Source organism: Chelmon rostratus, chromosome 4, assembly GCF_017976325.1.
Source record: "Chelmon rostratus isolate fCheRos1 chromosome 4, fCheRos1.pri, whole genome shotgun sequence".
Classification (NCBI taxonomy): domain Eukaryota; kingdom Metazoa; phylum Chordata; class Actinopteri; order Chaetodontiformes; family Chaetodontidae; genus Chelmon; species Chelmon rostratus.
This window is the reverse complement of record NC_055661.1, coordinates 29233185-29296026: the sequence shown is the minus strand read 5'-3', so window position 1 is coordinate 29296026 and position 62842 is coordinate 29233185. Positions and strand designations below refer to the sequence as shown.

Genomic DNA, 62842 nt, shown 5'->3' with positions numbered 1-62842 from the left:
GCTGGAAACGTTGAGGCCAAATGGGATGTGAGGATATCTGCAAGAAATTAAGACAATTTGGAAAGTGAGGGGATTTATAAAAAAAAGGACAAAAGCATTACAAAATGCTGTGACTGTGAGGACAAAATGAGAAACGGAGGACACTTTGTGAAGAGGGGACATTTAGGAAAGTGAAGGCACTTCTGGAATGTGGATATTTTTTGAAAGTGGGGACATTTTGTCCGGCCCTGACGTCAGCGGGCTCGGGGATGATTGACGTGTGGTTGTGGTTTTGGTCACGGTGGTGCGAGGGGTCGAGAGTTCATCGCCATCACAACTTTCATTCTTTGGATTCGGTTCGTGATGTTCCTGATCATTTTTCCACCAAACCAAAACAAGCTGAATCACTTTCAAATCACAACAGATGTTTCAAAGACAAAACAGCATCAGAGACCTTTTAGCAACTGGCTGCTACTTTTAGTAAAAGCCTGTTTACAGGAATGCCTTCTCCCCATCTGAAATGTATGACCTCTTGTTTCAACCCACATTTGTATTGTTTCAGATCTCCAACCCAGTGATCCTAATAAAATTTGATTTTGAAAATAATCAAATCAGTTTTATGTAATTGTTTATGAAGAACATAAAAACAAGGGAAGGTCATAAATTAGCGTGATTATCACAGCTTTTTTGTTTGGAACAATGAGTCATTATTGCTTTGCATATCCACAAACACGACACATACTTGGACTTAATGTGATTAACTCGGCCGAGGCTCGGCTTGTCCGTGCCATAAATCTCTTTGCTCTGCTCTCGGCGGGGGCTCCTTACCTCCGGCGCTGCCAGAAAAAAGCCCGCATCCACGACTCCTGTTCATTTCGTTGCCCTCGTAATGAAATCAGGTAATGAGGGCGTGGCGAACGAGCTGAGCGAGAGCCTGTACACAACACAAGACTACCAGAAACTCCAGGGGAGATGGGGCACCGCTGTTCACGGTGTACCGATGCCAGAGACTGCTAATAGGCATTCTCTCCCTCTCCCTTCGCCTGATTGGGACCAGATGTGTGTGCGTTACACTCTGGGAAACGGCTGAGATGAGAGACGGCGAAGCCGCCAGAGCCACAGTAAATTCGTGGAACGGCTAATGAATAAAACAACAGCGGATTAAATGTGCCATAGCTAAAAATAATTTGATTAAGAATCTGATTCAGCAGCCAAATTATTCGAGGCCATGCTGGAGACAGCTGTATCTTTATTTGAGCTCTGGTGTACGAGACCACATTTTCCCTCCTAATGAGCTTCTACGAGACTTCGATCGAGGTCTTTTTATGGGGATTTCTGGGCAAAGCTCGAGGCCTAATGAATCAGTTGTCATCACGTGTGATTGCCTGTTTAAAAAGTCCCAAACTTTCTGACTCTGTTCTGCAGGTTCAGCCAGGGTCAGTCCATGCAAAAACATGCTCCTCTTCAGCCAATAACCTGTCTGAATCGAGCGTCTGCAGTGATCTTCATCGCATGTCTCCCTCAAGACTCAAGCCTTTCTGAGACTTGAGTAACTGCTGACCGCACCCCCACATGTGTAAATGTGTGCCACGACAACTGAATGTAGTTCATGAAATTTACAGGAATATTTCATTTTGGCTTTTCCTTCTGACAGTCGGATAAGAACATCAAACGCACGGCTGGAGTCGGGACGCTGTTAGCCTAGCTTAGCATAAAACTGAAACTGACTTATTCACATGTTTCACCCCGTGCTTGAACTTGTGCTTTTTATGGCTCACGTGTTGAACTATTTCTGTGCAGCATGTCTGGCTGCACTGTCGAGCACAGGTTTCAATTTGATCTCTTTACAGATATGATGGCACCAAACTGGCAACCCCACTGTGAAGACAGACCTTCAGGCAGCTGCTCGCTGTCACTGCACTGACTGCGGTTCAACAAGGAACAGTGGTCCAAGATGTGTTTAGTCTAGCTTAGCACAAACACTGGAAGCAGGAGGAGGCTGCTAACCTCTGGCAAACCAGGACAAATACTCTGACCACCAAATCCAAAACCACCTGAACGTTAGTTTGTCGTATCTCGTCTGCTAAGACACGAGTCACAATCCAGCCGAGAGTCTGCTGGTTTTGGTTGCAGGTATGCAAGTGGACAAAATTGTACAGAGTGGTCAGGACTCCAGCCATCCTGCATGCACTCGCTGTGCTTGTTAATTAGAGAACTGCTCCAAAAATCACAGTTTTGCATCGCCTCTTCTTACACGTGACATCAACAAGTCCCCCAAACTAAACCAGGTGTCCAGTAGCTGGAGGACGGATGTGAACAGTGACCTCTGACGCTCTGTTGACCCAGCATTCATCTCAACCTCCATCTTTTTGCAGCGCTACAACAAAGTCATGCTAGCTGCTTTGGCGCTGCTTGACGTGGAAAACGTAAACATAGTTTGTTTTGGATCGAACAAACGACTACTTTAGCCATTTTCTACTGAGAACAGGCAGCAGTCAGCTGAGCCACATAGATACGGTCCAACTGGAAGACACTCTTGATCATGTTAAGTCAGCTGTTTCTTTTGTTTGTCCCAGGCTATGCTACGCTACGCTGGATCACTGTCTCTACTGGACCCACAGTAAATAAATGTTCGTCTTCTCATCTGACTCTCAGTCACAAACTTAATTCCCAAAATGAAAACAAAAGAACAGACGAGTCCAAAGTTGACATTTGCAGTTTGATGGATGAGGGGTTTGTTGGCCTCGGGCCAGTCCTGATGTACATCCTATTCCTTCCTTTGTGTCCTTTTGTCCTTGTGTCTGTCTTATCTAGCTGCTTTTATTTAATGTCAACACAAACTGACAGTCTGACTCCACTCCTGACTTTCACCCATCCGTCCTGCTCGCTGCTGCAGCTGGGGCTCGGCTCCCGGGTCCAGCCCAAATGTCTGGACGTCAGACTGTTGAAGGGCCTGTTGAAGCTCGCTGAAATCCTGAATGGAGTCCAAAGAGCTCACCGGTGCATAGAAAAGTGCCTGCACGCCGCACGGACTGCCAGGGGAAATAGAGCTGGGAGGCAGGTGAGACAGGGAGGCATTGTTTGGTCCTGTTTCTCCTCCTTACAGGTGGGACTCCTCAGAGTCTGCAGCACAGACCTCTGTTCAGATGGATCAGGGACACTCTCCAAGAACATTAAGAGGGCCTGGTGTGAGGTTAGCACAGCGTGAGCTGAAAACCAAGTCTGGAGGGAACGGTAATGATGGTGGTGCGGCCTTTATTCTGAGCTTTGATAGCCTGATAGCTGTGTGGACTGTGAGTTTTCCTCTGAATTGAAAAGCATTACTGGACAGGAACATATCACTCTTGTCCTGGGATTCACAAAATTTCTTGCTAAAAATCAAGTTTGATTTTAAAAATAGAAAAACGTGTTATCTTAAAATGCTGTTTATTTTAATATTCTTATGCTCCTCTATCTTCTTCATCATGAGAAATGTGGAAATATTAGTTACTTGGTAGCACAATGAATCCTCTCCATCTGTGAGGTGTCTGTTCATCAGTCTAGCCTCCTGTCAGTTTTACATCTGAGTGGTTATAAGCAAGCATCTGATTGGCTGAAAAGCTGAGCTGAGGTAATTACAGCTGCTGTGGAAGGGAAGGAAAATCTGTCACATGCAGCCATTTTTAGCAGCAATCACTTGTGTTAAAGTGACACGTCCACCCCGGCCCCCTCCTACGCAGACTTTGTGTCACCTGACTTCCGGCTGCTGGAGGTTTTTGTCACCTGAACGTCAGCAGGTGCTGATGCAGCCTCCTCTTCAAGCATTGAAAGTAGCAGGACTGAACCGCTGCAGGTGAAAGGAGTATCCAGCTGTATTACTGTAGTAGTACTTTAAGGTTGGGTTATATCTACGACAGTTAAAGCACACATGCTGAAAGTCCCAGAATGCCGCAGGAATGTTTCTGGAGGGAAATAGAAGCAGATTTTGGTGACAATTCGTGCCAAACCTTAGTCCAAACCCACAGAAATCTATTTCAAAATGAATTCAAGATCCCCAAGTCTTCAAAGATACCAACGTGTTAGCTACAATTTGGACAGATGTCTATAAAATGATACACCAGACATCGATCTATTCAGCAATATTTCCATCTGATGGATGTAGTGCTGTCTTTAAAAAACCTGGCCTCTTGTGTTTAAGGATTTTAAGTGTTAAAGTTGTTGAATTTAGAGCAGATTATAAAACACTTTATGGAATTAAGGAAGTAGAATTGACTTGATTGTGTGTGATAATTCTTATTTTTAGTTTTCTTAGTTTTAAGCAACTTAGGAACAGTTCAACATGTTGGACTATTAAAAAAATGGTAAAATCAAGCTTAAAAACATCAAAACAAATCCCGAGCAAAGGCTACACGGAGAAAACTGAACTGCTGAGACACAGAAGGTGAAACAGATGACTGAATCAAAGACGTACCTTCTTTTCTAGAGAAAACAGGTGGAGAAAAACAGGAAAACTGAGAGACAGACGCTGAGGGTGAAGAGAATGAGAGATAAAGGCGAACAGCGGGCGATGTCAGGCCGCTGGTTAGTGCTGCAAACTGGCTGCAGATGGCGGGATGAGAGGTCAGGGATGGAAATTAAAGGACAAATTCAGAACAGCAGCAGAGGGAGGGGGGGGTGCTCTGACCGGGACGAGGGCTGAGGGGTCAGCATGGACCTGGCGTACAGAATTTTTAAACAGCAATTAGACGTTCCTCCAGCTTCCAGCTCAGAGCGCCGGCTTGACCCCCAATCATCCTCAATTTCGTCCAGCCTCCGACTCTCTGATGATTGGCTGTTTATTTTTCATAGCATTTCCTGTTTGATTGAGCACCGTGGGCTGTGTGTCTGTGTGGATAGCAGGGAGGGCGAAGGTGATGTGCACACTTACCATGTGAGCTAAATGATTTACCTCCACAAACAATCAATCTTCTCTTAGAAAAATCTCCTAAACTCCCATTACTGTATACAGAGTGGGGCCAAATGTATGTGGACGGTGGTTGTCAACATTGGTGCTCATTGGTTTATTTCATTAAATCAGATCAGATCATCATTTTAACTTTGTTTTTGAGTAATTAAGTATTTAGCAGTAGTTGGATATTGTACATGGCTACAAATACTACGATACCCATGAGCCTCAGCCGCTGTTGCTATGGAGAAGAAGTCAAAAAAAGGGACTTTATAAAAACTTTGCTCAGATCGGGGGACCGATCCCTGAGTGTTCTGTTATTGGGGACATGTCTCTATCTTTGGGTCCTAACATTGTCTTGTGTGTGTTGTGTTTCCTTCAGTCCCGTCAGAGTCAGCGAGCAGTTTATGGACTGACAGTGATGGACATGAGGACATTTGTCGTGAGGAGTCAACCTCAGCCTCCAGCCACAGGAAGTGGTTCAGTGTATGATGATAACGATAACGATGAGCACCAGCAGACAAACGCTGAAATAACAGCTTGCACTGGCAAATTTATCCGTCGTAGCTTGAAGCTAATTAGCTTTAACTGGTTGGCTGACTTACTTTAACCATTACGTTAAAAAATTGATGCTAAAGTCAAAAGCAAAATTATTTTTTGCCTTTTTTCCTTCACACAAATGTGACCATTGAACCTTTTGTATCTTTTGTGTTGATTCACCAAACGCAGCTTAGCTGTAAGCTCTGAACAGACACGTGGTCACGTGATGGCGTGTGCCTGTCAGCGTGATCCTGTTCAGCTCTGACTGAACTCAGAACTCGACAGAAACGGTCCCTCCGGTCTCTGTCCGGTCACAACGTCAGATCGACGTCCACTCGCTGCGTGAGAGCGGAAAGACTTTCTCCGGTTTTTAGGAGACGCGTCTCGACACACGTGGACGACAGATCTGACATGTTGAACTTCTGAACTGAGTGCAGTCGTCACGGTAACCTCCTTCTCTCATACCGGTACCACCCATTCCTACGGGGGATTTATGCACTTCCCCCACCTCTAACCCTGATGTACCTCTGCAGGTCATCTCAGTAATGAGCCATGTGGTCCCCTCTGGAGCTCGCTAATCAAGGATCCAAGGCCGTCCCATCCTCGGCCCGACGCCGTGGCAGCCAAACACACTCTGAACCGTAAGTGGTTGTCTCTCTGCCATCTGGCCTCCATGCCTGGCCCTGTCTCCACTCTGCCGGCGATTTATGCCCTCCTGAGGTGTTTCGCCTTTTAACTCGCACATAATTGGCCCCCAGATGCAAAAAAGATGTGGAGGCCAGTTTTTATTAGTTGCCAAGCAGAGGTCATTGTTTTTGCATCGCTCCGACTCCTCACCACTGCCAAGGTTAAAAAGACACGCTTTATGTCTGTAACTTGACCAATTACTGAAGGAAATAAGAAGTCCATACATAAATAGTAATGATGGAATATAGAGAAGAATGAAGGCAGTATGTGACGGTGTGTGCTAACTGGCAGTGGTAGAGAAAGCAATAAAAAACAAATCACATGGACTCAGTTCTTCCCACAACGTCCTGAAATACCTTCTGTCCTGTTTCCTGTCCAGAGACCACCTCTACCTGCACCACTCACTCACCAGACATGCTACACCTGCTGTCAGTTTGTAGGAGTTACTACGAGGTATTCTAAAGAAAGTCACATGACATGACAGAAATAAGAAAATCTACTGTCAGGAAAGTCTGATTAAACGTCAGACGTCATTTTAAAGTGTGACCCCACCGAGTGATAAGAGGTGGAAGCTGTAAGGCCATGTTAAAAAACACAGCCACCTAATTCAGTTCAATGAGACCATGCAGCCAATCAAATACATGCAATCACACATATCTGATAAATTAGTTTATAATGTGAACGTTATAATTCTGCCATTAAAAGCATTTCACTGGTGAAGCTCAGGTTGACTATTATTATGAAGTACACACAGGAAATGCAGTGTGTTTGTCAGTTACAGCGGGTCTGTGTGAAATATTGCAGGGAGTACAGGAACAAGAGGAAGCAGCTACAGTGAGCTGATAGTTGAAGAGCTGCAGGCTGGACTTGTTAAAATGACAACAGTTTGTTTTGGGAGCTGTAGGATTAAACTGCATTTGCTGCTGCTGTAACCACAGGTGCTGCTACATCAACCAGTTGGTCAAAGCTAAAGTGTGTGTTGAAAGGTGCACAGATACTGTTAAATGTAAAGTAAAAATCTTTATGATCAGGAACCAAAAATTATGAAGTTCAACTTGTCTGCTGAACTTATTTTCTAGTTATTTCAAGTGTAATTTAATATCTGTATCCTGATAATCAGCATGTTATTAGGGAGCCACTTAAATTTCATGCTGCTTTGACATGAAACAGTTCTTCATTAACCTCTGACCTCTCTGACACACAGGCAGCCCCTCTGTAAGAGGAAGTGAAGGAGATATTTTCTTTCAGCAGCAACCAATGGAAATTATTGAGATATAATAATAATAATCACGCAGTGTGGGGCTGTGAACTTTTTTTTCTTATTCTATCAATAAAATATTTTTTATTTGATCAAATACCATGTAACCATACCATAAAATATATCTAAACCAGCCAACCACAACTGGCGCTGAAGTAACCACGTTCATGAAAGACGTGGCAAACCTTAAATATGCCTTCTGTTTTATTACATACAAAGTCAGATTTATTGGCAAAGATGCTTTAAAAAGTCAAAGTTTTGCTCTAATTTCTGGAAAGAAAACATATTCATGATGATGAGAGGCTAAAAAATTTGCATTCACTCTATTCTCTTGTTTTGTTTTCATGGTTTAGTTTAGTTTTTTATTCAGGCGATCTGCCACTTCAACGTCACCGGTCCTTTTGGGGTCCTTGACGTGGCAGTAATAAACAAAGATGGCGGTGGCGTATAAGGCTGTGAGACTTAGAATGGTTATTTTAAGTCAGTAATCAGAACACTGCCTGTATGCATCGTTTTGCCGTCTTTGTTTGTGTTACTCTAGGAGTGAAGTTATAAAATGAGCGCCTGGGCTGGTTTTTCCGATGAGGAGCTACGGAAGATGCAACAGAAAGGTAACATTTTCTTCCTGCTAATGTTAGCCGGGCAAGTTAGCATTTGACTCTGCTTCGTCTTCCTGGCTGTTGACATCTTTTTGTATCAAGCTTAACATTTAGGCTGAATCATTTTTTGTAAAGACCTTTGGCGCTAATCAAGACTGCATATATTTTCAGACTCAGCGATGCCTGCAGCTGCAGCCCGCGGTCGGAAACCGGCTCCGGCCAACCGGAATCGGCAACAGTTACAGCGGGAGAGGGCTCTTCAGCTAGCTGCTCAGAAGATCACAGGAGGCGCGGCTCCTGGCCTTCCACCGGAGCAACAACTCGTCAGACAGCCGCCGAAGGTAGAGCCTGGGCCTCAGCCCACAGCCCCACCAGGAGCTCCGGCTGTCAAACAGGAGGTGCAGCAGAAACCCATCGAGGTGAAGCCGACTGAAAACCATCAGTCGGCTCCAGAACAGGAGACCCCGGCCATCAAAGAGCTTGAGAAACAAGAGGTGGAACTGTCAGTATAATTTTAATATCGTACTCTCCATTGAGTTTTCATGGGTTGTAAAAAGAGTGTGATGACTTCTTTGAACAATGCAACAACAACAATGTTGTTGCATACTATTAAGGCTCATGTTATTCCATGATTTGGGTCATATTGTTACCTGTGCTGACAATAGGAGAGAAAAGATTTAATGTTATCATTGCACATGTTATCCAGCTGGGGGTTGCATCATCCAATATATTTTTGTCTACATTCTAAATCTAATATAATTTTAGGTGATTGAGTCCAGTTTTGTGATATTATTGGCATTGATGCTTGAACCCTGTAGGTACAGTGTATGTTGAGATAAGCATGTGTTGCAGCACAGACCCAATGTTTCCACACATCTCAAGGCACATGTAACAGTTCACCTTTATAAAGTTATTATATAACATCATGAGCTTTTGATTAAACTACCTCTAGAGTAGATGTTTGTTTTGACGTCTGTTTTGGAGTAAATTTGAAGGATGGGGTCAGACCTATAACACCTTCATGTTGTGGATTTAGCTTTTTGAATTTAAAAAAAACATTTTTGTGTGTAAAATTCTCTGTGTGTCTGATCGCAGGCGGGAAAAGACGCGCCTGGAGCAACTGCAGCAAGAGCAAAGGATAATCGAAGAGAGGAATAAACGCAAAAAAGCTCTGCTGGCAAAAACTATTGCTGAGAAGTAAGTATAGCTGCCGTGGTACTTGCTGACCAACATGTTGTCATGACAGATGGGAAAAATGGCCAAAACTAATAAAGGATGACTGAAATTTTGGCCACAAGATGAAATTTACCTTTAAAAGTTTGTAATTGTCCGCAGGTCCAAACAGACTCAGGCGGAGGCCGTGAAGCTGAAGAGAATCCAGAAGGAGCTTCAGGCCCTCGATGACATGGTGTCCAATGATATCAGCATCCTGAGAGGGAAGATCGAACAAGCCAGCTGGGAATACTCTGCTGCCAGGTAGAGACGACATGAGAAAATACAAATTACAAAAAGTGCTCAGAACAGCAGCTCTGTAGTCATCAGTGAGGGACTCGATCAGACGAATCCCAGACACCTGTGTCCTCTGGCCGGGAGCTCCTGTACACACACACGCTGCTTACATAGTTAGAAAGTCCTCATTTCAGCGAGTGTCAGTGTGACAAACAGGCTTTTACTGCACTTCTGTAGTGTTACAGTTCTGTATGAAGTAAAGTTTGCTCAAAGGCCACACACACTATGATAATGTGGATGTTACAGGTCCATCACATGTCACACAGATGGTTCTAATTAAATCTTTTTGGTAAATGTCGTTTAGCAGCAGGTCAGATTATGGGGCAGATGCCTGCTGAAGCGTAGACCCACACAGAAACACTTCATCCTCTCCCATCGCTCATCTGCTCTGCTCTCATGTTTGAAAATGCAGCTGTGGTGCTGCCACTGGCCCTGAACGTAGCGTCGGTCAGCGTGTTCTGTGTCGTTCATGCTGTGTTCTGATTGGTTGGCTTGTAGCTGTTGGTCATAGCAGCAGACACATAGTGAGAATTTGTCAGGTTTCTGGTTCTGAGATGGGAAATGGACTCTGTTAGAGGGTTTGATGCCACAGAAGGCAGAACAGTAATCTGGACTGCACTTGTACAGCGTTTTTCTGCCTACTCAGACTTCACAGTGCTGCTCATCTGAAAGGCTGGTTGGCCTTTGGGAGTAATTAATGGCAGAGGATGTGTGTAGACAGATGAGTTGTGTATGTGTGTAAATCAGGGATTTTATAAAGTCATTTTAGTATTTGACAAAGAAGATCCAATCAGTCTGATTAAAATTAGAAAAACTGTACATTTAGTCACAGTCTCTCAGGAAACTGCACTGTGAGCACTGACAACCGAACCCGAAGTGAAAGGTAATGAACTGTACGTCCGCTGTAAGTGCTCTCACTGCCCCCTGCAGCTGGTTTCCAGTATTCATGTTTCAGCACACAGTCCTGCTCACATATTTCACAGACACTCATGAAGCATGATTTTGACTAAAACCCTAAAAAACTTTTCGAGCTATAACATGGAACAAAAAAAAAAACTAGATGAGTCATGATACACGTTTTTCTTTTTCTGCACTTCTGACTCATTGCAGCATTAAACTTTCACAACAGCCACAGGCGGCACAAACACTGTAAGCTGTTCAATAATGTGCTGTTCTTTTTACTAACTTTGACTCCGTGAAGCTGTGTTTGACCTTGTGCTTGCAGCGGTGATTTCTCTGAGCAGCCTCTTGTGCAGTGAGAGTAGCTCCGTGCCATGAAGACTCTTCATTACACATGTTTGTGTAACGGGAAGAGGACCCGACCTTCACACACTCTCTGCTCTGCATTCTGTTATGATTATGTTGATTTAATCAATTGTTGCGTTTTCTCTGAGGTACAACATAAAACCCTGAGGTGAAGTGTTTGACATCATCTGTTTGGTTCCCACAGAGTTTCCAAACAGCATGTGATGTTCTGTTTTCCACAGTTAAAACAACGTTTCTGCGTTCAGACATTGTGGCAGGACTTGTGTCTTCCCTCTCAGTATTCAGCGCCAGTGCGAATCGGAAACATTACTTTAACACAGATATCAAAACTAAACCTTATTTTTGACAAAAAAAATAAGATTTTTTGCTACAAAAAAAATGTTCTCATGTTTTGCATTTAACAAAATAAGCCAGAGTTGTCACGTATTATTCAATCACACACTCACCTCCAGCCTGTTTGATTCTCAGTGCTACAGACAGTCAGGACCAAACATGGACCGACGTTCAAAAGACTAAAGCTGCAACTAATGATTCCCACATCAATTCATCTGACTTTTTTTTTTTTTAATTGTTCAGAAAATATTCCCCTCGCTTCATATTGACTGTTTGTGTGACCAAATGTCCAAAACTCAAAGATTTCCAATTAAAAAGGACATAAGGTAAAAAAAATCCTAAGATTTTAAAAGCTGTTTGGCATTTTTGCTCAATGAATGATTTAAATGATTATTAAAATTGTTAATAATTAATTTTCTGTTGATAGACTATCAGTTAATTCTCTAATAATTTCCAGCACGGCTCTGAGTGGAATCATTTTTCAGTCCAGTTTTCTCTTGTTCGGGTCTTGATACCAGTGAGACGTGTGGTCTTAAAGCTCATATAAATTTGCTGGATTATTTCCGTATCGAGGAAACATTTCTGTCTTCAGTTATACTTTGACAGAATGTTTTGACTAGAAGCAGGTGTTAAAAGAGGAATATGTTGCATGATGGAGCGCTCAGCATATCTGGTCGTAGAGGATGCAGATGTGAGTACTTTATTCTAAACGAAATGAAAAACTCCTGTCAGAGAATTCAAGTTATTCTTCGTGTCTGGAAGTGAGATGTTCTGTACGACGCAGAGTAGAAACGAGAAGCCGCGCGGGCCTGTTATTAACTTTCTGTTTACATTTCTCTCAATTATTCCTCGTATGTTTTCTCAGGAAGCGTTACGAGAAGGCGGAGGCAGAGTATGTGACGGCCAAACTGGACCTGCACAAGAAGACGGAGGTGAAGGAGCAGCTGACGGAGCACCTCTGCGCCATCATCCAGCAGAACGAGCTGCGTAAAGCCCACAAGCTGGAGGAGCTGATGCAGCAGCTGCAGCTTCAGGCCACTGAGGAAGAGCTGGAGAGGCAGAAGGGGGAGGAGGAGGAGGAGGAGAAGAAGAGAAGCTGTGTGGAGACGCAGAGAGACGGGAAACAGGGAAACGGTTCAGTGGAGAATCAGGAGGGAACAGTGCAATCAGCCAAAGACTGTGGACCCACAGAGGAAGAGACTGTGAGGGAGGAGAGCGGAGGTGACGTCCAGCAAGAGCACCACCTGATGACCGCACCAGCAAAGACTGAGCAAGACTGTAAAACACTAGAAAACTGCATCCACAGTGAAATTGTGGCCTCTTGACGATCAGAAAAAAAGTGTTCTGCAAAATCTGTGGACATCATCAAACATTAACATCAACACTAACGTGTTCCACTGATGCTGGCGAGATGAAATGTCTCTGCAGTGATGCTGTAACGTCCAGAGCTGCGTGTCCAACATCAGTACAGAGCGAGTCTGTACAACTTTCTGATATCTGTAAATGTTTTAGAGGAAACAGAATGGCTGCCTGGATTATGATCTTCCAGTAGTTTTTCCAGTGGCGCTCGGGGTGAAAGCTGGACGTACAAAGAGGGACGAGTTTAAGCTACAGAAGCAAAGATGGTGGTTTTACTTATTAAATATTGAAAAAGGAAGGACGTCCTGTTTTGTGTCACCTCTTCTCCTTTTCAATATTTAATCAAGATGACAATCTGAACCGTAATCACTGCTTTGAGTGTGCTTAAAAAGAACGGTATTAAAGAGTAACAGGTATCGGGGGAAGGGGGTGTTAGCTGCAGATTCGTTCATTAAAAACATTTTCTCATTGTGCTGATAAAAGATGTAATCTGGGAGTTGCTGCACGGCCTTCAAAAGCTATTTCCTGTTGCAGGTTAGTAGTAGATAAATGTCGTTTTTAAGCACTGACTATCAAAAACTCAAGTATCAGAAGTGGCATTGAATATTATTCTATATTTTACTTATTTAGGTCCAGATTTTGGTCACTTTAGGTTGTGCAAAGTTCTTGTGCAGCTGCATGTACTTAGATGTTTAACATTCGAGAGCTTTGGCTTCTTTTGTGAAATTACTTGCAGAGCAGTGAGGCATCTAAAAAAAGTCTTTCTGGTCGTATTGAAACTTGAGTATTGTATCAGCTCTAGTTTCTAGTATTGAAACATGTAAAACGGCACTGAGCCCTCAGGACACGTGTACCTGCAGGATCAGACCGAATCATATTCAGCTGCAGAGTAAATCAGAGGAGCATCCTGCAGCCATTATCCTCAATCTGTGACTTTTCTGTGTGCGCTTCCAAAAAAAAAAAAAAAAAAAAAAAACTCTTCTTCCAAACATAGTTTTACATCATATATGAATTGTGTCTCTGAGCAAAGGTTGAAGTCAAAAGTCGACTGTTTTTGATTGTTTCTTTGTGGCGGCGGCGAAAGATGGGTCCTGTTTACTTCCTGGAAAGTCTCTGTGGCATGCAGACAGAACGAAGCATTAATCCAGGCCTGATCCAAACACAAACCCTCCTGTCTGATGTGTTGTACATGAACACGTTCGCTGGGCCGGGCTCGGGTTTCACAAAGCTAATTCTGGTGTTGTCGGTGCAGCTGAGGAGCGGCGGGCCTCCTGAATGGTAAGATGATATCTGTTAATGTGTGCGCGGATGCTTTCGGCTGCATGTGTTTCTGCAGACGGAGAGTTTACTGTCTGTCGCTGCTCGTGTGTCCAGAATACAACATGACAAAAAATCTAATGTTAAACTTTATGCATTATATATGTGTGTCTGAAGTCTGTAGACTCTGTAGTTTGTATGTTAAATGATGGTGAAGCAAATGACTGACGCACATGAGAAGTTATTTAAACGGGGTAAATATTTAAAAAGGTGATATTTAGATATATGCTACAGTATGATATTTTACTAAATAAACTTGAAACGGGACATTTTCCTCTTGTGTCTTTTGTCCTCGTGTTTATCGTAACATTTAGATAACGACTTATCTGCAGGACTGAAGCTCGTGGTCCTGGAAGGAATTTACACGGGGGAGCACTCTGGGACTCTCAGCGCTTTTGCAAGCCGTTTTTAAAGTGCAGTAAGTGTTTCTGTAAACCGCTTTGAGATTTTACAGCGCTCCGGTCACATCTGGCCGTCTGAAGCAGAGGCCATAAAAGCAGCTTTTTTAATTAGTTGGGAGGTGGAAGCTCAGAGAGGGAGAGTGACCACCGAACTGTCTGTCCCTGCTCAACCAGCAAGGTCAACGTTTGAAGTCCGGAGGAACAAATTCAGCTAAATTTCATCAAATTATGAAGACTTTCACATAAAAAGGACTGAATTATGTCATTTCCATTCAGTTCTCACCATCACTATAAAAACAAAACCTGCCAGTGGAATGTAACTAAGTATATTTACTCAAGTACATTAATTATTCTGCTGTTTTATTCTTTTTATCCTTTTCAGAGGGAAATATTGCACCTTTACTCCACTGCATTTATTTGGCCACTGAAGTTACTTCACAGGTTCAGCTTCTTCTAAAATATGATGCATTTCTGCATAAATGCTGTAATAAATTATAATAAGTCATTTTAGTCTGAGTCCTAAAAGTATTTGTTTCTGTGAAAAGTGAGAAAATCTGCGGCCACTGTGGTGAAAACATTCCAGCTGGTTTTCACTGCAGATCAGATTGTTTCAGGAGTTTTTATAAAAGGTTATTTTTTTCATAATTATTGAGCATCAGCCTGAATTTGTCTGCTTTATTTCATGCAACAGAATCTTGTCTGAAACATTTTGAAATGAGTTGATTTTGATTTAAAACAAGAAATAAAATTCTGCAGAAACACAATTTAGTTTATTTTTACAAAATAAGATTTTTTAGGATTCAGTTACAGAAGCTACAATATTAAAATATAATATAAATATATCAATATATATATAAATTAATCTGAAAGAGGACATTTAGCACAATGACTACTTTTGATGCTTTTGGTGCTTTTCTGTTCTTGTACTCATGGAGCATTTTAAATACAGATGTTTTGCTAATAGGTATAATTTCATCTTTTCCTTAAATAAAGGATCTGAGTTCTTCCTCCACCACTGAGACAATCCTTTTTTTCTCGACACAGTGATGGCCTGCAGCTAATCTGTGAAATGAAACATTATGTAGAAAAACTCAACAAAGTGAACTTGAAGGCTTTTATCCTCGACTGCATGTTCACATGATCCACCTCACTGCTTCATCTCGAAATGGGAATAATCAGAAGTGTATCGAGGACTCCTCGGGGGGCTTCATGTGAACAGAAATGTGACAGAGAAAAATGAGAAGATGCAGGGTGGAGGCATCCAACCGGCTTCAAGCTCCAGAACCCGCTCCTGCATTAGAAATACATTTCCATTAGAGTGTGTGCGTGCGTGTGTGTGTGTGCGCGCGTGTGTGTGTGCGCGCTCGCGCTGGGCCGGACTTCAGAGAGCGGAGGGTTTATAAAGTAAAGTGTGATTTATGTGGCGCTGGCGTCCCTCGACAGGTCGAGAACGACCCTGAAACCCGAGAAGTCCGAGAGCCGAGAGAAAAAAACAAAAAGCGCAAATGAAGTTTTCCTGAAAGTCTGCGCCATCTGGACCTCACCTCCATATCAACTGAACTTTGATCTCTGCTGCTTCAAATGGACGGAATCAGTCTCATGTGACCCGTTTTAAATGATTTCGCAGTCGAGGGTTAATATTGGAGCTCAGCCTCTTTTATTTGGGCCTAATTTGCTTTGGCAATTAACAAAATCCTGTCCAGATTAATTTATCTGATGGATAATTTAGATAATCTCAGATTCAAAGCTTCAGCGTTGCAGCCGGATGGATGTTAGCTTCCTCATGAACTCGCTGGTTGACTCAGACAGATACATCTGGACCACAAACAGAAAACTACACTCTCAACGAAAATGTAAAGAAACTTTAGTGGACTTTGGCTTGATGACACGGCTGGTTAAACAAATGATGCATCGAGCAGAGCTGAGTGTGGATGTTGTTCTGGAACAAATAAAAAATATATAAAAGAGTTTTCAAAATGCTTCAGAGAAATGATTTACTTTAACTGTAAATATAAAATCAACCAAACCTCACTTTGACAAATAACCGAACCAAGACCCAAAGAAGTAAAAGCGCTAATTGATTGATTGATTGATTGATGATCAGTGAGAGACGCGCTGTTTTCCTGCTGTGTTTCTGGGCGGTTTTTTGGGGGTTTGTAATAATGAGAATCAGTGTGGTGAATTAATTTCACACGGCCACTTGCTCTGTAAACTCTCCGTGTTGTTTTAATCAGGAGCAGATTTGCTGTTTTATGTCAGAACACCACAGACCGTTTACAGTTACAGCAGTGCAGCATGTGAGCAGCAGCAGAACCAGAACAGACCGGCTCGTAAAACACAGCACAGATACTCCATGCAGTACAATTACACACAATTACTGCGGCGCGCTCACGTGACAGCTGCAGTCACCTCATCACTGGACACGGCTGTTTCACTGTGAAAAGCTCGTATCTTCAATCAGTCGCATTCACGGGTCGATGGCCCTGACGTCATCTTTCAACCCTCAGCAACACGTGATTTGTTAATTAAGAGGAAGATCATCTATGTAATTTATCGAAGCGCGAGGAAGAATTTCATTATTTCGTTATTTTACTTGCAATGACTCAATAATTCAACGCGTCACTGAGCTCGAGTCCGTGTTTTGGCCTCCAGGCCTTCACTTTCTGCTGAAGTGGTTTGTTTGATGAGGAACTTTTACCTTTAAGCGACTCTTAGTTGGCTGTAAGAAGTCTGTCAGAAGCTTCATCAGCAGTGTGCTTAGACTCTGCTCTCTGAGATGAATTTAAAATAAGACAAAGTGCAGAATGAGAAAATAATTTCCTGATCCAAAGGAGGGAATTTAGCATCACAGCAGCACAACAAAGCAGCAGAAAGTCCTGTTAAAAGTTCTATTTAAAGTAAAAACAGCTCCTCGTTGTGCAGAATGGACCCTGTCAGAGTTATAATATTATATTACTGGATTGTTGCTACATGCTTTGAACTACTTTATATGCTGCTGAAGTTTAATCTACAATTCATCATATTTTATTAACTGCTCACATGTTTTCTGTGTAAAATCTGCAAAGCAACAACAGCTGTGATGTAGTGGGATAAAGTACAATATTCCCTCTGAAATGTTGGCCCGTCAGTGAGTTCTACTGAAACCGTGTATATGAAACGTTTTTCTCCGCGTGTTTATCACACCTCAGCCGCACGGGCCAGATGTTTTCTGCAGGTCTGACAGTCCTGAACCGGCACCAGTCGTGGCTCCTCGGCCTCTGACGGCCTCCTCTTCGCAGCTCAGCAGCAGCCTCGGCGAGGAGAAATCCCGCTGCAGCCGCTGCAATCAGGCGGAGCGCGGGGGGAGCGTGTCCGCAACATGTGGTTCCTGCACAGGATGTGGAGAGTCAACAAGGAGGCCATTCACTCCCAATTAGGGAAATGAGACAGGACAGGGGCCAAAGCGCTACTCCAATCAGCACCAGGGGTCACTGGACAGCGGCGGCGGCGGCGGCAGGGCGGCGGCCCGGGACCGCCATCTTCATCACCATCATCATCACCATCCTCAGCCCGAGGCCTGGACTGCACAGAGGCAGAGCTAATACAGAACCAGAACCACGTTAAGACCAGGAGCCGGCCTTTCTTTAAATGCATCCAGCTTGACTGACAGGTCTGAAAGAAGTTTTTTTTTAATACACCACAGTGTACAAATACTACGTTACGAGTAAAAGTCCTGCATTTAAAACTTAATTAGACGAATTATCAGAATGTATTACAGGCCTGTCAATAAAGCAGCATTTTAATATTCACAGTGAGGTCCAGCTCTTCCAGTGCTGAGCAGAAATCATAATCATACAGTGGAGTAAAAAGTACAACCTGCTCCTGAGATGCTGAGCGCCACAGAAAACAGAAATAAAATCTCCTCCACTGCACGTTTAAAAATCTCTTCAGTCCATCAGCTGCTGAAAAGCTTTTACATAAACAGATCTGCACATGAAAACTCATATTTCATGATTTAATCTCATGTTAAATGTAAAGTGTGGATCTGAAAAGTACCTCAATCTGTCAGACAAAGGAGTGAAAGTACATCACATGTTTCTGAGCTGTAGGAACATTACTAATAGCTGCTTCCTGAGGGGCTGCAGTCATTGGCTGCTGCTTCAGTCCCTGTGAAGCTGTGGTCATCAGGGTGTCACCTACTTTCTATAAAAGCTATTCCAACATGCTGTATGAAGACGGAAACATCACACGCTCTCACCTCTCTGAAGGCTGTCATTAAGATTTACACCGGTCTCAGAGGGTCAGCAGGTTTTTGTGGGTTCACCGTTCAGTTACCACCCACAGTCTCCCAGAGCTGGACCAGACTAGAAACCAGTGCAGAGCCTAATTATCCCTGTTCAGACTTCTGCTCCTGACATGAGTTAAAGTGTGGAGTTTCATGACTCTGTGATTAAGTTCCATCTCAAACCAATTTACTGAAGCTTGCTATTAATTTATGATCATTCCTGTTTTTGGTTTGTGCAGTTTAATACAGTACCAGAGTGAAAAAGATCAGTCTTTCAGATTTATGTGTTGTACTTTATCGAAGTTAAATCTGAGCCCAGAACCTGCCTGTCAGGCTCAGACTGGAACACGGATGAAACACTGGGACTGAGCATGAACTGTTGCTTTTAAGGATTAAATATGTTAAATAAGACTTTGTGTGGTAGGTCAAAAGTAACAGTGAAATGGTTAAATGTAGTTCTTTTCCATATAAACACACAGTGCTAATACGCTGCTAATATGCGCTAGCATGGGCTCATATAGTTTAATCCAAACATTATTCTTATTATTGGAGCAAACAGTAAGAATTTAAATTAATTTTCACGTATTAATTGAGATATTTTACTCAGGTGAAAGTGGAAAAAACAGAAATTCGTATGTAATTTGTGTATTTGTGAATATTCAGTTCAGTGGACAGAAGTGTCCCTCAGGACTGAAGATGTGGACGATGTGATTGAATATTAAATCTTTTTTGTGTCCTGGAGGGATTCCAGTTGAATTTTTTCTGAAACGATTATTTTTTGGCCACAGTTCAGCGCGATGAAGAGGCCTCAGGAGCTGCAGCGAGGGAGAGGGTGAAATGTAACTCGGGTCCCCGGCCAGATTCGAACCTCTGGTCCACCAGGACGCCCCCACCGAGCGTTTCCTGGTCCGCGTTCAGGGTCGCTCGGCCCCTCTGTGTAAACTAAATGTTCTTGATGTGAATTGATTTGACAAGTGAGTTCAAGGCTTCAGTTCAGTTCTTGTCTGTGACTGAAATGATGCTGAAATCATCTCAGCTCAGTCCTGCATGGCTTCACTTCACTGTGAACTCTTTGACGTGAGTTTGATGTCCTCTGCTCTCGTTTTCGGGCCGTCATTGATTCTTGAGATATTTCTGATTTTTAGTTTTATTTATTGATCTTCCTGTTTGTGTTTTTATCTGCTCGTCATGTCTGTACATCACTTTGGTCTACATTTGTTCTTTTTAAATGTGTGTTTTAAATAAACTGACTTGACTTGAGTGGTTACTATAATAATTCTTTAAACTCTGAGTTTGTGTTTAATTAATTAAATGAAGCTCAAATAATTTGATGACTGTTTATATCAGGTCTCAGATATAAAATCTACTAAGCTGTTAATTATTCCTCCTGCTTTTATTTAACCAAATAAAACCAACAGAGAAGAACTTCCTGTTAAAAATGCATTTATTTTTTTTTTTAAATGAAAAAACAAATTTAAATGAATTTGAACATAAATTTTGATCCTGGTGCAGATTTTTAGCCCCAAAGCTCATTTTCGGCCTCGTCCGCAGACTCTTCCTGCTAACGTCGGCTCTGCAGGATGCTTTTTCCTTTCAGAGATGTTTGGACGTTTCCATTCGCCACAGTCAAACTGTAGCAGCTAACAGGCCACTTTCACATCGAGCTCTGAACAAAGAATGGGGGCCCTGGAGGAGAAGACTGCGAGTCTGAGACACGGGGAGGCCTTTTTTTCCTTTTTCTTTTTTTGCCCTAGCTGGCACCGGAATGGACTTGTAGGCAGGAAAAGAGAATCTGGAGGGAAAACTAATGATGAAAAAGTCTACTCTATCCCTGTGCCTTCATTAAATACATGGAAAGAACGAGAGAGCCACATCTGGATTCAATCCGCGTCCCTTTGATGGCATCAAGTGTTCTTTTCCCAGATCAGGGGGCTGGAAGCTACGGGATGTCTATGGCAGCTTGGAGCCCAGAGTCGACTCCTGCCATCTGAACACATGACCCCCCCCCCCCCCCCCCGCCCCCCCCCCCAACACACACCACCACCACCGCCTCCTCCACCATCAGCCTTCCACCACCTCTCCAGCCCAGATAACCTACAGTTCAGGAAGCACTGAGGTGTGAGAGAACTCAGCATCAGTTTCGTTTACTTCTGTCTTTGGAGACACGTCGAGCTCAGAGTGATGCTCTGCCCCCTTTCACTGCACATTAACCTGACGCTGACAGCTGCTGCTCGCTCTGCAGAGCCAGAGGAAAGTTGATGACTACTCAAGTTTGTTTGGGACTCCTTGAGGGGCCTCGACCCCCAGGTTGGGAAGCATTTTTCTTTCTTTTGTCTTTGACTGATTTCAAAGCATGAAAATTCCTCAAAGTCTTCGATTTCTGAGATTTTACTTTTACAGCACAGTGACAGACCAAGACTGCCAAATTCTCCCCTGTGCAGATTAAACTGGACGAGATTGACTGAGAAATGAAACGACAGGGTGGACTCTGATTGGCTGAACTTCTGTGAAATACCTGAGAATCACACACCTGTGAGCTGTAAAGCTGATTAAACTGCAGCTAATAAGAGCTGTGTGGGTCTGTTTTAATGAAGTGCACAGATGAAACAACTGTCGTATCAAAAATCAGGACTGCAGGATGTGATGAAGACAAGAATCCCTCCAGACCAGCCAAAACAATCCTCAGTCCTCTGAGGCCTATTAAACCCACCTGTTTCAGGTACATATTTACACATTAGGAGCATTAGCTCAATGCTAATGCTCCTAATGTGTACATATGTACCTTTTAGGCATTTTTAGGTATGCTTTGTACAAGAATTCGCTCTCTTTTAGCTCTGCTTTGGTCTCCACAAACTCCTGAGAAGAGCATCTGTCTCTTTGGCTGCTAAATTCAACTTTCTTCACCAGCTAGTGTCAAACTGTGTCTGTCTGCTGTGGAAGAAGTATTCTGATTTTTACTTAAGTAAGGAAAAACTCTTTAAAGTAAATGTTCCCATATTTTTTTTTTACTTAAGTAAAAATACAAAAGTATTAGTATCAAACGAAACTTAATTTAATGAAACTGCACAACGATCATTTCAGAATAATGTAGTGAAGGTAATGACTTTATTCACTGCGGAGCAGCTCCTGAAGTGATCAGCACACTTTTATCTTTGTTGATTATGTTTTGTATTCTTAATCTGAATCTGCACAGTGAATAAATAATCAATCAAAAAAAGATTTAATTGATAATAAAACAATTAAAAAGTAAATTAAAGTCTGTGAACTGTCGTGGAGTCGAAGTGTAAACTAGCAGAAAATGAAACAGTCATGTAAAATCCTCCATTTATGACCACACCTTCCTCTGTGGCCCCCCGACTTTAAACTCATTAAACTCTTTTTAAGAATTTGCACGATAATAACAAAAAATGCAACTGAACCAAAAATATTTCCACGAGAAACTGACATTTTGCAGATTCTGTGACTTGCTAAGTAAGTTGCATGTTTGGGGGCCCTGGGGGCCCTGGGGGCCCTAGCGGCAGCTTAGTTTGTTTTAAGTTATTCATTCCAGCCTCATTTAGCTACACTTTTTGAATAATGGATTCATTCGGATCCAGAAGTTCTTCATGTGTTCGGTCTCTGCCACCCTGACAGCCCGGCCTGTGCTCCTGCGGGCAGATCTGGGGACGCACTGACTGGCTCGGCTTATGGTTGGTTTAATTGGCGGCTGACCGCAGGACGGTCAGAGTGGGTCTATCAGCACACGAGCAGTGATAACAGCAGCGTGTCTGCTGACTGCTGCACACTCATTAGGCTGTGAGGGCAACAAAAACCAAACCGGGGCGTTCATGGTGCTGATGGTGATGTTTCTGCTGAAGGGCCCCCCTTCAGCAGGGGGTGAGTGGGGGAGGGAGGAGGGACAGCTCGTGGTGGGGGCCTGTGAAACGTCAGACACAACATAAAGGCATTGCCACGTAATTACGGGGCTCTCTTTCATTTAGGAGAGAGAGAGAGAGAGAGAGAGAGAGAGAGAGAGAGAGAGAGAGAGAGAGCAGGGTCTTTGGCCTGGAGGTGCGGCGGTAACGTCCTGCCTCCCCGCGCCTAGCTGCCGCTGAGCAAGCTTTGCGCACACACGGAGCTTTGCGCATCTGGTCGTCATCAGCAGCAGCAGCTCTTCCTGCTCAGATGTGACTCAACCAGAGAGGGAAGAGAGCTTCTCCTCAGAGGACTTCTCGAAAAGCCACCTCGCTCTCAGGCAGCAGGACAAACTGGTGTTTTTCTTCTTCGCCGCTGACGCGCGCCGCTGGATGGATTGGCTGTAGGAGTTTGATCGGGAAAAGCAGGCGAGGAGAAAAGTGTGCTGAAGTTTTTCGAGCCCTCCGCGGCTGATCTGGATCTGCTCGGAAGAACCGAGTCTCTCTCTGTGGCTGGTTTCTGGAGGCGCTGCTTGTGCGTTCTGCATGCAAGGATCTTCTCGGCTCGCTTGTAGTTTTTCTCTTTCTTCTTACTGCCGCTCCGCTTTTTCCGCTGTTCCCCACTTGCGTCATGACTTCTAGCTATGCACATGTAATGGACAGGCAAGCCACGATATCAAACCGCCTGGAGAGCCCGATCACGTCGAACCTGGACAACCTGCAAGCCAAAAAGAACTTCTCGGTCAGCCACCTGTTGGATCTGGAAGAGGCCGGGGAAATGGTCGGCACCCAAGCGGACGAGAGCGTCGGGGAGGCGGGGAGGAGTATGCTGGAGTCCCCGGGGCTGACCAGCGGGAGCGACACGACCCAGCAGGAGAGTAAGTGAAAAGCTGGGAGTGAGCGGAAGAGATCAAAACCAACTTTTAAATCTTTAAACTTCCTCCCTGGTGCGCTTTAGAGGCGAAAACAACACGTTTATCAGGTTTGATCTCAGGAAAATGCTGCAAATTTCACTCAAATGTAGCTCTAATGACACGCTGGAAAGTCAAGTCATTTGTTTTCATTATGCTGTGGCGCGTGTCCGCGTGCAGAGCGCATGAATGGAGCTCTGCAGAACGCAGCGCGCATGGAAGGAATCCTTTAGTGAGTTTTGGCAATGCATCATCCCTGACGGCCTCCCCCTCAAAACGGCCATTAATTTACCATTAACACTTTGATGTCAGTGAGCTATGGTGATGTTGGTGGACATGGTCAGTGAAGTAACCTTGCGAGTCGAACTCGGGGGTAATAAATCTCTCCCTCATGAGTGTTGACCTGAATGAGGCCACTTTTTTTTTTTTTTTTTTTTTTTTGTTGGCGCAGATTTTGATCTTTTTATTTAAGTAAAGAAAAAATCGAGTAAAAACTGAAACGTGTTTATTTTGAAAAAAGACAAAAAAAAAACTTGAGTGAGTCACATGATGTCCTGACACTTGTGTGATAGTTTGATGAGCAACATCTGTAATAATTTATCACCAAATAATGATGAAGGCCAGTTTTTAAACCGTCACTCATTCCTCCGCGTGCGCGCAAAAATAAGCCGATCCAAGCGGAGTTTGGTGATGAAGAAGCGGCCACTGCTCGGCGAGCTGCCCGACATGAAAACCAGCCTTATTATTTTCAACTTTCGCGTGAGAAAAGGTGCCGTTGCGCGCGTGGACGCTGGTGAACGTCGGCGAAGGCGCAGCTGCCCGCCGCGCGCCTCTCCGGCGCACCGTTCAGAGAGCACATAAACGCTCCCTCCTCCTTCTTCCTCCTCTTCCTCTGCTCGCAGGGCCGCTTGCGGAGGCTGACAGAAACATTTCGGGCTTTAATGAGTGTTATTGTTATTTTTTAAAGGCTAAAAACCGGAGCGGCGGGTGTGAGAAATACGCGGGAGGAAGTGTTCGGCTCACGTCGTTAATTCACGGTGATTTTCGGGCTGTCAAACACTTTCAGAGCACCCGAGTCTGATCATTTGTCATCATTACTGCGCGTGTCTCCACGCCAACAATTAAAAATCCAAAACAGCTTCGCGGCGGATCCTCTTGTGCTGAAGATGACTTTGAACCAGCAGCAATGATGAAGCTCAAAAAACAAATATGAGTTTGGCAGGTTTGTGCTGTTTTCTGGGTTTTATTGAGTATTTTAAATCACGTGGACTTTTCACCGGATTAAAACAAGTGTTGAATCATTCAGGTCACATTTTATTTGAAACGTTAGGGGCAGAAAGGTGAAAGCATCAGGTGGCCTGAACGCTTTCTGACTTTTTAAAAGGTATTTCACATGTTCCGTTAATATTAAACGATCACATTATAAAGCAGCATGTAAAGATGTGAGTTTGATTCTTTTCGGCCTCCCCCGCCCACTGATTGACTTTCACTGATCGCTGCTAATGACATCAGTCTAATCTCACGTGCTGCAGGACGATGCTGCTGGTGCTGCTGATGATGGTGGTGGTGGTGATGGGAATGGCTTTGATTGGCTGTTTTAATTGTCACCCTGCAGGCTTAATTAAAAGCTTTCCGAGGCCAAACCGCCGCTCAGGATCTGCTCGACTATTAAAAGAAGTCTGGGAGTCTTTGGGAAAACGATATTTGGATTTTATAAGTTTTTATTTTTGCCCCCTGAAATAAAACTCAAACCACGTCATCCAGGAAATAACAGAATCTCATGAGAAACTCGCTCATTTTTAAATATAATTTTACACGTTTTAAATGCACTAAAATCTGTAGCGAGTCACATTTTCACTGTGCTGAAAAATAAAAGTAGTAAAATAAAAAAAAGTAACTCTGAAGAAAAAAGCAGTCACACAGGAGAGAGTTATTAAAATATATTGAATATTTTAATTGGTCATGTGATCTGATGAACGCGCTTCAGGGCGTTTTTTCTGCATCCCTCCTCTTCCTCTCAGCAGAACAAACTGCAGCCTGCTTCTTCCTCCCCCCTGGCTGACAGGCTTCACTCTGCTGTCGCGCTTTTCTCCGGTTGTCACGTCATGATTTTCACGCGCAGCTGCAGCCGGTGAAGCGGCGCCATGTGCGGCTGCCATCCGCGCTCTCAGCCGCTGTTCACTGTGTCCGAAGCCCCAGAATCCGCCACCTCAGGCGGACTCACACAGTCAGCTGGACGGGGAGACCTCACTCATGCTCGGTGCCACAAAGGGTTTTAGCTTTTGGTGCTTGAGCCATTCGTTAAATTTAAATTATGTAAGATGTACTTTTTAGGTAAAGAAAAGGAATTTTCTGCATGTAGCAGATTTCATGACAGATAAATGTAAAGTTCTTTAAATAAAAAGATTTGACAGGAACATGTTCAGAGTAGATTATAATACATGAAATACATAAAAAAAATCAACCTTTAAAACTTTCCCTCATCTGACAGCTGCAGGTTTATTGACTCAGCAGGTTTAGATTTTACAGGCAAAACATCATAGATTTAAAAACTGTTTTTTAATCTGTCAGGCTGGGCCTCAGGCAGGTCAGGACCCCCACAGAGGGTCAACAAGATGAATCTGAAAGGCCACGAGATGATTAACAGGATCAGGAAGAAGAAAAGAATCAGCTTTGTTTTTCCAGGTTTTTTCTCTAATCTTCAAGTCTGAATATATTTATTGATTTAAAATTTTAATCTAAAGAAAAAAAATAAAACAGCACAGCAGGCTTTCAAAAACAGTCAAATGTCTCCCAACAAGCCGCAAAGAAAGCAAAAACTACAAACTCTTTGCTGTTTCTGTGCGTTAAATGAAAGAGTGGATGTGAGGAGGGGGCTGATCTGCTGACAGCTCGCAGACTGACGAGTGGCTGCAGATTCACCTTCATAAAAGAGGCCAAAGAGGTGGTGCAGCAGCTTCTTCTAACCTCTCACAATAAACACAGCTGATAAAAGCTGCAGGATCAGTAAATGACTTCTGATGGAAGGTTTTCTCTAAATGACTCTGGATCAGAGTTCAGTTTCCCGCTTTGGTCTCCTGTAAATTTGCATCATTAAGATTTACATCAGCTGTAAAAAGTGAATGAACTCAAAGTGTTCTGAGATAAATATGAACGTTCACCAGATGATTACATTTATAGACTGAATAATCTTCATTTCTTCACAGCTTTTCTAAATTTTTTTGCCTTTTTTTCCGCTGAAATACTGATCAGGCCTGAAAAAATCTTTCAAATGAAACACGGTGAGATGTGACTTTCTCGGGGCTGTATGTTGCTTCATAGCGAGAGGTCGCTCTGTTCGGTCAGTTTAAACCAGCAGATAAGCCGAGTCTACATTTAGTTCACTCTCAGCCGTCTCTCGATTGGCCGAGACTGAAGGAAGGAAGTTTTTCTCTAATTAGACAACATGGTGACAAGAAAACAAACAGCAAGGCTCAGTGTTGACACATCTGCTCCATGACAGCCAGCGAGGTGTGTGTGTGTGTGTGTGTGTGTGTGTGTGTGTGTGTGTGTGGAAGATTTAAAAGCAGCAAAACCTGAAGAGCATAAAATAAGTTCTGCATTCAGAAGCGTCCTGGTGGATCAGGGGTTTAGGAAGCTGAGCCGGTGTCTCCGGTTCGAGTCCAGCCGAGGATCCTGCTCTCACTGTTAGCATTAGAATGTACTCGACACGTCAAAATATCCATTGGATAAATTTGTGTCCGTAAGACCGTCATGGATATTAAAAATCTCCCATTTTGGAAATAAAGAAAACCTCAAAGTTGGAGACAAAAGGTTTTTCCACTCGACTTTAACCCTGCAGCTCCAAATTTTGGGGATTTCTTGTATCGGCCAGTTTTCCAGCGTTTAGATCAAACATCTTCTCCACATGTTGGGTCGACAACATACAACTTTAAATTTAAATATTTTAGATTTACTGAGGAAAGGAAGCCCATGAGACGTGCCTGAAAGCTCGGAAAAGGATTTTTTTTTCTTAAACTGCAGTTTTCAAAGTCAAGACTGAACTTTTAATTCCAGTTTTAGATCATGTTTAACAGTCACATCAAGATTTTTACCCGACAACACTGAACAAAACTTAACTCGGGTAAAAGTATCACAGTGAAGAAGTCCTGCTTTAAATATTAAACTGAAGTGAAACATTAAACAAGGAATCAGCCAATTCTCTGAAGAACTGCAGCCATCGACTAACATTCAGCTACAATTTAACGTTTCATCCGTTGAATCAGCATATTGACAAAATATTCAAACTGAGCTGCTAATTATTCACTTTTCATTAATATCACAGTCAAGTCATCTGTCGGTATCTGAATCAAATTTATCAACAAGAAAAAAAAAAAACATCATTGTGAAATAAACTCTAATGCTAATGTTAGTCAGACTCCAGCATTTATCCTCTGCCGCTCATTCAATGCAAAGAAATAAATAAAAAGCTCAGAATGAATAAATTACTTTATTATTATATTATACATAATAATTATAAAATGTACTTTAAATGAGCGACAACTTTTTATTCTACTTTCCTTTTAAAAGTGTGATTGAGCTGCAACAAGACAGAAAAAAGCTTTTTCAGAGACTCTAAAACAGAAATACAAGACTTTTTTAGACATGTTGAATGTGAAATATGTAAAGAAAGTCATTATTAATAATTTAAAGATTAATGGAGTCAAAAGTACAAGAGTTGTTTTTAATGTGGAAACTTTCTGAAGTACTCAAATGAAGTAGCAGCAGATTTTCACTGCAGCTGAAAACACGAGTGAAAGTACTGAGGAGCTTCCCACCTGTGTGTGTGTGTGTGTGTGTGTGGGGCTGTAATTAGGCAGGACCGTGGATGATCACAGCCGGTTTTTTGATGTGAAAGTGTTATTTTGTGGTCTTGTTGTGGAGCCACAAGGCCCCAGCACTGATTCCGCCCTGCAGGAGCATTTAGGCGAACATGTACACAGGGAGCTGGACCCAGCGTGGATCGTATATTTATCTCTGCCAGGACGGCTGCTCTCAGTGCGCTGTGTGTTTGCATGTACGTCGTCTGTTTGTTTGATAATTAGGCTTTGGGCCAAGGAAGAAGAGCTTTGTTTTTGGTGCAGATTCAAGCGTTTTTTTGTAGGATCTTCACTCAGATTTAAAAACAACATGTTTTGTTAGAAACCTGTCGTGATATCTCTGGTTTCTCAGATGCTTTTGGCTTTTGTTTGTGCAGGTTTTCAGTTTTCAGTTTGTGGTGGCTCACATTTAAAAACGTTACTCAAAGAATTCAACTGAAACATCGTTTTCCAGCGTTGCCACCAGCCGGATGATCCACAGAACGCCGCAGTAACTGAGCACTTATTTCTGGAAAAAGATGTCACCGTGGAATTACTGTAATATCATATTTTCCGAGCTGTGGGCATCACATATATCTGTATTTAATGTGGGTGGATGGACACGCTCCATATGGTCTTTATGTAGTGAAAAAAAAAAACTGACACACGTTTAGAACAATCATGACTTTTATCACCAGTTTCACTATTTTCATTTAATGTTTGCTTGAACTGAACAGAGGCAGACAGGAAGTGTGTGTGTGTGTGTGTGTGTGTGTGTGTGTGTGTGTGTGTGTGTCACCATCTGATTCAGTGATTCAGATCTTTCACTGAAGAAGAATTGAACATTAGTTGGTTGTGCAGTGTTGGTCCAGAGGTGCGACCTGTTCCCTCCCGCTGAAAGTAAAAGTGCTGCAGCAGCTGCAGCTCAGGTGGCAGATCACGGGACAGTTGTGTGTGTGTGTGTGTGTGTGTGTGCACGCGTGGGAAAATAAAGCGTCCAAGTCAATGTGATGAAGTGCCCCTGTCAGAGTTATTGATATGTTAATGTGTGAGCAGCATTTCGATGCTGATTCAAAGTGATCAGTTTCCTGTTGGGCAGTTTAAATCAATACACAGAACAGTGACTGTGTCGTAACATAGTAACAATAAACCACCTGTGATGTCATTACGAGCCTTCCTCTGCTGAACGTCGGTGAATTCTTTGAAGCTCTCTGATTATTTAGGTTTCTGATTGAGGTCTGAGGAGGCGCCAGCTGTTCAGAACAGCCTGCAGCAGCATGAACGCAGGGAGCAACATTTATTATTAAAATGTGATGTGGTCTGACACGCGGCTTTAAAAACCTCCTCTGGCAAAGCGTCCGTAGCTCCAGACTTTAACGGGAGACCCGTGTTCCCATCCGCTCTATAAAGGTTAAGTTACATCGCCTTCTTCTTCTGCCTGCAGATGAACAGATGAACACGGAGGAGAAGAAGAAGAGGAAGCAGCGCAGGAACAGGACCACCTTCAACAGCAGCCAGCTCCAGGCTCTGGAGAGAGTGTTCGAGAGGACACACTACCCCGACGCCTTCGTCAGAGAGGACCTGGCCCGCCGGGTCAACCTCACCGAGGCCAGAGTCCAGGTATGAACAGGGACGCCTCTGCAGGCTGTGCCAGGGGCTTCATCCCGCCTGGTGCTTCCTTCACACCTATAGAGTCTAGAAACTTCGCTCAGAGGCTCTGTTCATGTCTACGTCCTTTATAAAGTAAACCCCTGATCCATATTCCCGGTGATGAGGCGGGAACGGGTCTGTGAGCTTCACGCTGTCACAGCTTGCTGCTCTACCTGTCGACCTGTGTGACACCTGTGAAGGAACCCTCAGGGTCCTCGTGACTGAATACAGGATTTATTAAACGAGTCATAAACGGTTTTGTTATCAGCAGAGAGCAGCAGGCGACTGTTTCCTCACATCATCTGGTAGCTCTTACAATAGTAGATTTAGTTAATTAGGCTACTTAGTGGCTAGCAGTGATCAGGGCCTGTTAGCGTGTTTGGATTTCACATTATGGGCTTTCAAAGGAAAAGATAAGAACTTGTCAGCACCTTCAATCAGACTTTGATGATAAATCTTCAATAATTGCTGATAGTTTAGAGTCAGCGAGGACTGGATGTGATCAGAAGAGTGGATGTAATGATGTCTAATGTCCTCAGAGGCCTACAGATCAGTGACAAACGGCAAATGTGTTGAACACATGAGCGCCGCAGCGGAACAGGAGCTAAATAAGATGCTGTAATTGGCCAAAAGAATGATATCACACTTCCAAATGTAGTTAATTACAGAACCGAGAATATGGATTTAATATCTTGAATGCAACTACAGTCATTTAGTGGAATTTGTCTTTGTGGGTGCAGGTTTGTTTTCAGGAGTGAGGGAGGGGGGACACAATGAAGTCAGTCCTTTAGTTCCTCTGATGGAGAACTGAGGCTGAGATTAAGCTGCAGTCACATCTTCAACCACAAAATCTAAAATAAATACAGTTAAAGAGGTAAAAAACCTCCCCAGAGATCAGTTGTTGTCTGTGAATCACTGCCTCTGCTGCTTTAGCTTTAGAGAACACATATTAATCTGGGGGTCCGGGGGTCCCCCCCAAAGAAACCACTCAAGTGAAATCAAGTTTCAAAATTATAGATTTTTTCCAAAATGTACAGAAATGGCTGGGTGTGTTTTTAGCCCTGAGTTCTGTGACTAGGGCAAACTGTTTGTAGCCTGACAGACAAAACCCAGGGCAATAAGAGTCCCACGAAGCTTGATGTGGCTCATGAAGCCGTGAGGCTCACGCTGAGACCTGAACCGTCTGCATTTATGCCATCAGGATTTCTTTCATGTGGATTAAAGGCGGTGAGTCACTCTGGAGGCAGATTGTTGACATTCAGAGAAAATCTCCTCACGGCCCGCTCGCTGAAACACGCTCGGGTTTCCGTTCACAGCCCCGCCTCTGAGAACCGAATCAAAGACGGTGGCTCGGACCGAACGTCACAACACGATTCCAGCCAATCAGCAACAGGTGGCGTCAGCGCTCGCAGTCGGGACGAGGGGAGGGGGAGGGGGAGGGAACGCTAATGTTGTTCATTGTTGATCAATCAATCTCCAGAATGACCTTTAACAGCTAAAGAGGTTTTATAGTCCTTCATACTGCAGCTGCAGGAGTTTTCATGCAGCCATTCTTTTAAATGCACACAGGCCTCATGATCAGTGATAGGAGAGAAGATGATGCAGCGTATCTCATGTGTTTACCGCAGATCAATATGTTTCCGTCTCATCTTTTTGTGCGTTTGAATCTGCGAAGCCGGCAGCGAGAGTGTTAGCTCTGCGAGCAGAGCGAGTGGGAAGGAGGAAATCGTGATGTTGGAGGGAGAGGAGCAGCACATCTGTGATTAATGTGTAGCAGAGAGCGATGCAGAAATCCTTTGATAAAAGAGACTTTGGGCTCATTCCTGAGGCCGTGCGTCAGAGGACAGAGAGCCCCTGCGAGCGCCCACGGCTTCTAATAATGGATTTGATTTCGCAGCGAGGAGCAACGTTAGCACCCCTGAGTCACATCATCATCTGTTTATCGAGGGGGGGGCATGGTCCGGAGAAGGAGAGGGGGGAGGGGGTCATCCAGAAAAAAGCTTCTGGCACCTAGTTGGTTGAAGTTATTATTATTATTATTATTATTCTAACAGTCGACAAAAAGGACTCACTGGATTGGCTCTGGACTCGTCCAATGGGAACTGACCACACTGGGCTGATGCTATCTTTACTTTGAAGGCTTCTGGAAAGAGTTTGTAATGATTTTAACGTCTGCAGTGCTGAACAGGTGAAAAACTTTAAATTGATCATGACATCATTCATCCTGTTGTTGTTTTTGATTCCAGGTTTGGTTCCAGAACCGGAGAGCTAAGTTCCGCAGGAACGAGCGCGCCATGCTGGCCAGCAAGAACGCCTCGCTCCTCAAATCCTACTCAGGAGATGTGACGGCGGTGGAGCAGCCAATCGTACCGCGCCCTGCACCACGCCCTAACGACTACCTGTCCTGGGGCTCTGCTGCCCCCTACAGGTAGATACCACTCTGTTTCCTCCCCTGACACTGACATCACAACGCCGTGTGACACACTGCTTGCTTCTGCTCTAACGGCTCTGTTAGCAGCGAAGAAAGAAGAACTCAACAGAGAAACAAACAAACAAACAAACAAAGAGAGGCTGAGTGAAGAACGAAAAAGAAATCAGTGACATTAAATGAGTTTCACTCTTACAGGATATAAAGTCAGTGCAGTGTGGTGGAGTAAAAAGTATTAATACTGTAGTATTACTGCAGTAGCCTGAGCTGTGCTTCACTTACCTTAAATCTTCACTTACCTTAAAGTAAGTGAAGCACTTACCTTAAAGTGAAGCACAGTTAAAAAGCAGGAGCTGATACCACAGTAACCACACACACACACACACTAACACTGCTCTCTGTTATTGTTTCATTTCCTCCTCCTCCTCTACCTGCACATACTCCTCATTCCTCTGACCATCTTCATCTCTTCTGATCCACCTGGACTCAAACTGAGGAGCTGCATGTCAGCGTAACCGTCAACATGTTATTTGTTTTATTCATTCAAACTTTATTCACACGCGTCCTCCGATCAATAAATCTCCTTCAATGCAACAATAAGAGGTGAGAGACAGTTCAAGGACAAGTCTGGTTATATTCTAGATTTTTCTAATCAAATCCCACAAAAACCCAATCCAGCGACGTGTTCGTTCATCTCTCTCTTAATGCTGTCGGACTTCCTGTCTGTGGCTCTGAGCTCTAAGCTCATTGGTTCCTGCAGAAGACGTAAATCTTTAAAAACGCTTCACTCATTTCCTCAGTCAGCTGCTCGCTGTAGCTTTTATCAGAGGAGGAAATAGAGCTTCTGTTGGGACTATTTTCAGCAGCGGATGAATCCACATTTGGTGCTGTAGTGAGTGTTTGTGGCAGCAGGACGACGTGTGTGTGTGTGTGTGTGTGTGTGTGTGTGTGTGTGTGTGTGTGTTAGTCAGAATAAACTACAGTGTGTGTGTGTTCATGGTGATGAAGGAACATGTGTGAGGCTCACTGACGTGTTTTAATGGAGCTGTGATACACACAGAACTGTTAGCAGTTAGCAGTTAGCATCCACTGCTGGTTTGGGTGTTTTTTATGGGATGTGTTCACAAGAGGAAAATATAGAATAACTCCAGACTTGCTTTAAAGCCTTTTCCACCGAGCTGAAAACTCTAGAATAAGAGCGTCACACTGTAGTGAGATGAAATTCTGGTGCCATAATTTTGCTTATCTTAGTTTTGGAGGACTTTATTCACTCATCAAAGGGCAATATTAAACTTTTTATTCCACATCTGACAGTTAGAGTCGCTGCTCACTTCACACATTCAGTCTCAGATCAATAAAGCTGTGCTGTGTGCACTCTTTTTCTATTTGTCTAATCTCCACATCAAACACTTTCATCATGTTTTAATTCCCACGAGTGAATATTCTGAGAGAATATTTTGCAGATATTTTTAATGTGAATATTTCATTAATATGTTAATTGAAAAATGAATTCTACATGAACAGAAGCCCTCAGAGGATCAGCTGATTCCCTGTTAAACATTTAGCTGATTGGACAGCAGCAGTTTTGTTTGCTGCGTTGTGATATTTCAGGATTTTGTGGTTCGCTTTGGCCGAACTTTTACAACCAAACTCACAGAGCCAAACTGCCATGTTACAGTTAACGTTTAAGCACAAACTGCTGCGCCGCCATGTGTGCAGAGCACCACTAAATCACACGTTCAGTCCTCTGTGTACATTTCAGCTCACAGTTTCATGCTCTCCGCTGTTGTAGTATTATTATGCAGTGTAGTATTACTGCATTGTCTATAATCTTCGTGTCTTTGCTTTCAGAACCTTTGAGGAAATGATCTCTGTCTTGATTTTATTATTTAAGCGTCATATATGTTGTGATGCTCAGATAAACATGATGCATTATTCTTTATGCTGTGATGCATTATGAGATGTTACACCCAGAAATTAGAATTATAGTATTTAAGTTTGGTTCTGTAGCTGTTTGATGAAGCTCCAGTGATTTTAGCTCCTCTTCTCTGCAGTATAGTTTATATACACTGAAACTCTGAAGTAATTCTAAAACATTCGAGTAAAAGGTCAGAGTTCTTCTTCCATCGCTGTTTCGCTCATCAGACTTTCCCTCTCCTGTCTCCTCTCTCTGCTGTGGCCCTCCTGCCTCCTGCACATATCTAACCCCAGACTAATTGTGTTGAATCAAAACACGCCTTTCCTCGGCCCCGGTCCCATCGCTCCCCTCTGTCAGCGTGAGCGGGGCGGTCCCGGGTCCTGCGACCCTCCTGACGAGGTGATAATGTGAAAACAAAGCGTATTAAATCCGCCGTTGACCCCCGTGACCCCTCTCTGCTACACTACACCAGATAATGAAGGCTACACAGAGAGACAGAGCTCTACTGGGCAACATTTTTTGTGACTCTGGTTACATTGGTCGTGATTTACGGTGATCCTCCGTTATGAAACTCGGTATAAAATGTCAAACCCTGCGGCCGCGGCTCGAACTCAATGAGAGCTTCTTGGCCGGACGCGGAGCAGCGAGGGAAATCTGTTGTGAAACAGGAATAATGCTATGTGGAACACGCTAATGTGGTGCTAACACTTCACTGTATATTATCCTAAAGCTGGTATCCGATGCCGGAGGGGGGGCCAGTGCGAGTGCCACAGAAAATGCTGCCCTCAGAGAACAAGTACGCTTTCACTTTCCTACATTCAGTTGTTTTGTTGTTGAAGAGGACCAGCAGTATTCTCCTTTCAAGAAGAAAACTGCTGGTCCTTCACATTTCAGTACAGTTACAAGCCTTGTTTGTGTTTTAAGAATATTAATGCTGTTTTTTTATTGTATTTGTTGCATTTTATTTTGCCTTTTGAATGTATTTTTATTAATTTCCCACTTCTACTTAAATACAATAAGATTTTTTTTGTTGTTTTTAAAGGATCCAACCAGTGTTTTTGCACATTTCAGCCAACTTTCAGAAACAATAATTGATTGTTTCAGGATTTATCTTCTTTCAGCTGTTGCTTTCCTCTCATCTCTCATTTAAAACCAGCAGATTCTGCAGCTTAAAACACGCTGCAGCTCGAGAATCAGAGAGCATCACGTCTGCTTTTGCTTTAAAAGTCGTGTTACTGCAGCGTCGTAATGCAGTGCAGACGGTTTAAATCCATCTGCGCTCACAGCTGAACTATCACACAATGATAGTCGCACGTTATTTTGTGATTTAAACAAAAAAACGAATCCAAAAAGACAAAAACAACAAATGAAAGAAAAGAAGAAAACAATTTAAAAAAAAACAAAAACCCGCTACACAAACAGAAATATTAGAGCGGTTTTAACCAAAAGCAGCAAACAGCATCGTTCACACTTCTTCCGTCGCCATGACAACACTGTCAACTGTCAGCTTTTAGCTTTTTTCATATTGACGTTATGTACACGTCAAATATAAGAAAACTATTTATTAATTATTTATTTATTATAGATATTTTTCCATCTCTTTGTGCAGATAAATCCAGAGAATTGATCGATGTGCGTCATTGATGAATGATTAGGATGAATCTTGAAAGACAAACTGGATGAAAAAGCCATCAGAGAAATCCAAACTGAAAAAAAGGCGCAAAATGTTTCGTCCAGTCTGTCGGAGGAGGGAGGAGGACGTCACTCCGACTACGACAGATGCAGACAAGACGCTCACCGAAACAAAAGCAAAGTTTTGGCCTCTGGAAATCGACTACTGGCATGAAGTGAAAACAAAGGCCGCACAAATTTATGGCGTTTCGGTTAAAAAAAACAAACAAGTCAATAAATCATGAGCAGCGAGACTCCTCTGCTTCGTTAAACAGAGCCAGAAAGAGAGATCCGAGAGAGAAAGAGGTGGAAAAACACACTTCACTACCAATACAGAACTAAAAAAAGGCCCAAATTAGACAAGAAGACAAAAACTATTGATGCTAACAAGAAGCCAGAAGAAAACAATGTGCTATGATGTGGTGCTGTCGCTTGTTTTACTTCATCAGTGAAGGATTTTCAGCTTCAGTGTCAGAAATCTGAGCTCGGTGCATTAACTGATGAAAGAATAAAAGCTGTGATCTCTCTGAATAAAGCTCCACCTTGGCTTCGTGCTGTGCTGGTGGTGATGTGATGCGGTCGGGTTAAAATGTGCAGAAACGCTGGTTCAGTTCCTCTGGAGATTTTTTTGGCCTGTCAGTGTCCTAACGTCAGATTTAGTCCAAATCTTTTCCCACGATCAGTGAGATTTTTTTGCTCCTCGTCATATTTCCGCAGCCGAGGCTCACGCTGAGCTTCGGCTCGCCGTCAGCCGCAGGTGACGTAACCTCTTCTCTCCCCTCCTCTTGTCTCTCAGCGCCATGGCCACCTACCCGCCCACCTGCTCCAACACCAACACGTCCCAGGGAATGAACATGGCCAACAGCATCGCCAACCTGCGGCTCAAAGCCAAGGAGTACAGCTTGAACCAGGTGCCCACGGTCAACTGAGAGGAGGAGGAGAGGCTGGGGGCTCGCGCAGGAGGGGAGGGGACCCTCTCTGCCGCCTCCGGGATGAGCACCATCTCACGTACCCCGGATCACGAAGCCTCCTCTCCTTCCTGGAGCAGCCTCGGCCGCGTACTCTCACACCTGTATGCAAAATGCTGGACTACGAGTGATGGCAGGATTCTCCCTAAGCCGCCTTTTACTCTCCTGAGCATCACTGAACTCTTGTTTGTGTAAAAAGACATCCAGGCTGGATGCTGTAGCCGAATATCTGCGTAGTTTTACATTTGTGATTGTGACTGAAGCGGAGGGCGAGTCTTTCACAGATCAGTGTGTTTTCAGTCAGAGACGTCGCTCTCGGCGGAGACTCGAGCACGGACTACGTGGATTTCCTCCGGTCCCTTTGGCCGCGGTGTTGGATCGAATTACGCACCGAAACTGGGATCGACAACACTTTTTTCTTTTTCTTTTAAAATCGACAACAAACCGACAAGAACTTCTGACATTTATGCGATTTCTTTAAAAGAGTTAGTTTTGTTTTTCCACATTTCTTTCCATGTTATACCACTGACGAGCAAACATTTTCAACGCATTTTGATTTTCATGTAATAGTCCAATATAAAGGAGAGGCTAATGTATTTCTGAATCCAAACCCAGTAGATTCTCTTAATTTCCTATGATATCCTTTATTTGTAACAGAATAAAAACATGTATATTAATAAAAATGCATTTCAAGCAATGCAATGGCACGGTGTCCACTTCAACAGATCTTACAGAGGAGGGAGGATTTTCCACGTTTTGGAAAACTTCTGGAAAACTCTGAGTGAATCATTACGGTGGGAAGGTTTTTAAATCATCGCAACAAAAATACATGATTGCTTCAATGCAGACCGACTTAAATCATGCTTCAGAAACTATAAGAAATAAGCATGTTTATACTCGAGACCATTTGGAAAGCAAAATGATCTTGGACCTCGTGCACGCCCCATAAAAGAAAGATTTACAGCTCGAGAACAGATCCGCCTTCACAGAAACCTCAAGCTGTTGCTGCTTTGTGTGTTTTCTTTTTTCCTGATTACCACAACCTGAAATTTCCATCTTAAAAACAGGATATTTATGAGCAGGGAAATCCTCTCCTTAATGCGGAGGGCCCCCGGGCCTCGTTTCACTCTGCGGCTGTCATACAAGGTGTTTCTTCTCCTCGGCCCCCTCGCAGCCTCCACCATCGACGAACACATGTCCACAGCGGTCCTTGCATGTTGCGCGCGGGCCGTTAAAGTGGGGTCAAATTCATTTTTTTGTCAGACTGTGAGTAAAAAGTGCTCAGTATTGTGCTGTCACATGAGAACGCAGCCTGTGGACATATTTTTCGGAGCGGTTTATTGTTTATAATTCACAAAGATCCAGAAAAAGTGAAACGCTGATTTGTTTCTTTTTCACAAACTGAACTCCCTTCAAAAAGTTTGATTTTTAATTTTGCTCCGATCGTCACAAACGCTTCACACAGTGTGAAACTTTGTCTACAACATATTCTAAATTCTTGTTGTCTTCTGTTTAATTCGGCATGAAATGAACACATTCAATCTCTGCAGGAAGCTTTTATTTTTAATATTTGCTGTCTGTCTCACCTCCTGCTTCCTTCATGCTGTTGTTTGGCATCCATCATCAGTTCTTCAGCCTTTCAGCTCTCTGTTTTGTTCTCATTTTCAAGCGCTCTCACTTCAGTCCAGCTCTGACACGCTGAAGTATTTTATTATAATTTCTGCTTCACCGCTTTCGTCTGACAGTTTGAGATACTTCACAAACTCTGCTGGCTCAGAAACAGCCTCGCTGTCGCTCGATGAAAACGTGTTTTCGGCTTCTTTCAGAAAAGGAATGAGGTCTGAGAATCTTTTGGACTTTGGCATGTGATCCTTCATCTGATCTGAAAGGAGGGAAATCCCCACGAAAGCATGAAAACTTGGGGAGCTTTTCGTCGTTTCATCATCTCCAGTGTGGGAGCTTTGACGGCTGTGAATTTGTTTATTTTGAATGTAGGACTCTTACTTGTGAAGGAGCCTTTCTTCCGCTGCAGTCGTCCCATTTTTAACTAAGTGAAAGATTTAAGGACTTCTTCCGCGTGTTCAGTTGTGTGTTTGAGCTGAGTGGGGCTGAGAGGTGCTTCACTGAAGTGACTGCGGGGTGTTTGCTGACTTGTACGCCACATTAAAAAGGGAGATTTGTGTTTTCTTTGCAGCCGTTTTATTTTCGGCTGTTGGTTGTTTTCCTGATCGCTGATCCCCGACTGTGGTATGTCCAGTGTCAGACCCCTGTCCCCCTCTCCCCTGCCAGGCGCCGGGTCTCACCTTTCACAGCCAGGGCCTGGGCTGACCTGAAGTGATTCCAGATGTGGAGATCTTTTTGACCCCTCCTCCCCCTCATTCTCCTCCCCCCTCTGCGCCCCGAGGCCCTGGCCAGCCACTCCATCAGGGCTGACAGCGTCCCCTCGGACAGCGTCTATCCACGCCCGAGCGCATGACATACAAGGCAGCTCCCCCACCACCACTCCTCCTCCTCCTCCTCCTCCCGCCTCGCCCTCACCCACCCACCCCCATCCTTAGCAGCACATCTGGAGCTCATTACAGAGGAGACAGTAAGAGCGAGGGAGGGGCGGGGAGTCTGCGTGCAGAGTGTGTGTGTGCAAGAGAGCAGGAAAGAGAGTGTTTCTTAACCCTTCTCCCTTAAAACATCCACCTTTTCCCCTCTTCCTCTTCTTGCTTTTATCCCTTTTCTCCTTGTTTTTTTTTTTCTTCTTCGCTTGGGGCCCTCCCTCGCTCGCTCATGCAGCGATCTCCGTCCCGCTGTTGGTGCCACATGATCACAAATACTTTATTAATGAGTGGTTTTGGAAAAGAGCTCGGCACAAAAAAAAGAGAAAATGTCGGAGCGGTCTGAGTGAAATACTGCACAGCTGTTAACAGTGTGTGGTTTGGGTGAACAACCAAAAGAATGTCCCGAGATGTGGAGTTTCCACGCAAAGTCAAGTTGACTGAGAGGTTGCACTGTTTGTGTGATTAAGTCACTATTATTACACACTTTTCATAAACACAGATGCAGGCTCGAATACACCCTCTGTTGGACTGGAAAGGAAACATAATTAACTTCAAGCTGCCATCTCAAGGTTAATGTCGGCGACCATATGTACTGTACTCCCCTCGCCGTCCAGTTGTTGTTTCTTCGTAGGGAACTGAGAAAATCTGGCTGCTTTTTCCCATAAAAACAGACTTTCTGATTAACGTGGACTACTTTTCAAAGTATTCACAGGGTTTCACAATAGTTTAACGGCCTCTGAAGTCATTAAATTGTGGAGACCATGAAAATTTTAAAGGATAACTCCGGTTTATTACAATTTGGATCTCATTTTCTAAACACAACGTTGTCCGACCCAGCCCAGAGTTAGCCGCATCGGTACTGGATGTTTGTGCAGCGCCAGCGTTCCCTGGCAGCGCAGGAACAGTGTTTGCTTTACGTGGCGAGGCGGGAAGTAAAGACCTTTGTCTGATTGTCTGACTGCGTTTGAAGCCCAGAGTCCACGTCAGGGTTCTGTTCCTGTCTGAAACAAACACACTGACATTTGCACCCAGTTTGGACGGCGACTGTGCAGGTGTGTGGACATGTGACAGTGGGCGGGGTTACGTCACGCCGCCTTGTTTCAAGCATTCAGAACCCTTATGGGCGTGAAGGTCCGGCCGGTGCGGCGATCTGACTGTCATGCAAAAGAAACTCAGCCGTGTGCAGACACTGAACGGACTAAGTTTTGAAACCCTGGCGCTGAACATGAAGTTTAGCTGCAGAGTAAAAGGAAGATTCCTCTTTATTACAACTCAGGTCGTATTTTCATGGGTCTGGCTCACTGTAGTAATGCTGTACTCACCAAACGAATCAGATCTGCTCAGTGGAGTCATTACAAAGACGTGAAACAGGTCAAAAATCAGACAACAACAGTTTAAATGATCTAAACGCTTCAGGTGGAGGTGAACCCTGAAATGTTGCTGATCATCCCTCACTGCAGGAGAACTCAGCAGGTTGAGACTGAAGCAGGAAGTGAGTCCGTGTTCACATCAGGCGGTTCATTTCAGCGCTTGCCTTCTGTTTGGCTAACCTGTCTGATCATGTGACTGCTCGTGTTTCTTCACCTGGAAGACTTATAATAGCTGATGTAAATGATGCTTTTTTTAGCTGTTTCAGCTTTTTCCTCCAAACGACAAACAAACCGGAGTCCTGAGACCAGGGCTGTCAACAGTCTTGCTGGGGCCCGGGGACAAGAGACCATCATAGGGCCCCCAACTCTAGCCCTAATTCTCTGGCTTCTTGTCCCCCTTTTAAAAACTTCATTATTTTTTCTCTTTCACCTCTATGATCTTCCTCTCTTTTTCTTTTTTCTTTTCTTTTCTGCGCACCCGATTTATAACGACTCGCCATGTTTAGAGTTTATAACAATGACAGATTTACGTAAATTTCCCGCTTTAGGGCACGTATGTAGCGTAGCCTTATGTGCGCCAGAGTGGGGTCAAACCATTCTCTGCTAAGACGGGGGCAAAAAAAGGAAAATATATATATTTGAAATATTTAATATGTTAAAGTTTTTAAGTATATGTTGAGTAGAAAATAATATTTAATTCATCAGGCAATGATTTAATTAAAAAGAAATATGTGAATGTAAAGTAAAATAAATTAAGGGTCATTCAGGGGCCCCTATGGTCCTGAGGCCCGGGACAACAGACCCGGTTGCCCCCCCCTGTCGACGGGCTTGCCTGAGACTCTGAAGCCCGGGCTGTCCGTACAGACCCAGATGCCACGTGCTGTATTTTCCCATGCTGCATGTGACGCAGTGACAAAGATAGGCCAGTCTTTGTCTTGTCCTGGAAGTAACTTAATTATGGTGTGATAAATGCCTCTGGCTCGACTTAAATAGTGCAGCGACCGTTCTGGTCCTGGGTGAATTAGCATTTTAATTGTCTCGGGCCCTGCTGAGGTCCGGCAGGGCAACAACCAAAACAACAATTATGGGTGAGCGACACGACGTGAGCTCCCAGACATCGTCAGTATATAATCATCACCAGAGTTCATATTCCCTCATGGCACATCAACTATTTTAAGTATTTGAGAGACTGTCTTGATCTCTTACAGGAAGTTCAGACTCCAGCAGCAGAACACGTGTACGAGCGTGGAAATATGCACAAAGTCTCAGGAGTGCAGGAATATGACATTATTCCTCCAACACGCCTTATAGTCTGTTCAGGGTTTGAAAACTGTTTCCTTTAAAACTGCCTCGTGATCGACGCAAAGCAGTAAAATGCTTTAAAAAGATTATCAGACTGGCAGATTAGAAGAGGAGCCTGCTGAGTGTCGAGGATCATGTGTACCTGTCAGCTGGTGTAAGGTGTGACACGCTGTCCAAACCTCAGGCGCTTTGAGTAGAAGTGATGATCAGAGCTGCAAAGTCATCCAGTCCAACGTCTCCAGCTGTCAGGAGGGACAGCAGAGCTGACGTCCGTCCATGTGTAACCCTCACAGGGACTCAGATCGTCAGCTGTCTTACTCCCTCTGCTGGACACGGACTGTCCACACAGCTGCAGGTCAGGAGACGCTGACCACCAGGAAGAGCAAAGTCTCAGAAAACTGATCAAGTATTAATCAAACTCAAGACAAACTAATCCTGTCAAGTCATCTCTGTCTGTAAGTGCTTCCTAAACATCTCATTTCCTTAAAATAAAAAAAGAAAATAAGAAGACAGGTAGCTGCTCTGCAAAAAAAATAAAAGAAGATGTGAGAAAATACTTGAAACAAGTTGACAGAACAATCACATGGTCCAGTGGCTCTTCATCATAACACAGTCTTCCTCAGCAGACGGAGTCTTGGTTGATTTGATTTCCTCCACTGAGGAAAATAAGACTTTAAAGACTCAGTTACAGACACAAATTACCTGATAATGAGTGAATATTCAGTGTGTGTTCATGCGCATGTTTTGGTACTAATATCTAAAATATTCTTTCACCTTCCTCTAAAACGTGTTTTTCTACAAAATCCTTTTCATTCCAGAGACGAACTCAAAAGTCTAAAATTTAAATCAGCAAATATAATCTGCAGATATTGAGGACACTTTTCAATGTTTGTTTCAATACTACAGGTTTGATAAATAACTCTAATTTTGAGTTATTAAATTGTGATCTGCGTTAAATTGATCAAATCACAAACACGGTTCAGCGGTTTTCTTCTCAGCTAACCTCGCTGCTCATCACTGGACAGAAACTGGACTTCCTTCATGTGCTGCTTCTGGGATGAAATGATGCTGGTGTGTGTTTCTCTGGCATTTTCTTCTCACACAGCTCATGTTTGCCCTCTGCGCTGCTGAGAGGAGGAAGCCGGCTCTCTCATCTGCACTGGAGTTTTCTCTAATGGGCTCCATACCGGCCAGTTGGAGATGATTATTTGGGGAAACATGACACTGGGCTTGGATCAAATCAGCCCAATGTGGGCACATGTTACAGGTCCGGGCATGCATGTGGACGTCCGAACAAGGGATACAGGAGAGTGTGTGTGTGTGTGTGTGTGTGTGTGTGTGTGTGTGTGTGTGTGGAAGAGAGTATAAGAGAGGGATACAGTTTATGCACGTGTCTTTTGATCAGTGCCTAAACTTGAGGCTATGAGGAATGTTTCTTTTTCTCCTTTGAAGGCAGTTTGAGTTTTCTGTAATAGTTTTGGTTCAGCTGGGGCGTGTGTGTGTGTGTGTGTGTGCGTGCGTGCGTGTGTGTGTTCAGCTTGGTATAAATGGGGCCGAGCTCTGAAATGAATATCATTGTCACATCTCGTGCCAGAGCAAATTCCCCGTCCAAAACGAGCAATTTAGAGCCAACGCCTGCCGTGGAAAATCTGCCTTCAATTTTCCTCCGCTGGTGGCTATGCATGCGCTCGCCCCTCCAACTCTTTTTCTCCCATTCACACACACACACACACACTGAGCAAACCAAAGGCCGAGCTTCCTCCCTCACACACACACACACTAACTTGCAGATCTAGTTGGCCTGCAGCAAGTGGACCCCACAGTTTATTTTTTTCTCAATTATCCATTTAGTGTAAGTGGCAGCCGCCTGATGGGCTCCACACCGAGAGGAAATGTTTGCATTGTCCTCGTTTAACAATGGCGTTTAAACTAATACCTGATTCGCGAGCGTGAGTCACCGCCGAGAAATAGATTTTTGAGACAGCTGCTCTGACGCCGCTCTTTGTTTTTCTAGTTCCAGCAATCGCCTCCCACCATCACAACTTCTGCAGACACTCCGAGACTGTTTTCACTTTGATTAGCGATTACAGCGCTGCTCTGGAGACGCTACTTCTGTATCTGTGCTCATAAATTCTGAGCGATGAGCCTTGGCTGGATTCTGGACCCGATCGGGAGCCAGGTCGGACTTTATCTGCTGAGTGCACGTGCGCGTGGACACGATCAGCGTTAGAGACTCATGGAATTAATGAGCGTTTGTGATTGACGTACTAAAAGAAACTTTCTCCTCATGAGTTCAGATGTAGATGGTTTTTTGTTTGATAATTACGTTCTTACAGCGGGAAGAAGGCAGGAGTTTGGAAACACTGGGGTCATGAGTCCCCCCAGTGGACCTCTCCTCAAAACACCGAAAGGCAAAAAGTCTGGATGTTATTTTTTAGTTTAACTGTGAATTTGATTGTTATTAAAGGACCAGTTTGCAGCATTTATGAGGATCTATTGGCAGAAATGGAAAATAATATTCATAGTGATAGTGATGAAATAAGAATCGTTGGGTTTTCGTGACCTTAGAATGAGCTCTTTATGTTTCTACAGCAGCCCAGAAGGGACAAACTGTTTTTAGCAGCTACCTAAGGGGAGGGCTGTTCAGTTGGTCGCAATCTGCAACCTCACCACTAGATGCCACTAAATCCAACACACTGGTCGTTTACATGATTAAATGTGTATGAAACAAACGTCCACTTTGTTTCAGGGGCTTTCAACCACATCTCACAGTCTTCCTGATTGGATGTTGCTAAGTTGTCAAGGAGATAGTTTAGCTGCCATCATGTGACCTGAGTTAGACATTTTATTCAGGCGATAAGAGCGATGATTAGCATCTGTGCTTTGAGTTCGAATTAATTAAAACAAATGATGTGATTCATTCAAACATGCCTGACATTGAATACTTTATGTGTTTATTTTTTACTAAAAGTAATCAACTTTAACTTTTTTGTCTGAAAATATTTGAATCAGCCGGTACGATACCCACCAGACGCTTTTTGCCGTAAACTCCTCCCGGATTGTGAAACTCCCTAAATTCCCAGAAAAATGACGAAGAAGAACATCATGTCAGTCACACCCTGTTCTTCCCGAACCGACGATCTGGACTTGTGGAACGGGTCCTTCCTTCAGTTCCCGCTCCGCTGCACAAGCACAGGAAAGCACAGATGAATCCAGCACACACACAGCATGACAAACTGAAGCGAGCCTCGACTTCTGCCAAGCAGCCATGAAACGCTCTGACGCAGCACTTTCCAAAATTCGTCTGTTCTGATCTGCTGTAATTACAAGTTTCCATGACAGAGACCAACTTGGCGGAGTCGAAAGTGGAATCTGAAGTGAAACAATGCCATGATTATACATTATGACCAGCGACTCATCATCAAACATCATGCGAGTGTTTTTAGTTGGACGACTCGCTCTTCAGCTCTGCAGTTTCACATCTGAGGAGTTCTGTTTTTCTTTTTCTTTTGACTCATCATCAGTCTGAACAGGCCTCGTGAAGTCTTGCTGACGCCTCACTTCCCCTGAGGAACGACTCTTCTTCATCTTTATTTTCCCCTCTGCGCTCATTATGCGTGTTGTTGGACTATTGTGCTGTGGAGGATCTTTTCCTGCCGCCTGCCCTGCACACACATGAACTCTGCAGAGACAGCAGGAATGACGGGAGTGGGAGAAAATGAGGTGCAGACGAAAGGAAAAGCAAAAAAGAGAGAAAAACATGGCGGTTCATCACAACACAACTCTAACCCACCATACAGGCTGATGGTTGTTTGGGAAATTTGTCTTAGCTCATGCAAAAGATGACGGCTCTATTTCCTCCAGCAGAACTGCAATTTACACACTTCTAAAAAAAAATAACCAAATGTCGAGCCAACATCTCGTTCACACGTAACCTCCAGTGGTTTGGGCTTTGAAGCCTTTGATATCATCAGGAATTACCAAAACCTTGGAGTCAAAAATAGAAGGTTGGTTCACCCACTTGACTGCTCATGTGTTTGGGCTGTATGACATGACAGGACTGCCGCATTAGCCTAGCTTAGCACAAAGACTGGAAGCAATACTTTGCAGCCTTTCCATACACAAGACTTGCATGTAAACGCACAGTAACACATGAACATCTTCTAGCTCATAGTACCCAGGCAGCTAGATACTGGGACTCGGAGTCACCTGGTGGTCAAATGCTGAACTGCAAGGTTTCATAAAATTCAGGAATTATGGATCCTGACAAAATGTTATCCAACTTGGCCATGGGTGGCTTTGTCACACCCTCCCTTTCAGGACTCTGTCGTACACCAGCCCTCTGTCAGATGCTCTGGGAGTGACCTGTCCATCATTCCCTCATTAAGCCCCACAGTATTCACACCAGCCACTTTCCTCCTGTTCCTCTTCCAGCACCGTCTTTAAAATTCTTCATCAGCAACAGCAATAATAAATCACCATCATAATTCAACAATGAGGGTGATTAACTCAACAAACAGAATTGATTAAATATGCTCAGTGTCTGAGGACAGTGGAATAAGTGGAAATTAACTGGCTAAAAAAGGTTAAAAAGAGGATTTCTAGACTTTAAAATGAAGTTTTCAGACATGTGTAACATGTGTTTGTAATGATGGAGCCACCTGTGGGCCAGCAGGGTACTGGTCATGATAGATATCAGTGGCAGGCTGCGACAGGCGCTGTGTATCCTCCAGCGATGAAGGTTTTGATCACTGCATCGGGAATGAGCTAATATTAACAGTCAGCTGAAATGTCCTGACTGCAGCCTGCATGTCACACACAATTCTGACAAATTCAAACAAACATGGCAGGAAAATGAAGCGCGGGCTGAGTCTGTTCTACAACAGAGTCAGCAGGGCAAATATTCGTAAACATAACGTCACTCATCAACACACCGACACACCCACTCACAGATATACATATTCCCACTGATTCGCCCTTAAATAAACCCTTAAATAGCTTTAAAGTTTAGAACAACTGTACAACAACCTCACATATGGTCTGGATTTTAGCTGTATGATGATTATATTCAGCAAGAAAGAGTTATAACACATAAATCCTCAGAATTAATTTCTGTTCGTGGGCATGTTAATGGGCACATTTGTGTTAATTAGTGAACTTTGGAGGTGTTTGTGTTTCTGAACTATGCAAAGTCAGACTAGCTCATTTCCAGTTTTTATGCTAAGCTAGGCTAACTATATCCAGACAGCTCCATACTCAAAGACATGAGGTTGATATTCATGAACATCTCACTCTGAGAAAGAAACTAAATGAGTGGATTTCTCCATCCTGAAGTATTTCTTTCTCTCTCTGTTTCTATGTTCCACACTTTCTGTCTGTTGATATCCTCACAGTGTACACACACACAGAGGTTCAAAGGTCAGGAGCACGTGTGTGTGTGTGTGTGTGTGTGTGTAGCGTGCATATGGATCCATCATAGCACACCCCAATATGTAGAGTGACTCCCTCACTCATACAGAGAAAACACATTGAGCCCACATGTATCCACACCAATCATCTCATACTCACAACTATTTGAGTAATTAAAGTCTGCACACACACACACACACACACACACACACACACACACACACCACATTGCATGACAGAAAGTGAGCAGAATAACAAAGGGGTGTAGTTCAGCTTTTGACCACCAGGTGACATAACAGCAGTAAGCACGGGCTCATTGGGAGGAAGTGGATCTGCTGTGAGAGGGAACTGAGGAGGAACTAAAAAAAGAAGGAAATAAAGGAAAATAGAACAATGACATGAGCTGACAAACCAGAGAATATGAAAAAAACACTGTAAGTGTCCCACTGAGCATGTGCAGAGAGCAGATTGATGTCTGATATCGCATCATTCTGTAGGAGGTAAGGAACAGAAGAAGCAGACCATGAAAATGAAAAACAAAGTCACTCTGGAGGTTCTCCAGCAGTCAGAACCAAGAACCAACCTGCAAGAACTCACTATGTCTCACATTTTCAATAAGCAGGAAGGTTTGCAGTTATATCTGTGTCTGTCTGTCTGTCTGTCTGTCTGTCTGTCTGTTTGTTTGTTTGTCTGTCTGTTTGTTTGTTTGTTTGTTTTGCTGTGCTTGAGAACATCTTACTTCAGGAATCCAGAGTTGATGCAGAATTTTCTAAACAGACATCAATAACTTTTTGAAGGATATTGATTTAATTTAGTGATACAGTATTTATTGCAGAATTAGCTGTTTTTATTTGTTCTCACTGGTCTAAATGCAGTTTTAAAGAAAACATCTCAGTCGTGCAGCCTTTGATTTTTATCTAATTGTACAAAGAGACGTCACCACGTCTCCATAACAACACTGAGAACACGAGCTCTGAGCTCAGATCCTCTCTCTGCACCTGATGTGACGCAGTTACCTGGTGGTGGTGGTGGGGGGTCTTCCTCTTTAACACGTGTTATTCCTAAACTGACGAGGCTCTCACGCGCTCGTGGCCCCCCCTCCGCATCACGAGGCTTCCCTTCTGATGTTCGGGCGCACCGCACCGCTGGGCGGGAGGAGGGAGAGCATCCACCCAGTCTGCTGTTTATTGGGTCGCGGCGGGGGGGGGGATCCCTCTCTGCCACCGACCAATCAGATGAAACGGGAACGTCTGAGCAGCAGCATCTCTCTGCCTCCGGACTGAGGTGGTAATCTGGGATGCTGGCGGATGGATGCGGACTCTAAGCGGGGCTGGATGCCGGTGGTCCGGTTATGTACGTGGAGGTTCCCGTTGACGTGATTAGAAGATGGAGAGAGGACCGCTGCTGTCACCGCGACCCTCGACACTAGTCAGGACCTGAGAGGTAATCAGCATCATCACCGACTGATGAGTGTGATGACAGCTTTGATTGGAAACCATTAACTTTCATTAAAATGATGATCATTTATTGGCCCGTGTGAGCAAAGGGTTGCTTTCACTGCAGCAGACCTGCACAGTGTTGACGGCTCCAGCATTTACTCGCCCCGCAGGCACACTGTTATGGCTCATTGTAGACCAGGATCCAGTGTGTTGGTGTTTTCAGTGGGTGACAGATGTCTGATGGGTCTGCAGGAGGCGTCTGTCAGCTCTGAGCCAATAACTGTTTCCTGTTCAGTATTGATTTATTGATTTGTGAGCTGTGTGGCACCCAGCAGGCCCGGTGTGTGTGAGGAGCTGTTTGTTTCTGTTTAAAGGAACAGAACTGTGGGTTTTTTTTGTTTTGTTTTGTTTTTTTTGATGGATCAGCCGTCTGAAGCAAGTTTCAACCCTCTTCAAAGTCATTTTCAACCTGCAGTTAATGAACGAAGGCCGGTAGATACCTGCATGATGGAGGAAACACATTCAGTTTAATATCTAATGTTGCCACTGTGCTCTGAGTTATCCTAAATATGTGAAGAGACGGTCACACTCAGCAACGCATCGTTTAATAAGTTCACTCAGTCATCTGTTTTCAGCCATCAGGCCTTCATCAGAACAGAACCTGTGCTGAAGGGTTCCAGGTAAGTCAGCAGGTGAATGGAAAGCTTCATCTGTCAAGTCTATGTGGTTCCATTCGAGGTGAAATCACAGTGATTCCACTCACCTGTTTACTTACCTGGAACCTTTCAGGAGAGACTGATGAAGGTCGCATGGTTGGAAACATTTTGTGTGTTGCCAGACAGATGACTGAGTGAACTTAATGAACAGTGCATTGCTGAGTGAAAAACTGCAGTAAATTGGCTAAAGCATGAAAAACACTGACATGGTCCTTTAAATCCACATATTTGCATCATTCTAAGAGAGTAAAAGTATTAAACTGAAGTTGTGATTGCATGCAAATCCCATCAGAGTAGCTGGATAACATGGCACAGCATCATTCACAGATCATCAGACAGATCACAGGTCAGACGAGTGTGAGCTGAGAGAGAGACGATGATGTCACAGCGGTGGTTATCACCTGTGTTTGTTCACCCGGGTTTCCTTCATCAGGCTCTGTGTGTTCACAGGCTGCATCGTGGTTCTCCTGTCCCTGTCTTTCCATGTCAATTATTTGTACTGTCTTTTGTGCCATTGTGTCCTCTGGGACGGTTGTAACCAAACATAATTTCATTGCACTTGGAAACTTGTGTAATAAATGATTCCTGTTCCTGTTCCTGTTCCGGTGAAATAATGAAGTGTGATCCAGGAAATCCAGTTCGAGTAACGGATCTGTGACTGTGACCTCTTGTCAGACATGAAACAGGATTTTACAACTGTCATTATGGTGGCAACTAGTTTATCTGTTGTTATGATGATCGTGAGGTAAACAGTACAAATAAGTTATAAAGTAATCTAGTAGTGATGTGCGCTTGCCCTCATTTGATTGGCCAGTGCTGCAAAAGTTCAACTTCTTTGCATTTTTTACTGCGACCCTCTGTGTTGGCACTGCCACTGCTCTGCTGGACTGGCCTCAGGACTTAGAGGCTCAGTCCCTCTGCATCCCATAATCAATTATGGACATGTTTAATGGGCCACTCAGGCCCAACGTCATCATGTGACCTTGCCTTCAGGTGATCATCGGTCACTTGTTAATACATCACATGAAATGGAGCAATGGAAAAGCTTGTAGCATATTAACCTGACAGGAACTGTTTCTGAGCTGTGGGCCGGTTGAAGTGTGAGCGGAGCTTCAGTCCAGTTTGTGGAACTCATGCAGGTCTCAGTCATCTCTGTGCTGTACTTTGACCTGCTCTGACCTCAAACCAGCACTAACCAGACTGGAAATATGTAACCAGACTTCACACCAGCAACTGTTTTATTAGATCTTCAGTCATCATAGACAAGCAGCTGCTAATTTGAAAAGAGAGAAAACATCTTTCTGTGGATTATTGTCATGTTTGGGAGTAAATATCTTTAATGCAGTGGATCTTCTGGATCTTTGTGGATGGGAGTGTTACTGATCTGAGGATCATGGAGAGACGTCATTAGTGAGTTGCCTCAATGTTCTTTGTGAACAGCTGTTTGTGATTGCCGATTCATGAGGGTCTGATCTTTCTGTGTCTAATATAAGCATGAATGTAAACGCAGTTTGTGTCAATACACGTTAAAAAAAGGAACAACATGGCCCACGGGCGGCCAGTCAGAACGGCAAGATGGTCTGAAAATCCCCCAAACCGGAGATACAAGGTTTTCACCAGCCAGTGAAAGTAAACGTGACTGTTCATGACAACAGATCCTTTAGTTTTTTCTTATTGTATTTTATGATATAAGAATAAACATCTTTGTTTCAAGCATCCTGGCAACACCTTGTTTTTAGATGATGTTGCAGGTTTTTCGAGGCTTTTCTTAAAGATATCGAAAGAAGAAAAGAAACGTTGACTTGTAACAGAGTATTTTTCCGCAGCTGTATTTCTGCTTTTTCTGCAGAAAAGCATTTGAATATTCTGCCACTGCCGAGAGGTTATTGTTATTACGTGAGCCAAAACATCACACTGAGTTATTGATTATTGGTTAAAGTGGTAATACGAGCCTTGGATGGGGGTTGACGTGATTCTTATTAATAATAAATGCTTTTGACTGTTGATTGGGTCTCAGTAAAAACATCTGCAGGACAGTAATAACGGCCACATGCTCATACTGCAAACACCAGACCAGGCTCTATGTGTGTGTGTTTGGACGTAGATTTTTACTTTGAAATCATCACGTTTCTGATAGATGAGCATTACACCAGCATGACGTCTCCTGGATGTTTTTGGCAGCGCTGTTGAAAAACCAGCCGTCAGTCCAGGCTCTCTCTGACAGGCTCTTGGCCCCGTAAACACTCGGCACTTTCTCAAAGATGCTCATTGACAGCCTGCACAGAAACAACCGAGTTAATTAGACAGTTACATCCCTCCCAACAGAGGGAAGGTACGCGGGCCCTGGATCTGATCTGACGGAGCGAGGAGGTCTGTGCCTCATTCTGTACAGATGGCGGCGGGGAAAGATTGAGAAAATACCTCTAAATCTCATGCTGAATAGTGAATAACATGAAGTTGCTCCAGGCGAGATTATGTAAAAAAGCACCTGTCTTTATCAGCATGAACCACAAAACATAGCTGCAGCAGACGTTTTCCCTCCATTACATGTCTGTCAGATGTTGCAGATTTACTCCAATTACTCAAATGAGTTTCTGATGTCGGGTGCGGTTACTCAAATCTCCACCACCAGGATCAAAACGTCTGGGTGGAACCTGAAACCAATAGACTCGCTCCGTCCAGAGAAAGCTGGACTCGCCAACATTAGACTCATCCCCTGTTATCCTCGAGTATTAACTGAGCCAGGTTTGTAATCACGAGAGTGATCTCAGGATTTCTGGGTTTGGAAGTTTGAAAAATTCAGACATTTACGGCAGATTTTGTAGCAGATTCAGTGGTTTTGTGTCCTCGCACCTCCCACAGGTCAGGGGGAACCCCGAGGTTTCAATTCCCAAATCAAATAAAATGATGTCCGGATGATTAGATTGAGATCAGCAGCTGTCAGAGGAAAAATACAATCAATCACTCATCACTTACTCAGCGAAGAAGTAATCACATTACTAGTACTCAGCAGTAACAGTTCTTTTGTTAATATCTAAGCTCGACTCTTCAGAGCGTAGCTTCTGTATTTAAAGGATAACTTTCGTTTTTTTACAACCTGGACCTTTTTTCTAGCATTAAATACGACCATTTACTCACCCAGACAACTTTGGTGGCATTTGGAGTCGTTTTGAAGAAATTAGCCCCAGAGGAGCGGCGCGTATATCCGTATAATGCGAGTACTCGGGGCATCCATGCGCAGCCTCTATATAACGCATAATCTGCAGAAACTCGTTCACATTCCAATATTTTGTTATGATATGCTGGTGCTATTCCCCTCTGAGCCTGTGGTGGCATGTTATCAACATCTGGCGTCTCTAGGCAACTACCTCTGACGTGGATGATGTCATTTCCGAACGCCGCGCGCTGCGAGCAGCCGGCCACAACACGGCTGACTCTGCGGCGGTCGGCTAGTTTAGCTGTAGTTTGGCACAGCTAGGGTTCGTTATTGGGTATTCGTAGCCGACCGCCGCAGAGTAAATGGTCGTATTTAATGCTAGAAATAAGGTCCAGGTTGTAAAAAATGAAAGTTATCATTTAACACTTGCAGGACTGGAAAATGAGATATGAACAAGCAGCCACGTTTTGGAGGTGGGCTCCATGTTTGTACTGTCCATCAATAGTTACCTTCACAGCGACGCTTTGGGGTCCACAGACCCTCCAACTCTGAACTAAAACAGGTGATTCCTAAAATCAGGCTTACCTGTAGCTAACCAGCCAACAAGACACAACATGTAAATAAGACAGTGTTGAAGTTCTTCCTCTTCCCTAACTGCATCCCCCACCTGTAGCCTTTTAGCACCAGCTAAAAGGAACCAGGCCCATCAGTCCACTGAAGACACGGACCTGAAACAAAAGAAATGATATGAAATAATGTGAATGTTGCTCAGTTAGGGATTAAACAGAGTGTTAGCAGCAGTGGGTACTGTCACTGTTATCATGTCTTGTTTCAGGGATTCTGGTTAACTTTGGCTGCACACGTAGCTCGGTGCAGCTTGTAGAGTCTGAGCCACTTGCAGTGAATGCGGTGTTGTTTTTGGCCCCGGGGCCGGCATGTGTTGTGTAATTAGACTGAAAACAATGTTGAGCTAAACTGTGTTTGTCACTGCATGTATTTGATAGGTATCAGTGTGTGTGTGTGTGTGTGTGTGCATTATGCTTCCCCGTGTCAGTTACATTGCTGGAGTTGCAATACGAGGTTTGATGCCGGCTCGGCCTGCATGAATATCGTTTTGAGTATGAGTATTACTACTATGTTCCACTTTGTTGGCTCTAATTTTTGTCCTTGTGCTTGGTGAGGCTCAGCTGCAGCTCGTCCTCTGTCTTTTCTGTTTACAGATAATTGCAGCTCCTGGCAGAAAAGTCTGGATTTATCTGTCTGTATCTTTAAGTGCAGCTTTATTATTGTTATATATTATATTATTAATAAAGTCTATCTTATCTTATCTTATCTTATCTTATCTTATCTTATCTTATCTTATCTCATCTCATCTTATCATATTCAGTCTGAAGGTATTTAGTTCAGGTGATGGAGCTTCAGTGTTACCTAAACAGAGAAGGAAAAGGGGGAAGTCAGTGAGAGAGGAACGTTAGCATGGGGGGGGGGGGGGTGTGACATAGAGGAAAGAAGGAGGGAACGGTGGAGAAAAGGTGTGATCAGGATAATTACAGGATGGAAGTTACAGTCAGCAGCCTCCACCTCTTCTCCCTCATTTCACGTCTGTCTCCAACGGTTTGTTTTTCTTCTCTTTCTGTAAGTCCCGCCCTCCTTCACCCAGGCAGGGAGCTGATAGGACGGCCTGCCACCTCAAACCAAAATAACAACCCTCTAACTCTATGATGAAGCAGAACTTCAAGCTGTCACACCCAACTGGTCTGATTCTGAATCCTGAACAAACTGACCTGGTCTCAGGGTTTCTCTCGGACCCGGTTCACATCATTAGAGTCTGTGAGTTTACTGACTGAGAAGCTCATCCTCTGACCTCCCGGGACCATATTCATCATCACCAGCAACGTAGCCAAAAATGTTATTTATTAAATGTGACCGAGCTGTTTCTGTGGCCGAATAGTTAATCAGTAATCTAACATAAGAGCGTGCAGGTGGCTGTGAGCTGGTGCTGAGGGGTAACGTGCTATTAAAGTCCAGTAAAATTACATAAAATAAGAAAAAACGTTGCCGTGAGAAATAGCTCACAGTTTAGCAAAGGTGACAAGAAAGGCTTAAGCAGGAGATCAAGTCACTTCGTCTTATTATTATTATTAAGTAGAGAAACAAAACCAGATCCAGATGAATTAGGAAACCTTGACTGGCATCATATGTATCTCAAAGTAAATCACACCGTGTCTGTCAACAAATAAACCAATACCCATCCTAAAGGTGCAGACTGCTGCAGGTCGTCTGAAGGGCTCAGGTTTGCAGACACTTCAGGTCAAATAAATAAGTTAAAAGCAGGTAAAACTAAAAGCCAATAGGAATCTTTTTAGCTCTTGTACTTATTTATCTCCACAGCTCAGCGCAGAAGTCTGGCCTTAAACAGCTTTTAAGAGCAGTTTATTAAAGCACCTTTTTCTGCCTTTTCTGACTTGTGACCCTTTAAAAATGGAAAGTCTACTCAATTCAAACAGAAAGTGATGTTCCCTTTGCAGTTTGTTCTATTTGTTAGCATGTCAGAGTCCTGAAAAGGTAAAACCACCATGTTTTCACGTATTAAAAAAGCAAAAAAATTGAGAAATGATAATGAACAGAGCTGTTGCAGAAATGTTTTTTCCTTCCTGTTTCATGAAACATTTTATCTTGCGACCGTTTTTTTAGTCTTCCAGGTTCTGAATTATTGCATCAGATTATAAACCCAACATACAGAAAGATGAAAATAGAATATTAAAATCTGAGCAGTAAATCACACAGAGTGAAGGGTTGTTGCTTTCGGCTGATTGCGTAACGCGTTTGGCTCGGCGCAGAAACCTCCCAGTGCATCCTCGGATGGCCGGTCTCCTCCCCCGCTCAGGCCTGTGAGGAATGTGAGGCAGGTGTGTGAGGATACCGCCGCCCTGGTCCACAGACAGGAGAGGACGGGGAAAGGGAGGGAGGGAGATTCCACGAATTTTAACACAAATTACACAAAGTACTAAATCTGGAATGTATTTTGTGAAAACTGCAGGTGTTTGTGCAGAAACACTCAGTTCCAGGTATTTTAAGGCTGTGCTGCAGTCTTACATGCAGATTCAAAAAGTAGCAGCCTGGCTTTCACAAGTCTGCAGCTTTCAGGCATGATTTAGGTGCTCTGCTCAGATTGGGCAGTTAATAATAGTAATGATAATAAGACATTACCACTCACACGATGAAGTAGTTCATTTCTCAAAGGATCTGTTTGCATTTTTGTCGTATTCAAGTCTTGGTTGCTCATGAAACTGGGGAGTTGTTTTGCACCATGCAGGAAGCTGTTGGTTTGTCATCATCCTGGTGCACTGAAGGCCACTTCAAGGTCTGTTATAGGAGAGCTGTAAGCTGAGAAGTGTCGTCACTGCACGCCACAAATTTGGAACATCAAATTCTGAAGACAAACAGACAATAAAGAGGCTAATCTGACCTTTCACATGTTGTGGATGAAAAAGGTCCTCGTTCGACAGTCCACGCTGGAAGCTGAGCTTTCTCAAACACACCAAGAAGGAACATTTTTACAGAATGGTCCCTGCTTACAACTGCATTACCACACAACTCGAAAATAACTTAAAGAAAGAAAAAAGAAATGTTCATTATGATGGATTCTCTGTCTGCAGCAAGTCTCTGTGGGTTAATTCTGTTAGCATACAGAATTTAACTAGAGGCTGTCTGGTGCGTGTAAATCAACCTAAAAAACTGTGGAAATTTAGAAAATTTAAATTTTAAATTTGTTGAAAGCTGTAAACCAGCTTGCTGATCATGGCTGGGTGTCACACATAACTAAACAAATAGTTCTAAATCAGCATAAATAATATGAACATTTCCTTTATTGGCACGGTAATAAAACTCCAGTTCCTGTAGATGTTTCACAATAAAAGCCTTCCAGCCAGTTGAAGGGATGATGTAGCCTGAACAGCTGGGTGTGTTTTATTTTGAAACAGATTGTGAAACAGAATGTGCAGCAACAGCAAAGAGCCGCAGTCAGTTCAAATGGTCGCAGGTCAGAACTCAGACTTGTGTTCACATTAGAAGAGGGTCCGAAGGTCCGTTCCTCTGGTCAGCTGAGGTAAATAAAGGCACCGTTTGATCATTTATGGTGATGAATAACTTACTGTAAACCACCAGAAAGGTCAAACAAACACACAAAAAAATTCAAATGAGGGGTTTTGTTCCAGGAGGCGCACAGAAGCGCACACTCCAGAGGACCACACCCTCCTGTTGGGAGGAATTTCATGGACGTTGATCCAGACCTCCGCCGCCGCGTCTTTGATCCTGAGCCTGAATGTGCTGCTGTCTGTTTGAATCCGGTCAACACAGCTGCACCGTTTGTCTGCTTTCTATAGACTGATAAGAGACTCAGTTAATGGTTTTTAGAAGAAAGATCCTCAGATGTGTGTGTGTGTGTGTGTGTGTGTGTGTGTGTGTGTGTGTGTGTGACCTGTAGGCAGAAATGTGAAGCAGTTCGATGTGTGTTTTGTGTTGGAGGAGAGTGACTGGGTTCATACCTTGTTTTACCTGCTGGAAGCCTGTCCCAACATGTCACACACACCTGCAGGGGGAGGAGGGGATGCATAAACACACACACACGCACACACATGAAAACACACGTATGTGGGTGCCCTTCTTGTCCTCCACCCTCCCTTCAAAAAATACCAGAGGCAAATAGTCAATTGACAGTTCAGTGACTGTTTTACAAGCAATGGCAGGAAGATGTTGGTGTGGTTTGTGCACATGCTGAGACACACACACACACACACACACACACACCTAGTGAAGCGTCTGTTTGGGAGCTTGCTGAAACAGATCACTCTTTCATGCTGAACCAGGCAGTCTCTGTGTACCTTTGCTCCCCACTGGTGTTTACCTCCTCTCCCTGCCGCTGCTCTCTGCCACGTCAAATGACTGCCTGGGTGCTTGGCTCGCTCCTCCGGGAGCCTCGCGGCCAAACAGCCTGACTGTGGTCACTCCGCTCTGGGTCTGAGGAGTCAGAAACAACTGGCTGGAAGTTTCCCACCAGCTCGCTGCGCCTCTGCTTCTTCGGCTGCCGTTTTGACTGTGCGCCGCAGCAGATAAACGGATGTGTTCAGGTCTGTGGGGGCAGTCCGACTGAGCGCCCCTGCTCACCTGACGGCTGGGGAGATCCTGGGAGAGCCGCTGTTGGAGCCACTGTTGGAGCAGCTGGAATCTGAAGTGTGCCTGTGTGTGTTTTCTTCATGCAGCTGAGGAATGAGTGGATATCTTTATAGAGGAAGGTAAGAGTTTTTGGATGATAACAGCTGTTGTGATGAGTCATGGGGGTCGGTTTGGTGAGTGTGTGTGGTTTGTCAGCTGTGGTTTTCTCTGTGCTTCTGTGTGCATGTGTGGCTGAGCGCTCATGAATGTAATGTGAATAGAAAAAGCTCTCCTCTGCCCTGAATGCAGATGAACAAAGTGGAAAAAAAGAGTCTTCTTTACTTTACATAGCAAAGAGGACCTTTGTGCCAGCGTTACATAACAAGGTCTCAGCTCCCACAAGTGGTGTTCCTGGATGGCAGGCAGCTATTGGCTGAGCTAATTTCAGTCATTTCAAAGTAAAAGCCTGAATTATCTGTGTTTATAACTGTCATTTTACCTCTTCAACCTGCCAGACACAGCAGTGGGTCTGTGGTGTATGATGACAAAGACACAGAACTTTAAATATGTTTAGGTCCTGAGAAATATCTTTAACTCCTCAACAGTTTTCCTTTAGTTTAGGTTTAGGGTTCATCTTATTCAGCACAATCGGACGGTATCACACTGTTTATTCTGTGGGTCAGATCCTCATTGAAGCTATGTGATGTTCACACTGAACAAAATATTCAAACTCAAGACTTCATGTTTTATATGGCTGCTCCGCTCCATCAGATGGAAATATTCATGCACATTTTCCATTCATTTCCATTCATTTTCAAAGTTCATCTTTGAAGTCTTTGGAAAGTTTACTACAGTATAACATAAACCTGTGTGAGTTTCATCAAAGTTTACCTGAACAGCGTGAGTTTTGATTACAGTAAGGAGCCACACGACTGCTCAGCGAGGTCTAAGGAGTTAAAAAGATGAACCAAATATCCAGAATATTTGCTTTGGATGTGACGTTGCAGCCTTTTAAAACACAAAATTGTTTGACTGGGAGACGAAAACACTAAAAAAAATTACCTTTTAAAATGAAAAATAAGTGTCAGAATGAGCTCGGAGGCCTGCAGTAACAGTTGGTTGTCGAGCTCCAGCAGACCGTTGTTGATCGTCTGAGGAGGTTTTGGCTGCTTTAGTTGACTCCTGAGTATGTTTTGAGTATTTTCTGTCTTTATTGAGAGCCAGCAGTACAGAGATGACGGGAAACGAGGGCAGAGAGATGAAACAAAGGTCCCCGTCTTCGCTCCACAGATGGGGGGAGAAAGCAGCCTCATTGGCTGTTCTGTTCATGTTCATCGTCTTCACCTTTTCTTCATCCACACTGTGAGTGGAAGGCGGCAAAACAGCAGAGAAGTTGTTTGTTCTTTGTGGTGTGTTCAAGTGCAGCTTTCACCAGTAAACATGCAGCCACACGTCCTTCAGCCTCTTTATTTGAAGCCGGCAAACAGTCGACTAACCTGAAGACGTGCAGTTTAGAGAAGCTACACCAACGGTTGTTCAGTATTTTTACATGATTAATACCACAGACTAAATTCTAAACAACCTAATCTGGATGTGTCAATACTTTAGGGCCGAGCTTTAGTGCCGTCTGACAACGTTCAATACAAGAAAATCTCTTCACACCAGCACTATTACCCTGATTTATCTCCCATATCTGACACAGACTGCTTCAATGAAGTGATGGGGTGACACAGAATATACAAGTATGTCATTGCACAGAAGATGATGTCACACTGTGTCATGAATGCACTTTAATGTGACTTTTTCGGGGGAAATTCAAGGTTAAGAGGTTAGCTCATCCTCTGCTGAGGTGTTTGTTGAGTTTCGTGGCAGTGGAGGAGTTTCTCTCAGGTTAGGGTTCATTGCATCAGTTGTTTGAAATATTCGTTACCATGGAGCTGATGTGCAGAGGTCTGATGATGAGTAGCAGCACATGAGAGCACAAATGTTGTTCTCGAGTTGTTGGTCTGCTGCCTGGCAGCTGCTGCAGGCTGTTAGAGGTGTTTACTGTCGTCTGCTCAGCTTCTATTGTCACACATTTGCTCGCACCTCCTGCAGCTCCCTGCTCCTCCAGCTGTCATCAGCATGGAGGTCACACACACACACACACACACACACACACCTAGGTGGTCAAGCTGTTAGTAGATGAGTGAATCCTCTCCTTTGATTCCTGTGTTATTCACACACAATGAGTCGGAGCTCATTACGTTCTCACCCTGACGTGAAGCTTCCTCGTCTGCCTGATCTGCACTTTACTCAGTAAGAGCTCTTTACAGCCCAGCGGGATCTCTTTGACTTAGTCTTGCGCATTGATTATTCATGAAAGACTCTGAGGACGTGCTAATGGGGAGAAATCCAGATCACATTCCTCTGATCCTAAAAATCCTTCTTACTGACCAACTTTAAGCCGTGTTGAGACGGTGCTACAGTGAAGCCGGAAGTCTTTTTTTTACTCTTTTAGGTAATAAAGCTTCACTTTACCAGTCAGTGAGGTCTTTTTATTATGTAAATGCATGAAATGACGGCTGCTCTAGAAAGGCCCTGAGTATTTCATTTGTTAGTAAAGCCTGGACCAGTCGGCGGAAGGATTTCGTGGGTTCTTCCACTCTTTGTTTACTGTGTCTCGGCCGGTGAGTGATGGCTGCGTGACTTAAAGCATGCGCTGACTCAGTTTCCATCACCAGTGTGTGAGTGTGTCTGCTGCCTCTGACATGTCAGTGGGAAGCTCCCCGTCAGCTCTGCTCACCCTCCGCTGTTTTTCACCCTCTGTGCTTTTGAGAATTTGCCTCATTTTCAGTGACATGTGAAGCAGACGCAGCGCCAGCAGGTAGGTTCTAGCTGGAAAAACAGCTAATTAGCAGAAATCTGGAAAAGCAGGTTTCCATGCAGGGATAAGGAGCAGTGTTTGGCTGCTGGTGGGGACACATGGCACAGTGTTGAGTCTGAGGGAACTGGGCTGACAGCTGTCTCTTGTTTCAGGCACTGCGGTGCAGAGAAGCGGGCCAGGCCCAAGAGCATCGGACCTATGATGGGTAAGTAAATATCCTAATTATATCTTAATTTCAGTAACTTTCTAAATTCTCTCATCTTTCATCAAGGTGTTCTTTGTCTTATTTGTTGTACTGAGTCGACTTTATTCGTTTATTTTCCAGGAAAACGGTAAAACATCTCGTTACAGTTTTACCACGCTCTCCTGATACAAGCTTCTGTGCTGACTAATTAGCAGTTTGTAGGAGCAACAGTGTGTTGCAACAATACGTCTATGAATGACTGAGTGTGTGTTAGCAACAGCCACCACCCTTTTAATAGGTGTGTGTGTGTCGTACTTCACATTTTGGGTGTTTGACAGCCGTGGCTACATTTAAACAGCACTGCAGGGAAAACAGGATCATAAATGTTCATTCTACAGGTTCTGTAACTTCCCAGGACGTTTCCTTGAGCTATGTACTAATGGCACTAATAATTTACAACATAGAGAATATTCTGAGAAAGTACTTATCATGTAGTTGCAGGTTTGATAAAGAAACAAGACATGATGAAGTAGTTTCATAGTTATTTGCAGTTTATATTGATTTTCTTGTAAAGTAAATGTATTTTATTGGGAATGAAATGGAAATGTTTGTTTTCTGTTCATCTAACCTGCTGATCACTAACTGAAAGACTCCAGGGGTTGAACTGGGCATTAATTGGAATTAATTGACTGAAAGTGTCCCTGTAATTAGTACTTAATTGCATGATTTTAAGAAATTAAAGATAAATATCAGTTCCTTTCTAGGAAATTAGTAGGAAACTGTGGGGCCTGTAAAATAAGCAGCACCAATGTTTTCCCTCCTGTACAACAGGTGTGCATTTCAGTGATGGTGTGAATATGAGACAAATCACAGACATTCACACATTTTTAGATAGATAGATAGATAGATAGATAGATAGATCAAAAGGTGGACACATAAGGGCATGCAAAATAAGAACAAGATCAACTTTCTAGTAAAGAACAACTTTCAAGTAGGAGGTAAAAATACAATACAAAATACAGAATAACAATATAAGAAAAAATAGTGAAATAAAAATAAAGAACTAGGCTATCCAGGATAAACATCTTAACAGCTGGCTATCCAGGATAAACATCTGTAGTACAAGATAAACATTTGAGCAGTTAAATATGTGCACAGTAGTGCAGTTGTGCAAAATAACAGTGTGCAATAGTCGGTTTGTCCACACTTGGGTCCAGCATGTGGATGTGTGTGTGATGGAGTCCAGCATTTAGATGTGTCTGTGATGGAGTCCAGCATATGGATGTGTGTGTGATAAAGTGCGTGTGTCCATCATTAATTGTGATTTGGGCCATTTTCATCCGACATATTTCCCAAACACTCCCTGTATTTATGACTCCGATTCTGATATCTGATCTGAGCTGCTTTGACTTCGATCAGCACTTTGTTTCAACATTTGTGCTTGTTTGCTTTGTTTAGATGAGAAGATGATTTCAGCTACTCGTCTGTGTGGGCAGTACAGAGCTGGAGTCAGGATGGTTAGCTTAGCTTAGCCTACCAACACCTACAAAACACCCTGATTAACTTTGATTAACACTGATTAACAATTAATTGTGAAGGATACAGAGGATGGCTTAGGGGGAGAAAATCTCACTCTCGGAAAGAAAAGACACAAGCATGCTTCCTAAAATATTAAACTATTAATTTAAGGTGAGACATTCAGGGTAGTTTGCCTTGGATTAGGGTTTGGACAAAGGGAACACAACATCTCAGTGAGTACTGCACCACACCATATTTGTGTGTGTATGTGTGTGTTTGCGTGGTCGTGGCCGTGCGTCATCGGTATCAGCGCTGTGTGATTCGCTGCACTCTGGCCTGCTCCAGGCTCTGCAGCAGTTAACATCCAGGGCCTCCGTCCAGAATACCTTCTACCTTTATGTGACAGAGCAGCTTTTTAATAATATTTAATGTGCCGCAATTTTAAGGAACCGTCAGAAATCGGTG

At 43.7% G+C, this 62842-nt stretch overlaps 3 protein-coding genes across 5 annotated transcripts in view; all 3 read left to right on the top strand.

Moving 5' to 3' along the window:
* The first annotated feature begins 7817 nt into the window (after window positions 1–7817).
* On the top strand, window positions 7818–14032 carry gorab (golgin, rab6-interacting). The gene is made up of 5 exons (XM_041935564.1): window positions 7818–7999; window positions 8159–8489; window positions 9083–9184; window positions 9323–9463; window positions 11961–14032. The coding sequence occupies exons 1-5, from the start codon at window positions 7945–7947 to the stop codon at window positions 12418–12420; spliced, it is 1089 nt and encodes a 362-aa protein (XP_041791498.1). The 5' UTR covers window positions 7818–7944; the 3' UTR covers window positions 12421–14032.
* An 8535-nt stretch (window positions 14033–22567) lies between these two features.
* Window positions 22568–37401, top strand: prrx1b (paired related homeobox 1b). 2 transcript variants are annotated; one of them, XM_041935620.1, is made up of 5 exons: window positions 22568–23207; window positions 29523–29698; window positions 31975–32156; window positions 34805–34870; window positions 36542–37401. In XM_041935620.1, the coding sequence occupies exons 1-5, from the start codon at window positions 22961–22963 to the stop codon at window positions 36672–36674; spliced, it is 804 nt and encodes a 267-aa protein (XP_041791554.1). In that variant the 5' UTR covers window positions 22568–22960; the 3' UTR covers window positions 36675–37401. The 2 variants fall into 2 exon arrangements, with proteins under 2 accessions (XP_041791554.1, XP_041791555.1); XM_041935621.1 differs by lacking the exon at window positions 34805–34870.
* Window positions 37402–57466: 20065 nt separating this feature from the next.
* LOC121605009 (phosphodiesterase 4D interacting protein) overlaps window positions 57467–62842 on the top strand; it is an 80136-nt gene continuing 74760 nt past the window's right edge. The window contains exons 1-2 of one of the 2 annotated variants that reach the window (XM_041934721.1): window positions 57467–57949; window positions 60828–60880. In XM_041934721.1, coding sequence (XP_041790655.1) covers window positions 57924–57949; window positions 60828–60880 — 79 coding nt within the window. In that variant the 5' untranslated portion in view covers window positions 57467–57923. Of the gene's footprint in view, window positions 57950–60552; window positions 60676–60827; window positions 60881–62842 lie in introns of those variants that run through there. The other variant, XM_041934722.1, reaches the window with a different exon arrangement.

Excerpts from the sequence above, each read along its gene's own strand:
- prrx1b (XM_041935620.1), top strand. The coding sequence starts at position 22,961 with ATGACTTCTAGCTATGCACATGTAATGGACAGGCAAGCCACGATATCA. Across the intron at positions 23,208-29,522 it reads CGACACGACCCAGCAGGAGA|ATGAACAGATGAACACGGAG; the intron begins GTAAGTGAAAAG and ends TTCTGCCTGCAG. Across the intron at positions 34,871-36,541 it reads ATGCTGCCCTCAGAGAACAA|CGCCATGGCCACCTACCCGC; the intron begins GTACGCTTTCAC and ends CTTGTCTCTCAG.
- gorab (XM_041935564.1), top strand. The coding sequence starts at position 7,945 with ATGAGCGCCTGGGCTGGTTTTTCCGATGAGGAGCTACGGAAGATGCAA. Across the intron at positions 8,490-9,082 it reads GAGAAACAAGAGGTGGAACT|GCGGGAAAAGACGCGCCTGG; the intron begins GTCAGTATAATT and ends GTCTGATCGCAG. Across the intron at positions 9,464-11,960 it reads TGGGAATACTCTGCTGCCAG|GAAGCGTTACGAGAAGGCGG; the intron begins GTAGAGACGACA and ends ATGTTTTCTCAG.